Raw genomic sequence first — 69514 nt, forward strand, 5'->3', positions numbered from 1 at the left:
TCCTCTGTGCAACATGGCTTCCACGGGACTTGGTGCTCTTTGAGGCAGTTTGTGATTGAACAGTACTCACCCCCTTCACATTCAAAGATCGAGGAGATGTGACCACAGTCACAACCCAAAGGGAGCACTGCTCCTCTAGCTTGGGAAGAAGTGTTTTTGCTGGAATTAGTGGTGCTTCTGTCCCCCAAGGCAGACAGATTAGGGCAGGGGACCTGATGAGGCAGTGCAAACTTGTCTTTAACTCTGTCCTCCTGCTTGCCTACTTCACCCACAAGTACCAGGCTGTGGATGGAGACATTTCTCTCCACTCGACTCTCTAGACCATGCAGACCCACCATGGAGTAGCTGGGAGGACAACACGACAAGCAGTCGTTGGGCTGGTTGTGAAGGAAAGGCTTTCTCACACCATCATTGGCAAAATTGTCAAGGCAGATGCGCTGTGCATCTCCTGATTTCAGGACAAGCTGCTTGCCAGAAATCATACCCCACCTGACCTGTATGGGTCAAAAAAATAAATGCCCTGTCAGAACATGCATATGCAAAATGGAAGACAAAATTTAAACAAATCCACAAACTGCAAAAACAAAAGCCCAGCTCTGCGGAATAGTACTGTGGAATTCATCATCAATTTTGCTGTGCTCACCCCACCACTAACTTCCACAAACCCTTCCTGGTAAAACTACACTTGTCATATTTCCCAGACCATTTGTAATCCTTGCATTATTAACAATAGCAATGCACTGGAATAAGGCATTCTCCTTTCTCTCCCTATGGGATTGCTGCCAGAAACATGTCTAACCTGTCATCCTGTCTGTGAACAACTGTGCAATTAAAGATTCAGAGAGCAAAGGAATATTTTCACTTGTCTCTGCTTATTTTCATTTTATTTCACACTGCTCCAGAGTGTGTGACTCCAGAACACAGACACAGACCATTACGGGTTATCCTGGGATAGCAGGATAAGAAGTAGGGATTGGGGAGCAGGCATGCCAAATCTGCATGTACAAATGCCACCAACAATGGCAGCTTGCACCCCTGTGCCCTTCACCCCTTAGAAGAAAAGAAACAGACAGCAGTGGGACGCAGAGAGAGCTGGTGAGCCCTGACTCGCCTCTGGGGCATGGGGAAATAGGAGCACACCTCTGCCACAGGCAGTGGGGCAGCAGCCTGTGGTCAGTCCACTGAGACACTGCTGGTATCAACTGGTCAGGGTGAGGAGTTACACCTACAGTGAATTAATGCTCTGGCAAAGACTGGTAGGAAAGAGTAGGAAGGCAGGGCACTTTCTTCCTCACCCACAAACACCATGGATCCAGTCAGCACTGACTGCAACCAGGTAAGATATAGTTCCAGTAAAACTTTCCAGGAAAATAACCCACATCCTCATTTTAAAAACAGAAGGTCCTAAACAAACAATGTATTTTTAAGCTCCTCTGTACACAGCTTGTGAGCAAGAGCTCATTCAACTTCATCCAAAGATAGACTGGAAAACCAATATATGGCTTAAAGACCTGAGTCAAGATCAGAAGGAAAAACAAAGGGAAGGAAACATTTGTAACAGATATTCCTAGCACTCAGAGGACAGGTAAGTAATGGGAAGTCATGCTTTGACTGGATTGTTACCTGTGACAGATCTGCATTCATATTTGTATCTGCCCACGTGTTAGCAACATCCGAATTTATCATTGTTGGCTTCACAGCAATTGTTGGCTTTGAGAAGTGGAAAGTATTTACACCTTCGTCTTCCAACATAAGGCTCTCGGGCTTGGTCCTAGCTCCATCTGGGAGCATGCCACAAGCTCCCACGTCTGCTGGTGTCTGCAGTTGATGGAAACTCTTTGGATTGAAGCAGTTTTTGCAGGAGCCAGGCTTCCAAACGTGCTCCACAAAGTCACTACACGCAGACATCTTCAAATCCTCGTGGGTCAGACTGAGAGCCCACTGCGTCTTCTGCACTGCCTTCCAGTGCTCATTTTGCATTTGCTCCCGAGCCACTCGAAAGGATCACCTAGTCATCTGGAAAAGCACAACACTGTCTGATTAGCTTGATTATGCCCCCAAGTGGGAATATTTTTAATAGGACAGGTGATAATTACACTTACTCTGTTTTCATCACAAAGGCATATTGTTTACAAGGCTTTTTTCACAGCTTAGCTAAAGCCCACATAATCACTTGAAAAGCCTCATCTTCTGAGCATAGCTTTGTAATAGAATAGACATCAAGCGAGCAGCATTCCTATGTGATTTAATTCCCTGCTTAATCAGCATGTATAACCAGCCTCATGCAAGGTTTAGATCAAGGGTAAAGAAAAGGGGTCTTGGAAATAGCTGTTCACAGCCCCACTAACAGAGCCCGACAGGAAAAATTTCTTCTCCGAAATGGCATCCTCTCTCAGGAAAATAAAAAGGCCTGGAGACACAAGGACCAGTATCAGAGACTGTAACCAAGGGGACCAGCAACTACCTCCCTTCACCAGAAGCACCACTGTGATTCCTGCCGTAGTATACAAAGGCTTCTCTCCCACCCAGTGAAAGGCAATCAGCAAGGCTGGGGCTGGCACCGATTTGAGCAAGTGTCTGGCAGAATGTTCTTATCTTGTTTGCCAAGAGCCACAAATAACAGTGTCAGCTCACTGAAATGATTCATTGTCTGCAAGGAAAGAAACGTTTTGCTCTTGGATTACTTACAAAGATTCCATCTTCCTTCCCCAGGAGGGAAATGCCCCTGCATTCCTGTGTTCCCATCCCCACCACCTCCCTGGCCAGGTCTGATTGCACTCTATCCAGTAGCTAGGTACCTGGAACTAACAACTTTGGAGATATTTCTGAGGACTCCCACAGAACTGGATTAATCCACAGTGGATTAGGAAAGAAGATCAGACAGAGAATGCAGCCGGCTGTTATGGGTTTCAGGACGCACAATTTCCCCACGTGGCTCCATAGAGTTCCTTCCTTATCTAACCAAGTTTACATCAAAATCCTCTGGCCAGCTGATCCCCAGGTCTTGAGGGTCTCCAACTGAACAGGCACTTTTACACTCCAGTCCTGGAGGCACATGAGCAAAATTCACCAGCCCGCTCCTTAAGCACTTCCTCCATGCAGGCATATTGGAACACCACCAGAGCTATGGACACTTTTGCAATTGCAAGCACCCCTAAACAGCCTGTACTGCAGTAAAGATTCTTGCCTCTGGGCTCAGAGATTCCCTGGCTAGCCCTTCCAACAGCCACCCACACTGCATGGCATAAAGACAGACAACTCTAAGAGACTGGGTGGGACAAAGTGAAGGGGAAGAGAGCCACTGACCCACAAGCATCATCGAATTCAAGTGCCACCTATGGGAAGGGTGTTTGATCGGCTAAACTATCAGCACCTGCAGACTCCTTCTGTCTGACAGTCTAATAAATTAAGATCCATTTCTTGAAAGAGCAGGAAAAAGGGGGAATATCAGATTGCTGTGCGTCTTTTTTTAGACAAGACACTGTTTTAGACAAGCTTTTTTATGGACTTCACAGAGTGTGAATTAACCAAAGGGCAGTGAATCACTCTCAGGCATATTCCAACACCTTCAATGAGGTTAACAGTATTTGCACAGAAAACAGTTTTAAAAATATTTTATCCTTTGTTTCGTTTGAGATCTAGCATGCAGCGTCCAGCATCACCCAAGTTGAACAAGTGTCCTGAAGAGAGCCAGCAAATTAAAAAGAAAAATCAAAGAGAAGGAAGCAGGCACTGGAACCAGAAAAAAACTCTTCACTTCTGTTTTAATACTCGGCGCTGCCAAATGCCTGTTAAAGACCAGGGTTTCTCTGTCTCCCGCCGTCATTTCTCGCTGCCCAGATGCCGGGGCAAGCCCGTGTCCGCACGCCGGCTGAGCACTGGGACCCACCCGCAACAACCCACGCGGCGCCGCGCGGGGAAACAGGCCGGGATCGGTGGGGGATAAGGGAGCGAAATCCAGGGGCTGGGTCTGTCCCCCGGCAAGTTGAGAGCCAGGACCTGGGTCTGAGACACTCCCGGAACCCCCGCGCGTCCCGGGACACCGCCGAGGACCCGATGTAACGGCTACCTGTTCCCTACGATAGAGATTCCAGGCTGAGGCGCAATGATGCTCCGGTGCAAAGAAAAGCCCCAAACCCCTAGCCCAAGTGGCTCTGGCTGCCAGACGGTCCCTCCGGGGCGTCAGACGCCCACCAGGACCGGGAAAAGTTTGCCGGGCAGACCCCGCCGGGGCTCCCGGGGCGGGCTGCAATGCCGGTCGGGATTGGAGCGCGCCCGGAGCCGGCTGTAGACCCCCACCCCGGCCCTCCGTCCGCATGCTCGGTGGGCAGCGGCACAGCCCCGCCACCCCGGCCCCAGGGCAGCCCCGCCCCGGCCCCGAGTGGCAGCACTGGGGTCCCTCCCTGCCCGGCCTTGTCCTGGGAGGCGGAAGCCCGGTGCCCGCCCCGGCAGCAGCTCCCTGCTCACCAGGCTCTCGCGGCGGCGGCGGGCTCCGCTGGGCTCCACGCTGTGCCTGCCACGGCCGCCACCGCTACCGGGCGAGTGGCGAGCGGGACCCGCGTGGGCCGGAGGACGGCGACCGCCCCGCCCCGGTCCCTCCCCTCGGGTATGGCGTGGGCACGGCCCGGGCGGGAGAGGCGGCTGCTGCGCGTCCCTACTCCGCACAAAGCCCTCTCCCCGCGCCCTGTGAAGCGTACGCGGCTCTCAGCCACGTCCCCACAGCACCCCGCCCCAGCAGCGCTCATGCAGACGGGTTCTGTCTCAGAACATCCCGGCGGGCAGTAGCCCCCGGGGCGTGCAAACATCCACATAGCCAGCAACCCAGCACAGATCCCTTAGGGTCCTACGCACAAACTCACCCCGCACCCCGACACCAGCCTTGAGGACGCTAGTGATCCAGCTGGAAGGCACTGGGAGCCAGAAGGTTCAGAGGGTTCACTCATATTCGTAGAGGTTGCCAGACAACGACAGGGTGAAGTTCATCTCGAAGGGATGCTGTGGAAGGGAGAGAAGTTTGCCGCAACTGAAATCAGGATTTGACACCACCGAGCAAAAGCTGCAGACACCGTCTCAAGAAAATCTCAGACCTCTGCTGGTGTGGGAGGCTGGGCTTCACTAAAGGGTATAGGATAAGATTTTATTCAATATAGCGTCTGAGCTTTGGGGCAGGCTGTAAAAGGAGTAGTCTTCACTTACCCTGGTTCTTGTTCTGTGGTGTGTAGTTTTGAGCATCTAAATTCTTCAAAAGTAGGAAAAAAAACCCCATTTCTTCCCCTGCCCTGGTCAGAACCTTAGTTCAGTTCTTTGCTTAAGTCATTGCTCCTTTAGTGTGACAAAGTATTCCTAGTCTCATATATAATAGTGGATTTGCAAGGCAAATAGTCTTGCATAATGGAGAATCCAAGCCTCAAATAACAAAACAGAAACTGGAGATATGCACAGCACTTATAGATAATAAATATCTTTCTCAGGAGCCAATCATCCCAGTACATTCTTCCCCTTCAGGGAATTTTGGCAGTAGCACAGTTTGCTGGCTGGTCTTATGCAGTTGTTGCTGTCTGTTCATGTTCTCTCTTATTTTTTGATCAGTTATTAAAACAGTCCAGAGACCCCAGAACTCCTCCACTTAATTTGCTGTATTGCCATGAAAGCATCTGCTTAACAATCTCCTACTTCTTCTTTCAAGTAAACCACTCACAATCAACTTGTTGTGTCTTTTCATATGCAGGATCCCAGTGCCAGCGCACCCAATCGTACAAGTAAATTATCTCTCAGAAATGTCTTCACCATCCTCTTCAAATGCCTTCACTGTGCTCTCTCCTAGAGCAGATCCGCTCATCTGTGGGAGGGGAAAATGAGCTGGGAAAATAAATGACCCAAATTTCTGACATTTTCTCTATTTTAGAAAGTTTGAAGGAAAGAACCCAGCTCTAACTAGCCCAGATGAGTTTGTGGCTGCATGGCTGACTAATCCTGGAGGTTGGTAAACTTCTTCAAATTAAAGTATCTGAATTTCATATCTGAAACCTTAAAAAGGGTCTCAACTCTTTTCAATAAGAGCACTATAATTTTCTCAGCAAGCCTTCTTAGTGAAGAATCAAGGACAGCTTTGAGAAGAAAAACCTGATTTAAAATTCTTGCTATGCTCAAACTGGAACAGCACTGAACTGAGTGAATTCTCCTGAGATGTTTACCTCAAGTAAGAAAACTTTTCCCATGCCAGAGGCCTTGGGATTACAGGATAATTAAAGTTTCTTTTTTCTAATGAAGTCAGCCTGATAATATCCAGAGATTTCAGTAGAAAATTGAACAATCTGTAGTTTTTATAAAACAATTATTTAGTAAGGCCTGAGACCAAAAATGATGGATTTTACATGTCTGTAAAGTCACATGGTTTCTTCAGCACAGTATTCATCATTGTCCAGTTTTTGGTTTTTTCTCAATCTCCAAGAAAACTGTCAGAAAAGAAGCCTTCTCAAGTGGGAAGCAGTACACAATGCCTGATAAGACATGACTCCATGTCCTAGACAGCCATATGTCTCCCAATGTATTGTCCTCCAGAACAGTCACAGCAATGAGGCACATGGCTTAGAGCAACCCTGACAGCACAAAAGAAAACTTTAGGATGACTGGAGCTTCAAGCACCATCCCTCAGTGGCAGAAGGGAGACCATCACTGAATCTTGTTTTCAAAGTGTCATCTGTAGAGTAACCCCTTGGGAACAGGCAGGCAAACAGGCACAAACCCATTGTGTCTCTGTAGGCAGACAAAAGAAGCAAAGCTTTCTGGAGACGAGTTCAGCGTCACTCATGACCAGCAAAGTTGCCCAGTTACCACAATTGCTGGTGCCAATAGTGCTTTTTACTCCAAGACATACACCCAGAAATACTCAGCAACAGGAGAACTTTGATACCTTTTATCAGTTACAGTCTACACTGTGTGGTTGAGCAAATCTGAGTTTCCACTTGTGCTGCACAGATCTCCTCCTGGCCATGGTCCCTGATGTGCTGGAGTATCTGCCTATCCCTGACAGGACTCTAGCCTTGCCCATGGTGTCACAACTGGTAGATCTTGTGCGTGGAAGTGAGGTGGCACTGTCTCTGCTCCCACCAGTTTGCCTGTTCATACGCAGCAAGAAAAATGCACCTGTGATGGAGCCAGGGGCAACCAGTTGCCAGCACCAACTGCCTGTGGAGTGAAAGGGCAAAGGGGCACCCTCCAGCAGGCTCCTGCAGATGTTAGCACCTGGTGCCAGCCAGAAGTTGCTTGAGTCAATGTGCACAGAGGAAGCTGCCTCTCTATGCATTGCAGACCCTTTGCCTACTCCAGAGGTTGGTGGGTTTGTTTCTGTGCCTTTTTCTACTCCAGTCCAGGAAGAGCGGATTAAAAACATCAGACATGAAGGATGAAGGATGTGGTCTCTTAACTACCCTCCATAGGAGTTGCCCTCACTGCTAACATCTGAAGGCCAAAAATATGAACTCTGTAGGACCTGTCTACCTTGTGGGACTGGAGGGAAGGCCCTAAATTGCTAATGTAACTCCATGTGCAGGCAGCAGTCTCCCATCGCACCCTGGCTGCCTTGACGATCTGCAGATCAAAATGCCAACCAGCCACAGGCACCGCTATTCCTTTGCTCAAGGCACTGTGTCAAAGGAGAAGCTTGGTTCTCCATACCCAAGAGCAACAGTGACAGTTAAGAAATCATGAGATAATAGCCCTTTTGATGGATGCTAGGCTTGCACTGTTGAGGTGGAGTGGTTGTGGTGGAGTTGGGAAGGGGGAGGGGGCAGAAAGGCATATGAGAGTGCTGATAACAAGTGGGCTTTGTATGCTATGGCTAGGGACTCACACAGCTGCTCCAGTCCCACTCTCTCTTGAGGTAGTTTGGTGGGAGAAGAGGTTACAAAAGCTCAAGCAAACGAGGATGACATAGATAGGATTTTAATGACTCAGTCCCTGCTTCTCTTTCTGTAGAAGAGCTCCTTGTCCTTCCATTCAAGCAAGGTCTCTAGAGGAGAGGCTTCTCTGGGCTGGTGGTCTGTCTGCGGCAATTCCTCCTGGACAGGGAATATCCTCAAGTGGGTCCATCCAGCTTGTTTCCTTTCTCTGTGTTGGAGCCCATGCTGGCCAGAGGTCTCATTTGCTTCTTGCCATCACTTCAAGAGTCTTGATGATGCTGATGTAGAGTCTGGTGGTAACCTCAAGCACCCTCTTGGAATCTTGGAAAAGGGCAGCACAGGTAATTGCCTCCAAATTAGCTTGTCCCAGTGATCCATGCAAGAAAAGGAACAAACCTGGGGGTGGGCACCATCACAGAGGGTGGACCATGGGAGCACACAGCATCTGACTGACATTAACTCTGTATATCCTTGGTTCTACATTACTTGTCATCATTTGATGACATTATCTTTTTTCTTATTGTCGGTGGAATGGGAGACAGTGCTTATGGCAGTTGACTACAGATTGCCAAGCAAAACCAACTTCCTCCTCCCCAAGCCTCCCCTCCACCCCACCCCCCCACCCCTCCAAAAAAAAGGCCAAAAAACCCCACTCCAAAACTCCAAAACTAGGCACACTTGGTTACAGTAATCCCTGTCCCAACAGGAGACAAGCACAAACTTCCAGCCAGCATGTGTGGTTGCTCTTAGTAAATTTTGGACAGCTGGGGGATTTGGGTATGGGATTAGCGAATACAATTCAGGCTCAATTAGCAAAGGAAACATAGAGATTCCAGCTCCCATTGGGACAGATCTGGGCAGGATCCCTCCGGAGGGTTAATCACAGAGCAACTTGTGCTTCATTCACAAATAACCAAGCTGCCTTCATATGCCATCCTACCTACGGCTGAGCTGCCGTTGCAGTGGAAATGCTTGCCATTGCCAAATACTTGCTTAGCTCTTGGACTTGGCTAAGACCCACTTTCCTGCCCATGGGGTGGGAGAGGGAAGGAATAACCGCAGAGGGGAGGGGAGAGCAGGCATGCACGCAGGTGCAGAGAGCTGGCAGCCAAACAAAGGGAGATCGCAAGAGCAGATACAGGCACTTGCAGGATACAGTTACGGCTTTCTATGAGAAAGACCAAACACAAGGGGAGGGAGGCAGAGGAGATGGTTTCTCGTTGATGAGAAGATGCTGAGATGCACCACCAATCATACACCAGTGCTGTGTTTAAAACTGGGATCCCTGGGCAGGACTTTTGTTATCAGAAATGCTCTTTACTGGGCCAGCTGGAAAAAGCAGCAGGCTCACTAGGCTGCTGGGGCATTAACCAGGACAGACTTCAAGCACCCCTGAGCACCTTGGGATGAAGCAGGGCCCACACCTCTAAACAGTTTAGTGAGCACCAGCTTCCAAACTTCTCCTGATATGAGTCTCCTTGAAAAGCTGAACCAAATCCTCATGGATGCCTGCTAAGCATCTCTAGCCTCAGGTGGTTCCTCATTTCCAAAAGCAGCCCTCAAATTTCTCATCCTCAGGGTGTTTTAAAGACACATGGCTCCTCAAGAGCTGAGACACAGACTCCTTCACCAGACAGGCTGCTGCTTGCAGAGCTGATGAACCGGTTCCCAGGGTGAGAGTTGTATGGGCACGCTCTCCCACGCATTGCTGGGTTTTGCACAGCCCTGCTGGAGACTGGCTGCTAAACACTGGCTTTCTGTGGAAAGCACATGGACTTGGAAAGGATGGGGGGAGGCCCCAAAGCACTTAGTGTTCTGGGAAAGGTTGCTTATGAAGACTGGGCTGATGACTGGCAAAGGGCAATATGTCAATTGATTTTTCAGATCAGTTTTCAGTCAATTCTTGACTCTGAAGACAGGAGTCAGGAATCAGACCAAAAGAGGGTGGTGAGGGACAGGGCTTGAGCCAGGCAAAGCAGCTGACCCAGGAGATTGAGCGAACCAGGCTTGCTCTCCCAGCCTACCTTGATAGAGTTGAAAAGTCTCACATAGTAAGGTAATAATCCTTGACCAATGCCAGGCAAACACAAAAAAATGTCAAACAGGTCCCCAGGTCTCAGCTTGGGAAACAAACACACCAGCCTCTTCCTGGTTCAGTATCTGTGACTCTCACAGAAGAAGCAGCAGCCTCTGGTACTTTTGTGAGCAGCTTTGTGGGAGAAAGCAAATACCACCTGTCCTCATGTCAGAGTACTCCAGGGTCTGACACTCCCACCTCAGTCAGAAAACATAGTTAGGCCTGGAAAATTGGCATGGAAGGAGCAGACGTGCAGACACACAGACATGAGGCACTGCAGGAGTGCACACCGCTGATTTCTGCCTCTTTCCAATGAGACTGGCTTCTTTTCCTAGATCCTCAGCAGTGTTTGGTTTATGCAGGCACTGGGAAACATTACTCCTTGCACTTCTTCCAATGGAGCATGGGAAAAGCTCTCACCCGAAGCAAAAACACCATGGGAATTTGCTTTCAAGTCTATTCTTCTCACTCTCTTTCTCTCCAAGTGAAAAGCCCTGAGTTGTTTTTTTTTTCTTTGCAAGGCAAGTTTTCTGGCGAAGGCAAACTGGTGTTTGTCTCTCATGCTGTCAGGAGAGTGACAGGCATCAGTATGACAAGGGGTGGTGGCAAATCAACCAGGACAGAGGGAGTGGCAGCTGGCTGAACTATGTGCATCTTTTTCCCACTGCTCCCCCCCCCCCCACCTTTTAGATAAAGGACACAGCACATTTCAGCTTCAGTAGAAAGAAATTGAACTTATTTTGAGGGGCATTTTACTCCCAAAGGATATATAGAGCCCTTTGGTTTATGCATGGCTCACTGAGGCAGGCACAGAAAAATGGAAATTTAGCATTGAAAACAATAAAAACGCAGAGGCTTCCTAGATCTGGATTGAAAAGGTAGAGAGCAGAAATAGAAAAGCATCCTCCCCTGTCAGGAGCAGTACCAGAGTTTTTCCCATCCTTGATTCAGCTGCCATATGATAGATCTGCCCAGTGAAAACCTGTGCTAGCACTCGACAAACACAGGCAGCAAATGCTGTCAGCCCTGTGTGCCAAAATCTCCAGAGGGCTGTGTTGGAAACATATACTAGTCCAGCTGCTCTCTCCTTGCCAGAACCTCAGCTTCCAGAGAGCTGAAAGGAGGCACTTCCCACCCCACCAGACAATGTCTGACTCTTCTCCTGGCCTCTCCACCTGCCCAGTGAGTTTGCAGGAGGGCAAGTGGATTCAGGCAGCCTATTTGCAACAAGGCTGGAATGATTCAGGGAGTTAGGGAATTTTCAAGCAAGAGGAAGAGGCAAAGACATGCACTTCCTTGCCTTGGGAACTGCAACACTCTTTCTCCAGAAAACAAGACTCAAGGACCCAGCAGGCATCTGTAGAACTCAGGAGACTGTGTCAAACCTGAAGAAAACCATGTCCTCAGGTAGTCCTGATTGCTCCCCCAAGGCAGGCCATCACTACAGGAAATGTGGTCCCTGTGCCGAAGGATGCTGCTGGGAGGGGAATAAAGGCACCCTGCCCTCTTGCCTCCCCACACTATCCTCTCTCCATTATTACAGGGTAACCCTGGGGAACGCCAAAAAGACAACTGTAAACCCCGATATGACCCAGGAGACCCACTCTATACGTGTGTAAAAGAGTGAGGAATACCCTTTATACCCTGAGGTTCAAAGCAGACCTCTTAGTCTTTCAAACTTCATCCAGAAAGTAATCTGATGCCCCCTGCTATTTTTCTTGTGTGAAACTCCCTCTGCCTTTGGTGAGCAGCTGCAGGGACAGCCAAATCCCAGAGGAGGTTTTTGCTTTCTCCATCTTCCACACTCACACACCCTCTTTTTAATTGTTTGCACATCAAGAAATGACTTGCCGTATTGCAGCCTCCCAAAGGGAGGCAGGCACTGAATTAGTAACCTGAAACTGCCTCTCGGGAGACAGGCAGCATCCACTTCCCTCTGTTCCTGTGTCCTCTCCCCTGCTCATCCCCACCTAAACAGCAGCCATGTCCTTCCCTTACTCTTCAGCAGTTGCTCTTCAGCAACTACACCCTTCACTGCTCACATGAAGCACATGAGAAAGAAAGCACAGAGCTGCCATTCAGGGTCGTTCTCAAATACCAAAAGATCTCTATGCATTAATAATACCTTTCAAAAGTCCCATCCTTGCACACATCCCATCCTTCCCCTCTAGCCCCCAATGTTTTCAGGAGTGCGGTGATTCATCTGAGGTATGAAACAGCACAGTAAAATTTTAATACAGCCTGAACATGATGTGAGAACTCTCAAGTGCCTTTTAAGCAGCCTGCCTGTTTCCAGCAACTGCTTTGAAGATCACTTCAGTGCTGCGTGAAGAGCTTCAAAGAGAATATTTGGGACTGATTTTGACACGACTCAGAGAAGGCAGGAAGTTTTCTATCACAGTTCCAGAGCTGCGTGTACCTATAGCACACCCACCAAGTACTGTGACCATGTTCCCATCTCCACAGACTGCTGTAGGAAAAATTTCCCTGCCATTGGTTTTATTGCATGCTAATAGCCCTGGGGCCAATGGTCTGCCCCCACCTGTGACTCCAAGGACTGGAAAGCAGGGAAGATTTCTCCATGCCCCTGGGTACCTCTGATGATAGGAAAAGCATGAAAACAAGGCAAAACACTTGAATGAGTCCTAACAGAGAAGAGATGCTGATAACACCCAAGGACTTCTCTACAGCCAGTAAACAAAAGGGAAACAAAACCAGTGTGCTAGAAAGTGGGAATAGGAGGTGAGTGACCACAAGGCAACAGCAGAGGCAATTCCCATGAGAGTCTTTGGAAACTTTCATGAGCAAGTAAACATCTCTCAGCTTTGCTGCTTTTCAGTGTTCCTTGGGTCCCTAGGCCTCTCCAGACCTGCAAACAGCCAAGTACTTCTCTCCTGTAAGGAAATGCTCTTGCCCTGGAAACTGTCATACTCAGCCTGGGGACACCAAGGCCAAAGCAAGAGGCTGAGCTCCACATCTCCAGGTGTCCTGCCACCTGGTGTCCAGCTGGCAGCTTCTGGTGATCTTGAATTGTCTCTACCTCCACACCAAAAGCACAACATCAACAAAAAACACCTTGTCCCAAGTAGGGAGGATCTGTGTTGGTACTGAAGAGCTCTCACAGCTCCTTCCCAAACCATCCATTCCCATTTACTTGACAAATTGGGGTAAATGTCACCCAGGGCTGCCTCTGTGCTGACACATCCTGACTGTTTGTGGTTACTGAGAGAAGAGCACCTGTAGCACTTGGCCTGTCAGGGAGCAAGTGCAGAGAACATCCTACCCTAGGCTATACATAGCCTAAGAAATCCTCAAAGGGTTTTTTTTAGAGGAAAATCAGTGGATTTAAGAACTCATCTATATTTGCCAGAGATTTATCAGACATGCCTCCTAGGACATTTTCAAAATGGAACTGTCCAAGTCAACTGGGAAATGACTAAGGCATCTGTATCAACTGTATCAACCTTTGACCAGGGTTTGCTCTGAGAACCAACAGAGGCACCATACCACCTGCAGGACGTGAGATTAATGCAGTCATCAACTACTTTGCCTTTAGCAGGACTGGACCAGCCCTAGAAACACATCAGCAAAGTGCCTGGGCTGAGGATGAATCTTCTTACGCCCAGTTTGTGCTCTCACAGTTGCAGGAAGATACAAGACAGATTTATCTGCTTTCTGGAAGTCTCCTGCTCCTAGAAGGTTGCAGTCATTAGTACTTCCAGGAGAATGGAGACAATGGAATGCAAACTGTCTTCGGTGCAATTTAAGCAAACAGTGAAACTCAATTAACTCAATTAGCTAATGGACACACTGTCGGCTGACACACCCATGAGCGTGGGCACGGCTAAAAGGAAATGTCAGCGCGTCTGTGTGCTCAAAACCATCTGAACTAGGGACGACGGGGAGAAAAGTAGTCAGCAGCCCTGGGAGGGAGTGGCACATGGGGGGGCTGAGCAAAAGGTGGTGCAACAGGAGGGGATCGCAAAATCACCCGCCAGCTTAAGCGAGGAACTGTGGCACCGCTGTGAATAAATCCCCCAAAGCCTCTCCAGGAACTCTCTAACACATCCACACACTCATGCGTGCGGGATGGGGAATCAGAGGTTTGTGCACAGCTGCAGTCCTGAGGGAGGATAAATCCTGTTACTGGTGTGGCAACAGAGGGATACAGGCTTTTAGGAAGGACAGACTAGGTAGATGAGGGCAGGGAGTTGCTCTTCACATGCTTGAGCAGCTGGAATGCATGGAGCTCTGCCTGGGGATAGATAAGGAGCCAGCCAAGACTTTATGGACTAGGACTATAGGAAGAATGTGGAACGGTGATGTTATCACAATGGGTGTCTGCTAGGGGCCACCTGACCAGGAGAAACAACTGGATGAGGCTCTCTACAGAATGAAGTAATGACAGTGTCATGTTCACAGGTCCTGGTGTCCTTAGCGGGGACTTCAGCCACCCTGATGTATGGTGGAGGGTCAACACAGCAGGATATGAGGAATCCAGAAGGTTCCCAGGGTACACCTATTATAAATTCCTCTTCCAAGTGACAAGGGGGCAACAAGGAGAGTTGCTGTGCTGAACCTTGTACTCATCAACAGGTAGGGAATCAGAAGTGAAGTTCAAAATCAGCCTTTCTGTCAGTGACCATGAGATGGTGGAGTTGAGGATCCCAAGGGGAGGGAGGAGGGCAAGAAGCAAGCTTCAGGAGAGTAGATTTTGCCCTCTTCTTGCAAGATCTGCTTGCAAGAGTCCCAGGAGATAAGGCCCTGGATGTATGAGGTGGGGAGGTGAGGGGAAGGGCAGGTAAAATATATGATTAATAATCCACGTTCACGAGACATCCATTCCAATGAATGGATAGCCAGATAAAATTGCCAGGAGGCCCATGTGGATGAATAAGGAGCTCCTGGCCCAACCCAGACATAGAAAGGGAGCCCACAGGGGGAAATAGAGGAACACTGTTTGAGCATCCCTGTCCAAATTAAATTCCACTTGAACTTTAGCCTTCCTAACTCCAGAGGGTGAGGTGGATTGAAAACAGGGTGAATGGCCAGATGCATAAGGTGTCAGTTGAGGGTAGAAAGTCTTGTTGGATGCCATTCCAACAAGTACTGGTGTACCCCAGTGCCAAGACTGGGTCTGATCCTGTCCAATACCTTTGCTGATGATACAGATGATGGGGCAGACTGTGTCCTCTTCAAATTTACTGGTGACATGAAACTGCAAGGAGTGGCTGCTGTTCAGAGGGACAGGCTGGGTTAATGCGTTGACAGCAAATGAACTTCAATGACTTCATGAAGTTCAACAAAGGGAAGTGGAAAGTAGATGCACCTGGAAAGAAAATAATGCCAGGCATCAGTACTGGAAGGAATGCTGTCAGCAGGTGGAGGGAGGTAATCCTTCCTTCTGCTCAGCACTGGTGAGGCCTCTCTGGGTGTATTGTTTCTGCACTGGGCTCTGCAGTACGAAAGAGACAACATGACCATGAAGATGATGATGGGACTGGAACATCTTCCCTGTGAGGAATGACTGTGAGAGATAGGGTTGTTCAGACTGGAGAAGACTCAGATGAGATCTTATTCATCTATATAAATACCTGAAGGGAGGGGGCAAAGAAGATGAAGCCAGGTTCCTTTCAGTGGTGCCCAGGGACAGGACTGGAGGCAATGGGCACAAACTGAGACATCAGGAAATATTTTTTTTAATTTGAGAATGACTAACCACCAGCACAGATTGCCCAGAGAAGTTGTACAGTCTCCATCTATATTCTCATACATGATGGAGGCTGGCCGTCTGGAAGACAGCTTTGTTATGAGGATGACTGAACACTGGCACAATTGTCCAGAGAGAGGATGTGAAATCTCAGTTCTTGAAGGTATTCCAAAGCTGAATGGACATTTCTCTGGACAGCCTACTCTGGGTGGCTGTGCTTGACAAGGGCAATTTGACTAGATGACATCCAGAGTTCTTTTCCAATCCCAGCCATTCAGGAGTGAAGCAATAACCCCTCACAGGAGGACACACTTGTGCCACAGGACTGTGCAAGGTCAGTTGATGCTGCTGGACAGCCACAGGGAGGGAGAGTACCCCACATGAGGTGACAGAGTGAACTGGTTGAATATTGTCTACCTACAAAAAAGCCACTTGAGATGTGAGGTCTATAGCACCTTATAGGCTTTCTGGCACAGAGGGTGTGATGGCTGAGGATACAGTTCAAGGGAACATAGAGGTACAAGAAGGTACAGCAATACTGAACATATTTTCCCCCTGAAACCCACACAGGATTCCTAAATGTTTCTGATGCAAACCAAGATGAAATTTTCCTATTCCTTGGAACAGAATCATTTGATACTACTGTTATGCCTCACCCAGGGCCCACAGTGATGTTCCTACCTAAGAACACCCAAGGTGCACAAAGACCATAGAATCATAGAATTGTTTAGGTTGAACAAGACCTTTAAGATCATCAAGTCCCATGGGCTGTGTTTACTAAGATACAATCTGACATCTCAAGAGTAGAATCAGACAAACCAGCCCCCCTTAGCATTTTATCACTGAACAATGATTTATGGAGCAGTCTAGGAGCCAATCCAGCCAAGGTAGGAAAAAAAGCACGATCAGAACTGGATCCTGTTTGGCTTTGCATCTGTAGCTGACATCAAGTTGAACATTTCTCTGAAAGGCGAACCATGCTAAGACAAGCCTGCTGGCACATTATTGCACTAGAGGCACCAGCCGCCAAGAGGAATTCTCTGTCTGGTGTTATGGCACAAAAACTTCTGATCAAAGGGAACCTGTACCATTGAAAAAAAATTCTGAAAACAAGCATCAGGGATGGGTACTAGTCTCTTTGTGATTGGAAGGGAAATCCTTGGTTCCTCTGTGAGATTTGCAGCTGCTGACTTTGTCTTCCAGTTGTGTGGGCATGTGTCCCCCACTGAGATGACAAAAATGTGACTGGGAGTGGCTGTATATATTGTGGGTAAAAAATTTTCAGAGAAGCTGAGAGTTGGACTTTGTGCTATGAGTAAGATGAGCTCCTACAGAACGAGTTAGCAGATGCTTTAGGTGATTCATTGTCTTCTGATAACTGCTCAGCTCCAGTGGCATTGCTGGTATGTGGAAGCAAGGTAGGTCTGGGTGAATCTGAGGGCTGAGGGAAGAGTACTGGTGGTAGTTAGCAAAAACATGAACAAGTTTATTCAGGGACCAAGCTGTAAACTGCCATATTTCAGGAAGGTCTGAAGTGAATTTCCTGGGAAAAAAAAATGCTTCTTTGCTGTCAGGTTTGTCAGTTGTGTCTTGGGAGCAAGCTCATTACTCCATCCTCCAAAGACAGGCACTGGTGTGAAAGAAGAGCCAAGCTGAGCTATCTTTGCATGGTACCTTCTGCCCACCCTTGAAAAACATAACTAGTGAGTCCTCTGTGCCAGGTAGCACTGGTGCTGCCTGGATGATCCTGGGTGTTTCCAAAAGATGGGAGTATCTTTTCTTTCATCTCTTGCTGTCCTCCAGGACATATCTCTAGGTTTTCTGGCCATGATTTTTCCACCAAGCACCTAAATTACAATAATATTTGTTTGTATCTACAATTGCCATATTTAACATCTTGAGTGCCCACAGGCTACTTTGGAAAGGACAGATGAAGGGTCTGTAGGATGAAGGGAGCATGGAACTTAGAGCCAGCTCATACCTACATCGCCACTAGCTTCCCACTTTAAACCAAAGGGTCAGCATTTGTCACAGAGCTAAAAAGAGCAGAAAACACAGAGGACTTTGCAATGCAGCTCAATGGTCTTGCATATGTCCCAGAGCAAACTCTGTAATTATACTGTATTCTAATTACTGCTCCAGTATCAAAGAGAGTAAAACAATGAAGCAGGCACCAGCTCCCAGGGCATCCAGGCAGTCCAGGCCATGGGAAAAGATGGAAGCATTCCCAGCCCTACTATTAATTCTGGTGCTCAGGAAGCTCAGCAACAAACTTGCAAGTTCAGGCATTTCAGTAAGGCTATTCCAAATGCAGTGACAGGCCTGAGGGAGGAATGCAACGTAAGCTCTTCTGCATGTGCTGCGTTGCCATTGTACCTATGAGTAACACAGGGCCACCTTGCAGAAAGAGAGGGCTGCTGCATCCAAGTACAGTGCAGATGTGTTCCTGATGTGAGAGAATAACCCGGCTTTGGTATGGACTGAATATTTTCTTTTGCAGACCCATGGCAGGATTGTCTGGAAGAGCCCTTCCCAGTCTCTGGTCCAACCTGCCTCTGGGAGCAAGACTGTTGCCAATGATGGTACAAGCCGGGTGGTTTTGTCTAACCAACACTACCAAACCCCCAAAAGTGACAGGCTACCTCTGCTCTCAGGAGCTGTCCCCAGGCTGCGTCTTCTCTTAGGGAGGTTTTTTTCCCTAAAATCCGAGTGCTACAGTAGTAATTCCTTGCAACTAGTTTTTTATAAAAGAGAGGGAGAGGGGTAAAACAGAGCAGAGGAAAGATCTGAGAATTAGCAAAGCTCAAGCATTTGCAGGTGGCCTTAGACAGAACCAGTTAGCTCTGTACCCAGTGTTGGCTTCCAGTGAGGAGATAGCTTATGTGATGGAAAGGTTGTGATGGACATAAGAAGCAACACTGGGAGAGTGAAGGGAAGGACTGGGAGGTGGGTAAGAACATCACTCTTATTCATTTGAGGAAAGCACATGGAAGAAACTGATGGCTCTGCTGCTTTTTGTGCATTTAGCATAGAAGTTGAATCTGGAGGTGAATACCTCACTGAAGAGATCCATTACCCTCCACAAACCACCAAGATAAAATTATGACTGCAGTCTCTCTCTTAGGTACCTAAAACCAAACTCCTGCCCCAGCATTCAGCCTTAATGACAAACAGAAAGTGGTCAGGAAATGAGTCAAGATTGTGAAAGAAGAGGTCCATGAACTTTCAGCCAGGTCAAATGTATATGAGCTACAGCAACACTTATTATCAGTGGAGGAGCTGTCTCCAGTTCCCAAGCCACATTCTCCAAGACTTGCTGGTGTGGAAACAAGGAAATAGTGCAGAAAGAGCACAGCATCCTGATTAAAAGACTTGAAGTCAAGTTATAGATCCATAATTCAATGTCCAGAAAATTGACCTGCACAAAGAATTAGTTCAGAGGTACCAAGGGATTAGTATGGGGACTGCAAAGTAAATAACTGCAATTTCTTAAGAATTATTTTATACCAAACCATTTAAATTTTCTCTCTCAAAGATCTGACAGATAAAGGGTAAGCAGCAGATGTGAAAATTTTGACGTCCATAAAGGACTTGTGTTATCCCATTCAGACTTCTTGTCAGTAAAGGGAAATAGCACGTAGATGAAAGATGGATGTAAAATTAAAGAAAATTAACACCTTGATCTCGTGACAAGAGCTATTCCTAGCTTACAGTCAGACTAGAAAGGCATATACAGAAAGGAACTGCAGGGAAATGGTCCTGGCTTTCATAATATTCACTGCTTACATACTGTGGAATAGAAGTCATGATACACTGTCTTAGAAATATTGTGGATAAGTTGAAGAAAAGACTAGAGGAATGCTAGAAAGTAAATCCACCAGATGACCTTAAAGACCTGGCAAAGACAGGATTTGACATAATCCAGATTCAATTCAAGTCAGGTATAAAACACTTTGAAATTGGATCAATCCAATCCAGTGAGAGAATGGGATGCAGGATCTGCTGGTAGGAAGGCTCTGGATTGAGGGGCTGAGGTATGACAAGGTCAAATACTGGGTCCTACATGTCGGCCACAACAAACTTTGGCCTCTTCAGCCTTTGTAGAAGCCTGAAGGGAAGATGTGCAGAAAGATTACTAGTATTCAAGGATGACTTCCCACAAGCTCCAGAGCAGTGCATCCCAATGAAGAGTGTAATGGTTTTGAAATCAAAACCAGTGAGAGACTCCAAGTCAGAAGTACAATTTAATAGGAAAAAAAAAGAGAAAAAATAAAATACATGCAATAGTAGAAAAGAAAAACCACTGACAGAGTCAGAATATTACCTGACACCCCACTAGTTAGAGTGGTGGTAGCAGTCCAGATGAAGAGGTTTTCTTGAAGCAATGATCTTGGTAGCTCTTGTCCCCTGGAAACCAGTGGGTAAGGGCTCTTTTGGTGTTCCAAATTTCAGTTTTTATCTAGGTAGGAAAGGCTTAGCTTCTCCCCTTGGGTGGATCATCTCACAATGGGATGATGTAATTTTATCAGTCATGCAATGGGACTCAATGGCCCATTAACAGAAGATATGTTCCTGGAGGAAGGGTGGGTCATGGGAAAGATAAAGGACATTACCTCATTTGGTTTTAACAGATGGTCCATTTGCAGAGTATATCTCCCACAGAGATAAGAATCACTGCCCCATCTTTGGGCATATATTTACATTGTAACCTAGGACAAAGAGAAACACTGGGAAAAATGCAGAAGGCCTGCATGAATGAACAATTTGCTCCTGGACAAACTCAAACTCAAACTTTCCTGTAGGGAGACTACAGAGGGTGACAGCAAGGCCAAGTAGCCTGGGAGGAATACAGATAAATTGCAGCCAGGGATCAGGTTAGGAGCTGCTCACCCTGACACAATTAAAATTGACCAGTGCATCAAAGGCAACAAGAAGAACTTGTATAGGTACATCAGTAATAAAAGGGAGAATGGGAGACTTGATTATCCAGAACATTAAAAAAGTTGAGATGTTCAATGATTTTTTTGCCTCAGTCTTCACTGCCATGCCACACTACTGCTCCAGCCACACCAACAAACTTAGAAAAGGCAAAAGCAGGGTATTGGGAGAATGAGAAACTACTCACTGTAGGAGAAATGGTTTGAGACCATCTCAGAAACCTGAAGTTACACAAGTCCATAGGACCTGAGGAGATACATGTGTGGGTCCAGAGGGAACTGGCAGAAGAAGTCATGGCGGTCTGGTGAAGACTACCCATTGACTGGGAGTGGGAAAGCATTTTTTAAAAAAAGAAAATAAAAAAGACACAGGTAACCCTGTTACAGGGCCTCTGTACAAGCCTCTCAGTGTCCACTTGGTGCCTGGCAAGCTAATGAAGCAGATCCTCCTGGAAACTATGCTAAGAGAGATGGAAAATAATTAGGGGATTAGTGGCAGTCAACATGGCTTCAGTAAGGGCAAATTGTGCCTGACAAATTTGGTGGTCTTCTATGAGAGAGTTACAGCATTGGTGGCTAAGGGAAGAGCAACTGACATTGTCTACTCAGACTTGTGCAAAGCATTTGACACCATCCCACAAAAAATAATTGCCTCTAAATTGGGGAGATGTGGATTTGGCAGATGGACAACTCAGTAGACAAGGAATGGGCTGGATGGTGGCACCAAAAAGAGATGTGGTCATCTGTTCAATATCCAAGTGGAGACCAGTGAAAAGTGGTGTTAAGTGGTCTCAGCTGAGACCAGAGCTGTTTAATATCTATGTCAGTGACAAGGACGGTGGGATCAGGTGCATTCTCAGCAAGTTTGCTGATGACAACAAGCTCCATCATGGAGCACTGCTTTTACTTTGCCACTTGCAACATGCTGTACACCCATGAGTATTAGCTTTGCCCTTTAGCTTACAAGATCTGTGGCCCAAGAACTGGAGAAACATACAGTTTCCACAGCCAGACACAGCTTTAACTGCTCTCTTATTCCTGTCTGAAAAGGACTGCACCTCCAAAACCCAGCTCAAGAGCTTCATGTCTAAACTACTCTCAACCATTACAGGACTGAGTCAGACAAAAATAGCTATAGTTGCAAAAATGCTTTCTTGGAACTGAAAGCAACACTGGAAAATCTGGCAAGTCTAAGTGCAGCAGTTTAGAAAGTGAGGGATGTTAATGGATGAGTGAATAACTGGGGAGCATCTAATAAGGCTTTCAACAACTCATTCCCAGGATCCAGTCTAAATAGTGTTCAGACTCCCAGCTGGTCTGCAGAAAGAGATCAGGAACAGCCTCAGTGCTCACTGACAGATTTACTGTTCCCTGCAGGAATCACAGGATGCTGACCCCCAAATTGCAGCTCTCTCACACTGAATTTTGAGCAGGGGGAATAGCCAAAACTGCAATGACCACAGGCCTGGGTATGTAAAGCCACCGGTGGGTCACAGCCCTAGAGTGAGACCTGCCAGTATGGGTGCTTGCAAGCCCTTTAATGCCCAACACATCCCTGCCCTCTGATAACCCCTCTAGAGTGCATCCTCAAGGGCTGCTATAACCATGGCCAGCCTGGAAGGAGGCAGGTCAATGGGAAAGTGGAAGGCTAATAAATCTGCCTGTGGAAATACCGCCACAAAGGCTGGAGCATGGAACTGCTGCTGGGTGCTGATCACTGCTGTCACAGAGATCTCTTCCACATTCAAACAGCCAGGAGGATCACAGATCCTGTCCTGTCTGGGGCTCATCCTTGGTCTCACAGCAGGCACAAAGACAGCAGTGTATGTGTCCAGGGAGGAAGCTGGGAGCTGAGCTGGGAGAAGCCCATTGTAACTGCAGCTGTTTGCACAATGCAGAGTGTGTTCCTGTTGCACTCAAATGCTGCAGGGCTTGAGAGCAAGAAGAATTCTCAGTTTGCACTTAGAAATTTCCCCATGCGAAATGCTAGAAGAGAAAGCAGCAAAATGGAATGGTCAGAACAAAATCATTCAACCTGGACACCCAGCTAAGGAAATTTTCCTTTGGGATGGAGACTGAGGAGAGGCTTAGACAACCAGGTCTAATGCTGAAAAGCACAGCATGGGCTGATTGATCCATTGTGCTTTGCACCTAGCCTGTAGGGATTTAGGGTTTCAACTGAAATGCAAACACAGATGGATAGAAGAGCTACTCAAGTGTCTAGACCAGAGGAAATTGCAGCTCCCTAAGTGCAGGACCTGCCTGTGTGGGCACTGTTCTCAGCCAGTTCCCATTTCCTACATCAGGCAAGACTAAGGGGACTGCCACACTCTGGCAAAAAGAATTCTCCTCAGGTGAGAGAGAGGAGGAATGATATATAGCTAGGGTCAAGTATTGTGCCTGCTGGCTACCTGCCAGTCACAGGGCAACCCAGGGGGGCACAGCGCATGTGCTGCTGTTCACCATGCCCACAGACCTGGCAGCTGTGGATGATACAATGGTGCCTGAAAAAGGCCCTTGGGATTTTGTGCCCTGAGACAATGGAACCTTTCATGAGAGATGCCCCCCCTCCCTGCCAAAACCCCTGTTATCATTTAGGATTTCTATTGGTTTTCAACTTTACTAAATGATTGGTCTTTTTCTTACCTAGAATCTTAAAGTAATTGGATAGTTTCTCAACTCATAATTTTACTGGTTAGAATTTCAATCCCTTTGAAACCTATAAAGACCCCTTGCTATGCTATGTAACTGGATTTGCTAGTGAAAACCCTTCGGAGAAATAAACTGCCTTCGGAACCTCTGCAGCAAGTCCCAGAGTCTCTGTCCCTTGCTAGCTTGTAGATGGCACTCTGCCTCCAGAGCTCTTGGAGCTATCCGGTCTCCTGTAGCAGCCAGGAGCTGGAACCACCCCAGCCCCGGCAGCTACAGGCAGCCTTGTGGCTTGATGTCCAGAATTGGCCAAGCTCACTTTGAACACAAGAAGGAGTCAGGTACAGTATAACTAGCGGAACATGCAGGCACTGTGGTGGTATGGGGGCATCTTGCCATATGTGACACAGGCAAAGCTCCAGGGTGGGATGTAAACAGGAATTACCAGCTGTAGGATCCTGGTAAACCACCCTGGCCCCAACTGTCCTCAGCACAACAAACAGTATTATTAAATTGGAAAGGCCCAGGTTTTTAAACCTGCCCTGGTGCATAATTGTCATACTCCTGGCAATCAGCTTCTATTGCAGCTGCAGATCCAAGGAGTGGCCACCTCCTTGACTTAAGCCTGCATGAACAAGGGCAAGAGAGGCACAGCACTGCTGGAGGAACAGATGAGAGATAAAGGAAGGTGCTACAGAGAGAGATTCTAGGGCAGGCACTGCAAAGCCCAGGGTGGGCATTACCCTCTAAGTTTTTTAGCCTTTCTGGGTAAAATGTGGGCAAATCCAACAAAATGGAGAATTTCTCCCTTTCCATCAGGGCTGGCACATACCCCACCCACACATCTGGTATAGGGACAAAAGTCCTGGCCAGCCATGCAGGACTCAGAGCTTGCTATCACCTGCTCACAGCTTGTCTTGGTTGGTCCATGGGCAACCACTACTATACCTGACAGCACTGCCACCAAGCTGTGATTTGTCACCTTAGTAAAAGCCTCTTGAGCTGAGAGGAGGCAAAGGTAGATAGACCCTCATCCACGACACTGTGCCACCCAGCTTGCTACCAGCCCTTTCCCTCTGCCCCCCTCTCCCCCAGGAGTACTTAATCTCACAGCCAACCTCCACCTGGTGTCCTGATGGAAAGGTGTCCAGATACAGCCTCACGAGAGAGTCAGGACTATAGGGTTTCAGGCTTGCAGCACCTGTTCCTATGTGGGGATCCCATGGCAGAAGGCAGATTTGGGAAACACATCAGGCCAGCAGCATTTGGTGTATTGGTTGGACCCACAGCTCCCAGGGCAATAGTGAGTGTCTTGGCACAGAGTCAGTGGCTAGAGTAGGATAAAAGTTACAGAAGTTAATTGAACAGGAAAGGAATCAGCAACCCCTAGCTTAGTTTCCTAGATGAGGGATGACAAGTTTTAGCAAGCAATTGGCTGTGTACAACAAAGCCAGGTGTCCCAGAGCTATGTTCATCTAGCTGCTCTGCAGACGTGGCTGAGGACCTGAGCCTTCGACTGAGTCCAGCCCACCCCTGCCTTCCAGCTAGACTAAGATCCAGTGTTCAACAACTTCAAAATCCCTCCCTAAAATGATCTGGTACCCAGAGAGCTGAAGGGCTTCAGGGCTTCAGGAAATAGCTATGGGACAGCGGAGTAGGAAGGGAGCTGGGAGCAGCTGGTCCAGCACAGACCCACCCCAACCCTCCAGACGGCCAAGGTCAGGAACCAGCAGTGCAAAGATGCCGTGGGCCACACAGGCAGCCAGTCTTCCAGCTCAGCCAGCACTGCTCATCGCAAATTTATCCACAGAGGTTGCTGCCCTCTCCTGGGCCCAGTGTGACTGGCAGAAATCCAGGGAAATTTGGTGAGGCTCATGACGAGTGCTTTTTGGGGCTCAAAATCCCACACTGGTGGACACTGCTGAAGGCCTAGGCACATTTCAGCCAGGCCTTTTTCTCATGTTCTGAATCCTTTTCTCAGGCCATGAAATTTTCTTAGCTCTGGCCAGGATTTTTCCCAGGCTAGAGCCTTTTTCTCTACTGTAAACACAAGAGAAAGAATCGTAACAGAGATAAACACCTGCTGGATCCATGGGAAAGCCAGGGAGAAGAGGTGCCTCTTTCTCTGACCAATGAACTGTCTGTATTCTGTTTTTCACGAACTATCTTATTTAAGCCATGGCTTCCTTCAATAAACTGCTCTTTCTTGCACCAAGTAAGGGCATGCCTTGTTGCTATGTTCTTTCGCTGCTCCGTAACCCTTCATACAGCAACACACTGGGGTTTTCAAATGTGGTGATTTCCCGTAAGAATCCCAGAAAGTCTTCCCACCAGGACCCAGGCTGCTTCATCTGCGGGTGCCCTCTGAGGGCAGCCTGGGACGGGAGGCCAAGCTTAGGGAACTCTCCCTGAAGGACAGGGAGATTGGGGAGGTCTCTTGGGCCAGTTACCAAATGAGATCTGCCTGTACTTTATCTTAATTATTTTAATGAATTAGTTAGTCAATTTGATAGCTAAATAAGCTCGCATACAGTTAATGAGGGGAGCGGTAACAGGGTCCTATGCCTCCTCAGCAGCCTGGGCACGGCCCCCATCCCGCCACCGGCGAGGCGTCAGCGGAGACCGGACCTCCGGCGCTCTCCGCGGGCTCCCGCTCCCTGGAAGGCGCTGTCCCCGTGGCAGGTGCCAGCCAGCCCTACCCAGCCCGGGCTCCGCCTGCCGCCACCGCGGCTGCTCGCACCTCCCCACGGCCCGGGCAGGACTGGGGCGGTTCCGCGGGCTGGCCGGCCTGAGGGATTCCGGGCCTGCCGCGGGACGCCCCGCCCTGCCTGCACCGGTGCCACAGCTCCTGTCCAGCGAGCCCCTTAGCTCCCGCAGACCTAGGGCAAGCGGGAGCCCTCTGGAGCCCACTTCACCAACCTCCCCAGCATGCGGACGCCGACGGAGATGATCGTGGGGCTGGTGCTGTGCCCCTGTGGTCTCCTGCTGACACTCACGGGCACGCTGGCACCCAGTTGGAGGCAGGTGAGCCTCATACCTGACCAACCCATGGACGTCATCTGGGAACAGGGCATTTGGGACATATGCAGAGAGCGGCAGAGCACCCATGACCGTCTCTGCGGACAGGCTGAAGAGCTGGGCTACTTTGATCAGGTGCCCGTGCGGGTCGCCCAAGGGCTGATGCCCTCCTCGCTGGTTGTTACTCTGGTGGGCTGTGTAGTGGCTTCCCTGGGTGTTCGCTGCTGGCAGCGAGAGCCCCGGCACCTAGTGGCCGGCGTGGCAGGGCTGGTGCTGCTCCTCGCTGGGCTGATGAGCCTCGTGCCCAGCTCCTGGTACACCCAGGAACTTTGGACAATGCCTGCTCCACCTGGCAGCACACTGAGCGTAGGCTACAGCTTGGTACTGAGCTATTTGGGAAGCTGTATGGAGATCCTGGGGGGGCTGGCTCTCATCCTCAGCTTCCATCACTGCTGCAAGGAGCACAGGACCCCCAAATTGCCCCCCACACCTGTGTCAGAGGCTGGGTCATGCTCCAGTAGAGCTTACAGCAATCCCTGGGACGTGCTGGAGGATGAGAAAGATGGACAGCACTGGGGGAGCAGCCCACCTTGTGACTCTGATTTGTAGCCCCAGCACTGGGACAGCAGTCACATCCCTGGTATCAAGAGCAGTGCTGGCCCCTGCCCCTACAAGCCATGCCATTCTCCTGCAACCCCTCTGAACAGGCTGGAAACAAGACCAAGGACCTGTTTTGAATATTTGCAACTTCCTCAAAAGCCTGCTGTGCTCCAGGATCTAGAACTGTGCCAAAGCTATGCGGGATTGAGAACCAGAGGTGGCTCCAGTCCCTCCATGCTGCTTTTACCTCATCTTCCTGTACCATGCACAGCAGCTTGAGCAGAGACAGCTTTGGTGTTCCCATGTAAGCAGCATAAAGGTCAGAAGTGTAACCTTCAGAGCTGGCAATAGGGGAGACGAGCACCTGTCTCATGTATCTGCTTAGCTCAGGACTGTGCGGACAGCTAAATAAATGCAAAGCAATGGGTTTGTGCTGTGGGATGGTTATGGGCTTTCTGCCAGGCAAGTTGGGCTGAGAGCCAGTGGGCACAGCTCACCCAACTTCCCTGTATTTTGCCTGAGGCAGGGAAGAAAGGTTTGTAAAAAGGGCACAGCTAGCTTTTATAGCACTTTCCCGAAGGACTTTTGCCCTATGGTCAAACTCAGCCCTAGAAGAGATTTCTCCTTCCTGGAGCACAGCCACTTTAGGGCAGAGTGGGGAAGGTGGGGGGCAAGATCAGAGAAAAAAAAAAAATAGCATTTATTTCCGCTTTCCAAATTAGCCTGGTGTAAGGTGGTAAAACTGGTCTCACTGGTTTGTAAGGGACACTCAGAAAGTCAGAACTACACTATAAAATCCTTCTCAGCCCCTGCATAACAACGTAAGAGCCAAGCCAGCCTTCTTGCAGAGTTATTTGAGCAGATTCTTATACCCAAAACACCCTGTTCAGCAAGCTAAACCTTGCTGCAGAGGGATAGTACTCAAGGGACAGTGTCAGAGAGTGTGTTTGGATTGGAGATTTCATGATAAACCTTCCAAGCATTTTTTGTCTGGATTCTTATGTTCCCTAGGTCTTAGACATCTAGAAAGAGCAAACCAGCCTTCCCTCCCCAGCCCACACACAAACCACAATGGCACAAGAGATGCTGCACAGCATTCCTTTATGAAAATAGAGTGTTGATATGAGATGGTCCTTTCCTCAGCAGGGTGGCAGTTCCTGCAGAAATCACAGATGGGTGTATCAGGGGTGAGTCTGACCCAGCTTCTCTAAGCCCACGCCCCACCTTAGCACAGGAGGTCCAGTCACAGGCAGAGTGGGACAGTCCTGTCAGGACTCTAGTCAGCTCTGGTCATGCCCCTCTCCTTCAGCAGGAGGTAGAGCTTGCCTCCAGAGTGGGGACTAGACCAGCACTGGGCCCTGGGGCACTGCAGGGTGGCAGAGGGGTCCTGAGCAGGGCCTGCTCCAGATGCTACTCACCTCTTTCCCTTCATAAGCTTCATTTACAAATGTATCACTCTTGGGGGAAAGCTCTTCCTCCTCCTCCTCTTCTTCCTCTGGATCACTTTCACGGTGGTACAAGGTCAGCACCCGAGTGGAAGCAGTGCTTGAGGTCCTGGAGAGGAAAAAATGTACACCAAGAATGGCATGGTCAACTCCTAGAGATGAGGCATATCTTAAAGTCTTGCAACAAACCCTGGTAATGGCCTGCTGGAATAATTGGAGCTTTCCATATAGCCCGGGAGTACATCAGGATTCCACTGTCCCTGGGCAAAGAGACCTTGTCCCTCCCTATTCCCAGTTGTACCTGGCCCAGCTCAGCCCCAGGGCTCACCTCCTCCGCCTGTCCCGCCTTCGCATGTAGGCCAGGGCCCCCACAGCAGCAGCAGCAAGCAGCAGGAGCACAGCCACCCCCAGGACAACGGGTCCTGCAAGGGGCTGCACCTCAGTCTCCTCACAGTAGTCACCACGATAGCCCAGCGTGCAGTGGCATGTCACTTGGCCAGCCTCGATGGCACAGTCCCCATGCAGGTTGCATGTCTCGCTGCTGCAGGGCACAGCCCCCAGCACCTCCTCTGTGCTAGGAGGTACCACAAAGGGCTTTCCATGCTGCTGTGGGCCAGGGACTGCAGACAGGCTGGGGTGGGGCTGCCAAGGTTGGGGTGCAGCTATGGATGAGACTGGTTTCTGTTCTACATGGGACATTCCTGAAGGTGCCACTGTAGGGACTTGTGTCCCCACCTTCTCTGAGGCACCTGGAGGGATGGGCATAGATCAGCAGAGACTCAGGTAAGACCCTCTTCCCAAACTGGGGGAGACTGGGCAGGCTGCCCTGTGCCTAGGACCCCAGGACACCCTGGCTGTGGGAAGGCACTCACAGTCAGACTCATCGGAGCCGTTGGCACAGTCGGGGCGCCCATCACAGACCTGCTCTCTGGAAATGCAGCTCTGAAGGTCGGGGCAGGCCTGGAGCAGGGCGGGGCAAGGCGGTGCCAGTGCACACACTGTCCCATGCACCAGGTGGTATCCAGGAGAGCAGCGGCATTGCCATCCTGCAGGGTTAGGCAGGCAGAGCTGGGCACAGCCCCCGTTGCTCTTTGCACAGCCATTGGTGCCTGCCAAAACAGCACTGTTATCATGGCCACCACAAGGCAAAGCTGAAACCCCACAGATTGCCCTTGGCCGGGGCAGTCCCAGACCCACCTTCCTGTGAGAATTGGCTGTAAATCCTCATGGCTACCAGCTCCTGCTCCATTCAGGAACACCAGTTCTCAGCCTGCTCCAGCCGGCTGTGCCAGATCTTGCTGGAACCTGAAGACACATGGGGTCAGCACAGCTCTTCCTCCTCCCACAAGGGTGCCTGAGATGGGTGGTAGAGGGGGACCCCAGCTTGCCCTTCACCCCACAGAGAAGCAAGCCTGCACCCCACAGGGACTGGTAGAACTCCATGTCCAAGTGCAGTAGGAAGAGTTGGGCAAAGCTCAGCAAGCAGACCTACCATTGGTTGAGGTTGTGCTCCACAGCAGAAAGCCTTCTCCTACGGTGAAGAGTGAGAGACCATGCAGCCCCTTCCGCACCACCTGGAAGCGGGATCCATCCAGCTCAACACTGCTGATGGTACCTCTCTCTGCAAGGCAGAGATGGAGATGCTTCAGTGTGGCGACAGAGAGCTCTGGGCTGCCCCAGGCTGTGCTTTGCAAACTGAGTGCACCCCCCCACAATGCTCAGTCCTCACTCACCGTGGTCTGCCCAGTACAGCCGGGTACCAGCACCCCCAAAGGCAAGGCCCCTGGGAGCCTGGGCTCTCCTCCAGACTGCTCTGCGGCCAGTGCCATCCATGGCCGCACACTCCACCATGGCACCATGCCCATGGCTGCCAGCTGCTGTGACAAAGCACATGGTGGAAGCACGAGGACACAGTGCCAGCCAGGCAGCACCCTGCAGCCCCTCACTGAGTAGTGCCAGGGCCCAACGCCCCTTGGGAGCTGCCACATGGATGCTGGGTGGCTGCCCCCCAATCCAGTAAAGGTTCCCACTTAGCCAGTCCAAGGCCAGAGATGTCACAGTGCCCTCCACAGCTACTGCCTTCTTCCAGGACAGCCGCCCCCAGTCCTTCAGGCGCAGCAGTCCGATGAAATTGCCTCCCACTTCTGCAAAGTACAAACTCCTGTCTTTCACTGCATAGTCAATGGCTGTCAGGCGGCTCACCTTGGCCAAAGGCAGGGCCTGGTGTGGGGGAAGCCCTTGGGATCCAGCTGATGCAGGCAGGTCCTTCAGGTAGACCTGAAGGAAGGAGACAGCACTAGGATGGAGACCCCTCTTCCCTGACAGCAGTGAGAACAGCAGCCCCCAGGGCTGACTCCAGAGGATACCTGTGCCACAGCTGCCGGTGACACCAGGAAGGCAAAGGCCAAATTGCGGATGGGCAGGCAGGTGGTCCCATTGGCGGTCAGCATCAGCCCAGCCGGGCAGCGGCACTGCCCAGTGTGCTTGGCGCTCAGCAGGCACAGATGGGAACAGCCACGCATTTCACACGGGTTGGGAACTGTGGGGCGCAGGGCTGGGTGCATTATCTGTAGGACAGCAGGCTCAGCCTCAGATCCATCAGCACCCACTAGCAGAGTTGACACCACAGCATGCCCCCAAGGCCCACATACAGCCTGGCTTGGGGCAGGATGGTGAGACAGAGAGGACCAGAGACACTTGCCCACACAGACTGCTGCCCAAGGACCACTGGGATGGGGGTACAGCTCCCAGTGCCTTCTCACTCAGAAGACAACAGTGCAGGGAGATCAGCAGAGCTGGCACAGAAGGGTTTGGGGCTCCCCAAGAAGGTACCTTGAGGCCATGGGGCTGCCCATGCCGTTTGAGCAGCACAGTCCTGTTCTTGCCACTGGCTTTGTCCACCTGCTGCACAGACCATGTCTTCCTCTCCGACCAGTAGAGCTGTCCCTCGCACACAGCTGCTGCAAAGGGGCTCTGGACCCAGCGCAGCTTCAGGACCTGTCAGAGAGGCTGTCAGTGCCCACCTTGGTCGCCATCAGGACCCCATCACCAGTGCCCCATCACACCTTCACACTGCTGCCGTCCAGATGTGCAGAGCCAACACTGCCCAGCTTTTCATCCAGCCAGAAGATCCTTTGGGTGGGGAGATCAAGGGCCAGTGCCGTGGGCCAGCCCAGTCCCTGGGCCAGCAGTACATGCCGCCAACTCCCATCCATACTGGCCTCCATCAGCCGTGAGTGGCTCCCCACCTCTGACCAGTACATCAGCCTAGTGGGAAGAGAGGTGCAGGCCTATGGACCTGACACAGCATTGTCTCAGTACCAAGGCAGCCCAGAAAAGAAGCCTGGAGCTTTCCATGTCATCATGGGTGTGTTGAGAGCTCCATGCAGGGCAGGGGCAGGTGTCTGGGTTCTTTCTTCTCCTGTCATGCAGTCCCCACAGCACCAAATTGAGGACATCTCACATTTTTCCCAGCCTCTCACCTACCTTCATGGAGGAAAATGGGGCAGGGCAGGGATGGCAAGGAGGTCCCCATGTCCCAGACTTACCCTGCTAGGGGCTGGAGCACCAGAGAGTGGGGCTGGTCCAGGTCTCCATCCATCACCACAGCATACTCTGGTATCCCTTGCCAGGCAGACCCCAAGCGAGTGGCCAGCACCTGCCCTGCTACCCCATCTGTCCAGTACAGGTTCCTCCCAAGCCAGTCCACTGCTATACAGTCTGATCTCACACCTGAAATGCATCCAAGAGGCAGCACCTGTGTGGAGTGACAGCTGCAGGGCCCTTTGGCATAATGCTCTCAACCCAGGTCCCTCCATCCCAGGAGCTCTGGCTCCTCCCAACCTTGCTCCACTAGCACTTCTCCACATAAGGGATGACAGTGGGGTTGCACCCCACTGCAACCTGGAGACTGCACAGTGGGGAAGGCCATCCCTGTTAACCCCATGTTGCCACAGCCCACCTTTCACCAGTATGCCTTTCTTTTCCGAGTTGAGATCCTGCCAGCGGATGCTCTCTGTGGCTAGGTCCATCCAGAAGACTTTCCTCTCCACCAAGTCATAGTCAAGTGAGAAGACAACGTGATCCTTGTCAGTGGCCAGCACTACATCCTCATGCCCACTCTGCAGGCCATAGGACAGCACCTTAGACTGCACAGCCACCAGCAACTTGGGCTCTGGTCCTGAGACAACAGAGACACATGGACCCTGCTCAGCACTAATGGTCCCATGGTCCCAGCACATGCAGGCAGGGAACACAGCACTTACAGGCATTAGAGCTTGCTGGGACTTAGTCCTACCACACAGAATATTCTCAGATAGGTCAGATGGATTTTCTAACCCATTCACAGGACTATGAGGCTTCCCATGGGCAGCAGACACAGATGGACAAGCATCCACTAGCCCCCGTTGTATCTTAGAGGGCTAGGGCCAGCCTCAGCACTGCTTGGCCACTCCAGGACTTACCAGTGAGTTTGCAGACATGGCCATCGGGCTCCAGAGCATAGCCAGGGAGACAGCCACAGCTGTAGGACCCTGGGGCATTGAGGCATGTCTGACTGCAGGCTCTCTTGCCCCACTCTGTGCACTCATCTATGTCCATGCAGGACAGACCATCCTCAGCAAGCTGATAGCCTGGGCCACACCAGCACCGCTGTGGGGAAAGGGACCATCAGTTGCCCACTCTGGGGACATGAGTCTCCCTTCTGCAGCTGAAGCAGGGCATCATGGCATGACAATCCCTTGCCCCAGGGCTGCAAGCACTCACAGGGCCCTGGGGTGAAGGGTAGCAGAGATGAGTGCAGGACCGCTGGCAGGGCACAGAGCAGTTCCCTCCCTCGTCTGAGCCATCTACGCAGTCCTGCTGGCCATTGCACACCAGAGATGCATTCAGGCAAGCCCCCAGCCCACAGGGGTACTCGTGACTCTGACAAAGAGCAGGGTGGCCTGCAGGAACATGTGGGGAAGGCTGTCCTGAGCATCGTCCACCAGCTTCGTTTGCTCATTTGGGGCAGATTTAGCTGCTCCCATAGGCTGCCCAGAGCTTCCTGCAGCCACATCCAGAGTTGTGCCAGTAGCCTGGCTTCAGGCTATATTAATCCAAAGGCCACTGGCCCCCACAGAGAGAACAGCTACTCAGGACCTGGAGCCACTACAGCTGCTGGGAATAGGCAACCAGCATATGGGGCCCTTCAGCACAGACACTTACCCATCTCCCTCTGTGATGGGCACCCATCAGCACTCCTGGGTAAGACTGGGAATAAAATAAGGGTGTTGCTTACAGCCAGCCTCATCACTGCCATCTGTGCAATCAGTCTCTCCATCACAGCGCCAGACATCGGGAATGCACTCATGGCCATGGGAACAGTCCCACTGATGGTCCTCACACAGCTCTTCCTCCCAAGGGCAGCCCTGCAAAGCAGAAGGTGAAAAAGGCTACCCACCCTCCTGGGCATGAGTGGGGACAGGCTGTGTCCCCACTGCTCCACTCACCTGCTCGTCTGAGCCATCCCCACAGTCAGCAGCACCATCACAGCGCCAGGCCTCCAGCACACACTCCCTGCTGTGGGAACATGTCACCTCACCCTCACGGCAGAGGAGTGGCCGGGGCACGGCACAGCCTTCCTCGTCTGAGCCATCCTGGCAGTCATGGTCACCATCGCAGTATAGGGCCAGGGCCACGCACTGCCCACTCTGACAGGAAAATTCAGCCGGACCACACTTCTTCAGCACTGTGGACAAAGGCCAGGGCTGAACAGAGGCACTGTCCCCATCCTTTCAGCAGGTTGCCCTGGGCAGTGTCTGCTCCTGGACCCACAAAAAACCTTGTGCATCCACCTGTGGGGCAGGCAACCCCAGCAGTCCATCCCATCCAGCTCCAAGGTCTTACCACAACCCTGCTCATCAGTGTGGTCCAAGCAGTCAGTATGGCCATCACACAGCCAGCTCCTGGGGATGCAGCGGGTGGCAGCATCGCAGCGCAGGGCGCACTCCTGTGTAGGGGTCCAGCAGCCCATCTCATCTGAGCCATCAGGGCACTGTGGCACCCCATCACAGCGCTCTCCTGCCCCGACACACACAGCTCTACTTCCACAGTGGAAGACCCCTGGGGACACAAGGAGATTTGCACTGCCTGCAGAAGGCAGCCAGGGTGCCCAGACCCTCTGCTCGCTCTCCAGTGATCTAGAAAGTCTCCACAAGTAACAAGACTTGGTCCCTCCTAGACAGTGCATCTCCAGCAGCCTAGGTCCAGAGCACGGCGATTGCGGCAGTGAACTCAGCCCACATCTAGGCCACTATGAGCAGTGAAATCAACTCTATCCTTTTCCAACAGCACTTCAAGTCCAGTATCAAGTTCAGAAGGGACCAGTATGTCGCGTTACAAGCACCAGAGCCCAGGACACAGACTTTACCAGGACTCTATCCCAAAAACCCCACCAGAAAGCAGCACAGAGTGACCCAGCTGCACAGGGGACAGAAGAATGACTCCTACCTGGGGTGTTGCAGAGCTGGGCACACCCATCCTCATCAGAGCCATCTGCACAGTCCTCCTCCCCATCACACAGGTACTCCTGGGCCACGCACCCAGTGCCATCATGGCAGGGCACATGTGTGCGAGAACAGGACAGATGGAAAACTGGAGTCAGGGGGTTTGCAGGGCTGGACCGGAGGGGTGGGGTAGGTATCACTATCTGTGCAGAACTGTTTGAGCGTGGGGTGGTAGTGGTTGGCTGTGGGGCAGCGACCTTAGTTGTAAAAGATCGAGTGGTGCTGGTGGTTGGCTGCACAGTGATAGTCTTGGTCAATGTGGTCCAGGCAGTGGTTTGTGCAGGGGTGGTCTTCTTTGATGTGGACTGTCTGGTGGTGGTTTGTGGTTTGGTAGCCTTGCTGGTTGGTGCAGTAGTGGTGAGTGCAGTGGTGGTCTGGCTTAGCAGTGGTGTTGTGGTAGAGGTGCTAGGCTGAGCAGCAGTGCTTGTGGTTGTCCTCATAGCAGTGGTCACACGTGGAGGGAGTGGCACAGCAGACCCTTTACTTGGTGGCACTGGCAGAGGATTTGGGATTTGTTGGGACCATGCCCTCCCCATACTGCAGACACCTCCCAGAGCACCCCACATGACCACCAGTAGCCAGGCACCCTGCCACAGCTCAGAGTAGCAAGGGCTCCCCAGTCCCATCAGGTACAGCAGCATCAGGAACAAACCGTGGCCACTCTTACCAGCCTGCAGCTCTGAGCCCACGAAGGCCACCACTCCCTTCACATCTGCTGCTGGTATGGACAGCACAAGAGCCAGTGTCCTCCGGTCCCACAGCAGCAGAGCTGTCCCATTTGCTGACACCAGGTATGGTTCAAAGGCGGCCACAAGGCCATGGGACCAGCTGGGTGCCAGGGTGACTGCTTGCTGCTTGGTCAGACTCAGCGCCTGCAAGCCTGTGAGATAGAGACATGGTAGGACCTGGAGCCTGCCCTCACCCCTCATGGCTCACTCTGCACCTCACACCCCACAGTTATGGCAGGGACTTCATGGCTGAGGCCAGGGACTCAGCCACAGGACAGAGTCTGCCCCATGATCATCCCACTGCCCAGACAGGGACCTGCTGCATGTAGGGCATGGCTGATCACTCCTGCCTATATCCACGACTTCCACCCCAGATACCACCAGGACTCACCCCGGGCTGAGCTCCAGAGCATGCTGAAGGCTCTACTGTCCATAGCTGCAGGTAGATCTCCAGGCCACGTCTCATTCCAGACATCCCATGGAGCACCCCCCGCCAGGCTCAGTGCCTGCAGGGGCTGCCCACGGGCCAGCCAGTACAGAACACCACGCTGCCAGTCTAAGAAGAAGTGCTGGATGCTGCTGTGAGCACGGTGCAGGATGCGCAGGGACATGTCAGTTGTCTGGATCACCCCGATGTCCCTCCGATTACATGCAAGCCAGTACAGGTCCCCAGAATGGACATCCACACGGGCAGAACACACTTGGCAAGAGCAGGCAGGCAAGCCATTACAAGGCTGTCCCATGACCCTGCCTGGGTGCCCCTAGACCCTATGTGATGCTCCACAACTGCCCACTGCCTTGAGTGCTTGCCTCGCTGTGGGCAGCACCAGACCACTGTGCTCTGTATCAAGGAGATCCTCAGGCCTCAGGGAGTATCAGGAAGGGAAATATGTCCTCTACCACTCCATAGGGTCTCACCTGGCAGCCCAGTCACAATGGCCTCTCTCCAGCCAGAGTGACCCATGACGCGCAGCAGAGTCCCATGGTCATCTGTCCCATAGAGCACTGACCTCTGCCAGTCCACATCTTGCAGATGAAGGGATTCCTGCCACTGATGCACCTGTTTGGTGTGTGCTCCAGGGCCCACATGAACCAGGGAGATGGTCTTTCCTGATGCATACACAATGGACAGCTCTGCAGAGCATAAGGACAGCGTGTGAGCACAGCCTCAAGGACACTGGACAGGGTCATCAGAATAAACCAAAACATAAATGTCACAGCACTGGTGTGTGCTGGGAACTTCATGTCAAAGCCACAGCCCCTTATGGCCCTCCTCCAACTCCCATATAGATGTATTCCACCCAGAGAGCCAGACGCCACTCACCTGCACACTTCCCTGAGGGGAGGAGGAAGAGGCCCTCTGGACATGCACACTTGTAACCCCGAGGGTGCACAGGGGACAGGAGGCAAAGGTGACTACATAGGCCCAGAGCACATGCAGCAGTGTCCCCTGGAAGCAAGAGGATGTTAAAAGCTCAGGCAGTCATGACCCCGATGTCTCTCCCAATCCCCAAAAAATCACAGACTGTTGTGGGGCTGGATAAAGGCTGGAAACAGGGTAGTGGTGTTACATGAGTTAAGGGGGCTCAGGTCTACCCAAAGCCACAGGCCTTGGCAGCTTTCCTGCAGGTTTATAGCTCCCCTCTGTATCAACCCCACAACCCCTCATCACAGGACCAGGCAAACCATTGGGCAGGATCTGGTGAGCTCCAGGACTCAGTGAGCCTTCCCTAACACCCAGGGATATAGTGGGGGTTGCTGCCATGCTGCCAGCCCAGCAGCAGTGCAGCACCTGCAAGGTACTCACTAGGAGGCTGTTGCAGTGCGTGCAGCACGGTGAAAGCCGAGATAGAGGCACGGAGCAGCACTGTGTGCTCCTGGGGAGAGGCCCAGGTGGCTGATACCAGCTCTGTGCCATCAGTCCAGAAGAACCGGCTCTCAAACACGGCCAGGCCCAGTGGCTCCACATGGCCCCGCAAAACAGCATGGAAGGAGTGGCGTCCGCTGCCATCCACCCGCAGTGTCTCGATGGACTGGGTACAAGGCAAGGCATGGTGGCCATGTGGCATTCCCACAACCTGGTTCTTCTCTTCCCAGCCCAAGGATGTATGCCAGACCTAGGCACTGCTCCCTGCTCCCTCCCATGCTTTGGCCATGGACACAAGGGAATCAGGGCCTTCCTCCCAACTCTCACTTCACCATCTCCCTACCCTGCTATCCCTCATCCCTACCTCCTTGTACTCGCTGATCCAGTACAGCCTGCCAGCCACATGGTCCAGGCTCAGCCCCACAGGCTCTTCCATGGATACAACTGTGAGCTCCTGCCGGTTTGAGCCATCCATGCCGGCTGCAGTAATGACTGTCCGGCCCCTCTGTCCACGGTTGATCCAGTATAGGGACCTGAGGGCAGGCACTCAGCACCCACTTCACAGTATAATACCAGTGCTGCCATATTCCCACAGCAGGCATCGCATGGTCAGCACCAACACTGCAATCTCAGAAGACTGGGCCAACCCTGGTTCATTCACTGCTCACCTTGCAGCTGGATGTACTATCAGCTGCTCTGGTGCAATGTCCTTCCCCAGCACTGTAAGGTAACCCCGGCCATCACCCAGCCCTGCACAGATGGCTGGAGGATGGCTGCTGGCCCAGTACAATTGCCCTGTGAACCAGTCCATGGAGATGCTGTTCACCTCTCTGGCATCTGTAGAGACAGAGCAGTTTTAAGGCACACCTGCACAGGCTGTGTGGCAAACTCAGACTGCCTGTTCCTCTATACAGTAAAAGCAGTACTGGGGTGGCAGGCCAGCTCCCAGCACCCATCTCAGCCCTGCTATTGCACCCGGAATGCTTGGTCCTCCTCACCTGTATAGAGAGGCTGTGTGCCTTTCCCTGGGTGGTGAACACGGAGCTCTCCATCCTCTGTCAGCCAATAGTAGGTTTCTCGGAGCAGATCATACACCAGGGCATGGGGTTTGGTCTCAGTGGAGAGCAGGGGCCGGTAGGTTTGGGTCCGTACATCCAGAAGGGCCAGGTCCTGCCCCACAGCCACCAAGATCTGTGTTGCGTTGTCTGACAGGGTGAGAGAACAGTCATTTACCAGGGACATGGCTAGCTGGAGGCACTGCTCAGCCCTCAGCCAGCCTGGGCTCCTCTCCCCTACCTGCCACTTCGCAAGTGGTGCCATGCTGCAGGGTGTAGCCCTGGAGACAGGAGCAGCTGAAAGTGCCCGGGGTGTTGGTGCACAGCTGGCTGCAGGGGCTGTACTCCAGGGAGCACTCATCCACATCTGCACAGATAGGTGAGATCAGCAGCCTGCCACAGAGCTGTCCCAGAGAGCATTTCCTCTGCCCCCCAGGCAAGCTCTCTAGATACCAGAACATGGGCCTCAGCCCCGAAATGCACCAGCTGCTGCTGGGACATTATCTAGACACAATCTTTATGGGACCAAGCATGACAAACAGGCAGGAGCAGGGCAGAGGCAGGTGCTCCCCAAGAAGCATGGGCTCTGTGGAGACACTGCTGTCAGTGGCCAAGAAGTGACAGAAGCACATGCACCCTGACCTCCTCTTACCAGCACAGCTTTGCCCATCTGCCTGCAGCACCCAGCCAGCCCCACAGGAGCACTGCACTCCCCAGTGCGTGTCAGTACACGTCTCCGCGCAACCCCCATTGCGTACAAAGCAGCTCCGACCTGTGGGGATGCAGCAAAGGGTGACATGAGGCAGCACAGCTATGTGGCACCCCTCCCCCTAGCCCCACCCAGATGGGCAGCAGCCAGCAGCTACATGTAACTTACCACATGTGCTGGGCTCATCTGTGCCATCCAGGCAGTCATCCTTGTTATTGCACATCAGGGACTCCAGGATACACTTGCCCTCATCACATCGCACCATGCCAGGCGTACAGGGGGCTATGGCATACACAGCTCATGTCAGCAGGGGAGACCAATACCCTGGGCACAGGGGAAACTGTGGGTCCCAGACTCATGGGGAGACCCCACAAAGCATCAACAGCTTATTGGGAAGCTTGCCACCAGCCCCAAGGGAAGCTGGAGCCAAGGAAAACAAAGTACTCCCTTAATTCACACATGGTCCAGACAGGTCTCACCCTGCTGAGGAGCATCCAGAGTTCTTGCTTACCACAGACATCTTCATCTGAGGAATCACCACAGTCGTCAATCCCATTGCACTTCCACTCAGCCATGATACACACTCTGTTCCTGCACTGCCACTGCCCAGGCAGACAGGGCTTCTGGGGACACCCCTCCTCATCCCATCCATCCTCACAGTCTTGGTGCTGATCACACAGTTCCCAGTGCGGGATGCAGTGGTGGGTGCCAGGACACTGCACCTTCTTTGTCCCGCACACTGAGGAAACAGCACAGCACTCACCAGCCTGCCCTGTATACCCAGCCACTGGTACTAAGCCCTCTCAGCAGAGGGTACATACCACAGTCCTGCTCATCAGAGCCATCCAGGCAGTCAGCAGCACCATCACAGCGCCAGCTACTAGAAACACACCGGCCATCGTCACACTGCCAGACATGGGGGTTCCCACCACAGGCAACATCTGCAGGGACAGCACATGGTCACTGGGACCTACAAGGGTCCACTTCACCCTGGCATGTGACAGGGTGCTGGAAGTGCCCAAGGAACATAAATTCCAGGATGTGTTCTCATGCCACAGATATTCCCAAGGATCTCTGGGGCACATATGTCCTTCCAGGATGCTACACAGGCAGAGCCAGCAAAGACTGAGGTGCCTCTGAACTGTCCTGCCCCACCACTCCCCAGAGCATGAGGGCCCCTTGATGCCGTGCAGCACAGCTCCCCAGGCCACCCCATCACACCGGATGAGTGCCACTCACCGCACTGCTCGTCCGTGTTGTCAGGACACTGCTGCTCACCATCGCAGAGCCAGGGAACGGGGATGCAGCCAGAAATGCAGGCGGCCTGGCGTGAGGCTGCACACGTGAGGCTGGCAGCCGCTGCGGGCAAGAGGGAAACGGGCCCAGGATCAGGCGGGACGGCCGCACCGGGCATCCACCTACACAGCCCCCGCTGCAGCTGCCCGCCTGGGAGTCCCGGCATAGCCCAGCGCAGGGTGGGACCGGTTCCAGCCAAGGGCACCTCTGGATCTCCTCTGCGGCTAGAGGGAGAATGGCACCTCTCGACCACGCTCAGAGAAGGCAGGTACTCCCCAAGCCCGCTAGGCAGCGGTACGGCCCCTCCGAACGCAGGGGTCCCCATGCTGTCAGACAAATAACGCCACAGGCGTCAAGGACGCACCACCGGGACATGAGTAGAACGGGGACATCCTCAGTGGCAGGGGACCCCCCGCCCCGCCACTGTCCATCGCGGGGGGATAAGCAAGCTTCCCTGATGCGGCGGGCGCCCAGTGCAGCCCCTCGGGATGAGGCAGGGATTTGCCCCCTACCGGCCCGCCCCCCTCGGTCCTGGCTCACGGGTGCGGCGTGTCCCGGCGCCAGCGACGCTCCCAGCCAGCGGCAGCAGGAGGATGCTGAGGAAGACGAGCATACAGCGGAGCGGCCGCGAGGGGTGGCCCATGGCGGCGGCGGCAGGGAGGCGCGGCTCCGGGGGCCCAGCCGGCGGAGGGAGCGTAGAGCCGCGGCCGCCGCTTTTATGTCCGTGCGCAGGCGACCATTGGGCACCGCGGGTACCGCCCGCCGCCGGCGGAGACCCCCGCCCGCCCCGTCGCCGCGGGGGTTGCGCTGTACTGCGCTGCCCCAGGGAGCCGCCGGCAGGGACGCGGGGGTCGCCGTCTCGGGCGGGGCAGCTGCGGTCCTGGGCCGGGCGCTCTTGGGACCCACCGCCCGCCAAGAGCCGAGGGGCACGAGGGGACCCTTGCTCAACCCCCCCTTCCCCCCGCCTTCCTCCTCTCCGGGCGGGGGTTGTTATGGAGAGCCAGCCGTGAGAACCGGGCTCGCAGCACCTGCGCCTGGCGTGGGAAGGCAGCGGGAGCCTTGAACGCGGGGGCACCCCCCGAAAACAGGGTGCTGCGCGCACCCCCCAGCCGGCCGACCTCGACCTTGAGCGCTGTGAAAGAGCCGCTGGAGCACAACAAGGAGGTAGAGAGCAGCGGCCGGGGGAGGAAAACAGCCCAGCGAGAGGATAAGGCACCTGCCTGGGAAATGAGCCTTATCCAACAGGCAAAGCGGGGGAATCGCCCAAGCCGCGGAAATGGCCCCGGGGCACGGGAGTTTGCATACCTCTCGCTACACACCCAGGGCAAACTGCCGGTGTGCTGCCCTTCCATCCCTGTTGGCTTGTCTCCCGGCCAGCTGCGTGTGGTGGCATTACTGTCTGTTCACCCCCAAGACTGGTCTGTACTCAAGCAAATCCATGATCTGTGGGTCCTGTACACTCATCCCCTCCAGCCTCCCCATCAAACCTCCCTGCATGAGAGCTAAGTCTAAAAAGCTGCTGTAGTGGTACACACTTACTGACACCACCGTCATTGTGTAAAATGTTCTGCCATGTACATGTTTTCTGGCTTGCACAGAAAGGGAAAGCATCCATCCCCAAGATGATCTTATGTGTGCTGCAGAAGAGATGGTAGTGGCATTGACTTCTTCAGGAACTCCCCAGCAAACACAAGTATGCAGATTTCAGGGATGATAATCATTCTTGTGGCAGGAACACCAGGCAAAGTGGTCCTAGTGGTCAGGGGAGAGAGTAGAAAAGACACAACAGTATCCAGGCAACCCCAAGAATATCCAGAAAGCTCCCATGCCTCCTCACACCTGTAGGCCAATGCTGAGATTTGTATTAGGTCCCTGGGGATCTGCCCTGTACCCCAGCTCTGCCACCCCACAGTGTATCCTCACAGTCAAAAAGCAGTAACTCCTCACACTGGCTAGCTGGGAAAGGTGAGTGAGAGCAGAGGGACTGTGTAAAAGGGTCCAAAAGTTAGTGGGAACACTAGAAATGCCCAGTGCACCTAAGCATTAGCTTGGGAACCTGGGGCAACAATGAGGGAATGGACACGTGGTGTGGACAGTGTCTTAAAATGCAGGACATTTTTTTAGAAGCATGATTTAAAGTAAAAATATTTTAAATACATGTGTTTAAAATGTTTTAAATAAAAGAACATACAGGTATATATAGACAATAGCCCATTGTACATAATTATATTTATATCTACCTACAGTGACTTCTCTATGAGATTCTGGTTATTTTTTCCCTGGACTTCTGAAGAGATTTTTTTTATATCTGCTGGTTTTTCTTTGCAGTTGTGTTAGTAGAGGTCTCCTTTTCTCACTGATATTTAGATTCTCTCTTCTCTGCCTCCAAAATCTAAAGGGGGTTGGATGTTAGGAGAAGGCTGCTACCAAAATGAGAGGGAGAAAATCTGTGCACACATGAACAGCAGTATAAAAACTGCTATTAAAAAGTCCAGCACCATGTCCCAATAACACTTTTAACTATACCAAGTACAGCAAAAACTTTTTTTTTTCAAACATTCAAAGGCAATTTCACATTAAATAGTATGCTTTATTTTATATTGTTCCTAGAATATTACATATATACCTTCTGCTATATGATTTATCATATTCTCTTCTAGTTTTTGGTGTATACCTGTTCCTTTCCAATCACTTTTAAGCACCCTTTTCCTAAAAATAAGGGATAACACTATTAAAAGAAAAAAATTCTGTGGGGCACTCTGCCTCATATCAGTTACCAAGCTTCTGCAATCTTGTTTCCATACAGAAAGGACAGATCTAGTTGCCTCTGTGCTTTGTGGCCTGACTCTGCTCAAAATTAAACTGCCTGCAATCTGTTGACTAAAATTTATGCCAGTAGGAAAACTGGACTTCATGAAATACCTGTTTTTTCCTAGGAAATCATCTTATGAAGTGCTTAAATTAAAAAAAAAAAAAAAATTGGAGAGCATTACAAACTATTTTTCAAAAACTGAAGCTTTTTCCAGGTAACAATAACCCTTTTTCAATCCTGTGTCCCCAAGAACTACAACTCCTATTTCAGGGTCTGACCCATAGCCACATTGACAGCAACAATTCCATGAGACTTGCAGCGCGGTGCCCTGGTCTGGTGCCCAGACTCCCTGATATAGCAGGTAATCTTAGTAACTCTGTCCCAGGACAGCCTTGCAAAGTGGGTGACAGATGCTCTGCTAGAGGGATAGGAAATGGCTTGAGACATTGGCTTTCATTTGCCATTTTTTTACTTTGCTGTCTTAGTATCGTCTTTCTTTTGCTAAAATGTCCCTCCAAACTACACCCTCATGGCCAGCTCCCTGCCCAGCAAAAGCAAACAGTGGTGGTGGCAGCAGCTGCTTCGGGGGTGTTTTAATGAACAACAGAGTGGTGTCACACTGTCTGGAGGCATCTCCAGCCTCCAAGAGTCTCAGCATAGGTAGGAGTAGCAACAACACTGAGATCTGTGTGTGGGTAAATCCTCCCACCTCCCAAAGGCCAAACAGCCTTGAAAAAATGCAAGTTTACAAACTTAAGGCACCACTGGGGAGAACTGGGAAATATTAGCATCTGCTGTGATACAGCCTGACAAAATGCTAAAAGAAACAGTGTTGTTTACCACAGTATTATTTCCCTTAATTATGAGGGGTTTGAAAGGAACTACATTCAGGCAATTTGGAGGACTAATTTTATGAATACACTAAAGAAACAACATCTTGTTCTCCGCAACAACAGAGCTACACTGCTTTTAACACCCTAGGCAGGTTGGAAACTTGATATGTTTGTCTTCATGCTTTTTATTTCAGAACACAATCAGAGAGGAAGGTCTTTTCAAGAAGCAAGCAAATTATTACGATAAGGAAATTGAGACAGTTTTAAGCTTTCATTGATATGGGAAATAAACCCACAAGGTACTCTCTAATGCCCTGAAAGGTTCCAAAAGTGTTTCGTTCTTTTCAAAAAACTCTAGGCTTGTGATATTCTCCCCCACATTCTTGTCATGCTACCGTTCCCCAGCCTGCTGAGAATTAACTGTGAGATCTGGGGAAGATGGAGAAAGAAATCACAACCTCCACTTAGAGATGAGACAGTTCCTCCACTGTCTCCCATCCGGGCTTCACCTATTATGATCCACCTGTGGTGCCTCTCCACACCGCCACTGGGGAGTAGCAGAAGGCTGCAGGAAGGTCCTGCCTTGTTCTGCTCTCCCAGGCTCTGTGAGTTTTCCGTGAGTCCTGGAGGGAACAGTGAAGGAATCCAGGACTTCCCCACCTGCAGATGCCATAGTCCATGCTTAGGCTAACAACAGCCTTGTCACACATCCCAGTTTTCAGCCTCACAGCTTGTCACCAAACCCTGCTCAAAGGTTCCCTACACCCTTGCTGGGGAGATGGGACAAGATTGCTGCAACAAGTCCAAGACCGGGTTTAGCCAAGAACAGGATGGTGGGGGACAAGTCTTCTCACCTGTGTAGCTCTGACCTGACTCTTGTTCTTCCACATTGGGAACAGGAAGGAAAAATCACTGCCAGCCTGAACCAAGAAGCCAAAAGCATCCCCCCAGGACTGCAGGCATCCAGGGCTCTGTGAGACAGCTATGCTAAGAGGACATGAGGGACCTGCCACTTGGTGACACACACATTCATCTCTGTATACATGCATACATATTTAGACAGATGTCTATACATATTCGCATACACCTACATAGATGTTGAAGGACTGTTTCCAGTCCTTTGATGCCCTGCTTCACTGAGGTGTCTCCTGCTAGGCAGGTCCATGAGGTCAGTGTATACTGGACATGATATTTAGAGCAGTGTGAAGTGCTGCTGTTCCCTGCTGATGCAGGGCATGGTCAAAACTAGAAAGGTGAGCAACCCATCCCTGAGCAGTTGAGCATCCCCTGCACAGATGGAGGAGATTGCCTGTGAAGATTGAGCCTGTGGCTGGAAAAAGTGCAGCATTCACTGCTTCTTATAATGACTAGGATTGAATTCATCATTGTGGAAACCTTGTCAACTGTCATGAGCAGTGGGTGACCCTTCATTGTCTTCTCTGGACACATCTCTGTGTTCCACTCTGCTTTCCAGTAGTGCCTTCACTCTTTAAAGCAGCCACACTGTCACACACACTTCTTGCTTACCCCTCCAGTCCTGCTTTCACTCAAGATGCCACCTTGGACCAATGTGTTTCTAACTTTCATGACCAGGATCCAGCAGTTTTATATTTTTTCAAAGGAAATGAACAGCTGGACACACCTGGCTATAATCCAAAGAAAGTAAAATTCTTCAAAAAAAAAAAAAAAAAAAAAAAAAAAAAAAAAAGGAAAAAAAAAAGAAAGCGCAGCACTTTTTCTTCTTGTTCTGTTTTCCGTCCTCTATTTAGTAAGTTCAAGCTCTTCCCTGTCTCTGGTTCTGCACGCATCCTTTCAACACAAGAGTGAACAGCCCAGGTAAAGATGCCTTCGCACCATACCCCCTGGCTGACTTCATTATCTATCAGAGTAAAAACTCAAATAATGAGAAAAGGTCTTCCTCTTCCAGAAGCAGCCAACCCAAAATTGCTTTGTCATCAGAGATCTCCGTTAGCATTCACATCATTGTTTTTAGCTGCTGAGTAAGGCATACCAAGAAAAATAATTGTCTTTGTCATCTCTCTCTAGATGCATGTAACTTCATAAGAAAACATCTGATTCATCATTGCTTGGAAAACTAGTCTGGCTTTAACATACCCCCAGAACAGTTCCTCCCCACCCACCATTGACGAGATTTCTTCAGGTTTTTTTATAAGGGTGTTTGGCTTTCTGATTTACTGCAGAAAAATCTGCCTGCAGATTTTTTCTCATTCTCCGTGTAATGAAGGCTGCATCTGCACTTGGCCACTGACACGAGGCTCAGCTGGAGAAGGGAGCAGGTATATCATGGCTTCTCATCCAACCCACCCATGCGTGCTCCCTCCATAAACATCATAGCACTGGTTGGGACCTAGGTGCACTTGTTCCTCACTGCCAGGAGCACAACTGGTGTCCTGGACCAGGATGTCCCCCTTGTCTCATGATGTTGCCTTGAAGCCACTGATTCCTGCTGTCATTAATGCAGTGTTTGCATTAAAGCCCTACCTACTTTGACAGATCCAAGCCTGGGGTGACAGTGCAGCCCACTGTGATGTGAAGCATATGCTGAAGCCACTCATGCAGGAAGTAAGAGCAAACCTCATCCTCAGCCAACACTTTTCAGAGTCACTTCTTTAATGACTGAGCAGTACTGAGATCTGCAGGGAGACAAAGGAGGCTATAAAACAGGCCAATCTGCCCTCCTCTCAGGCTATCACAGGTGATCTTCCTTACTGCCAGTAAGCAGTAAAGCATTATAACTCTAGGACTACCTATGCTCCACATATTATCTTCTTTGAGATAATTGATAAAATATTTGTGTTAATTATAAAAGTATTGGAGTTTGTATAAACCAGAATACTAAGGTTTGAAGTGAAGCATGAACACTAGATAGAGGAAAATAGATGATTAAATCATTCTGTTTTAAATCCCCCTGTTATGAATATTATGTTTTCTAAATAAGTTGTATCTACTACCAGTTTGCAAAATCCAATAGATTTTGCAAAATCAGACTTCCTGCTTCCAGACTTTGCTTTGTTTGATCAATGTTGCCTATCTGCAAAGACCAGACTTCCTGATTTTTGCTGGCTTTTATCTACCAAGACCAGATGGTTACCTATGAGACTGACTATCGCTCAGAGACTTTACAGATGTTTATTCAACCACCACTTCTTACCTGGCAAAATTATAACAGCAAAAAACCAAAAAATACTGATTACAATGAGACCATACTATAAGAAGAGGCTGCAAACTAAGGTTCGGTGGAGCATGGAGTGGGTGGTGACCCCTCACGTTCCCCAGTGCTGCTTGCTCTGTCTATATAAAATAAAACAATGTAAATTTTGCTGAACATCAAGACTTTTTGTTTCTCATTTATAACACCTTTCTATCCTCACGGAGCTTTGAACAAAATTAAGGAAAAAAGGAAAACCACAACAATGTGAGAAATGATACTCTCTTTTTAGAATTTCAAAGGTTTATTAAACCTTAACAAAAATACAACAAAGGACTGAATAAGGAGAAAGGGCCATGCTAGGATCACAGGACTAAACTACTATATGCTCAGCCACAAATTGGATACTCTGATCTTTATTCCCCTAGGCCCTCTCAAAGTCTTGTTAGTTAACTCCTTCTCTGCCATCCATTGGTGGAGACTACTTTCTTGCATCTTGATTGGAGGTTAGCTGTAGTATCAAGCCAGTCCTCCCCAAACGCCCCGATTACCCAGCTATCCCATGATCACAATACATGGGGGAGGGGAAGAGTACTAGGGGGGACATATTACAATAACATATAAATCCACAAAACTTATCTTAACACACACAGCATTTATCCTTTAATTGTGAGAGTCAACCACTACAGTATTCATATATAACAATGAAGAAGAAATCATGCTTAAGGAAGAGAGAACTGGAAAAGGTGCAGTTCTCTCTGAAACCTTACCCAGTGATCAGCCTTTTTTGAGCCAGACATGGTGTCTCCATCTAATAGCCCTTGATGACTTTCTCTTCAAGGTATTGCTTTTTGAACTCTTGCAAACCTCAATATCATGCAGTGGAGACTGCCTCCTCTCAGTTCTGCACTGTGGAAAGAAACCAGCTCCCCTTGCTTTCTTCTAATAGGACATTCAACAGCTTAACTGGGTGAAAGACAGTTTCTTCTTGCCTGCTCACATCTGCCCTTTCAAGGTTGAATATACCTACCCTGTCCACAGTGTAGAAACCATCCCAGACCTTTAAAAATCCTTGATGTTCTTTCGCTCTGGGGAGACCATTGTTGTGCAGAGCATCTGAGACATGAGCACACCCTGGCTGCTGACAAACTGCAGGATTTCCATTTTGTCCCTTTCCTAGACATTCCAAAGGCCTGTCTCAGACGGGACACACAGGTTAATCCATGCCTTGACATCCCAAGACCTGCAACTAGCAGCCAGGTGCCTGTGAAATAGGGCATCCCTGCTGCAGTGACACATAGTTGCACAGCTTCCTGTGGACATCCTGCTGGCACATGGTGTGGCCAACACTCACCCTTCAGCCTGAAGCAGTGCTTCTTACCTTGCAAAATCAGCCTAGGTCTCAGCCCAAGCCCAGTGCAAATCCCAGATGTAGGATTTCATGTGTAGGAGTACTCCTTGAATCTCTACCTGTGTGTTCCTCTTACCTAGCAGATGGCAGAAAGGTAGGCAGTTGGAGCAAGAAGGGTGCCACCTCAAGCAACTGCAGCTGTTTGCTACTGTAGGGTCAACATTTTGTGGTGTTCTTTGGTATGTGCTGCATTTAGTCTTTTTGGTTGAGTATCTGTTTGCCTTGAGCCTGGAATCAGAAGAGAAATTCCAATGTTCAAGCAGAGAGGAGGAGCACTCCATGAAAATTTGATGGGAGCGGGACAAGTAAATAAATAGTGTTTGTATGCCTTCCTGGGAAAACACTGCATAAATCTTTTTAACAAAATTCCAAATGTGTCATGCAGGATGGGTATTTTGGGTTTATTTCATGATTCACAGCAGCTTTGCTCTCTGCCAGATCAAACTGCATCACACACAGCTTCACACTGACTTGGCTTTTAGCTCCATGAAAAACACTGCTGCTGCAATATTGCCCAAAAACAGGCTCCCAGGGAGCTAGGGCTGCATCCAGGGCATCTTGTTTAATCTCATGAAAACCAGTCCCTACAAAAATAGAAACAATTGCCTTCTCACAGAGGAGCTTGCTGTATTAAGTTCCTAGTGCTCACAGCAACCAAATTAAATTAGTGTTGTCTTCGTGGCTGGTAGATTAATTTTTTTTTTCCTGTAATGTTAAATAAATAAGGGACTTCTTTTGTATTTTAGTGAGGTAGGAGGTTTGGATTATCTTCTTACCTTTATGACATATTTCACCCACTTAATTTTTTGCATTGATAACATGGCAAGTGTGCTTGAAGCCAAATATGGAGTGTGTTTACCATATACATAGCAAGTGTGTTGGCAGAGAGGTTGGCTCATCTAATCAAGCAGCCCACATTATTTAAAACAATCCTAAAGTTTCCAGAGTTTAATGTCTGGGACAACTCTGCTGCTGCCATGTCAAACTCACTGGGCTAAGACTGGAAAACAAGTGGAGGAGGAGAGAGCCCTGTAGCCATGACTCCAACACTGCCTCAATTTTCTCATAAGAAGTATTCAAATGGGCTAATTCTCCATCTGAGGGTAGGGTTTTAATTTCCAAGATGTAGTCTTTCTTTCATTTAACTGTCAGAATTTTAATTTAATTAAATCTTAATGAATAAATGCAAACCATTTTGCCTACGCTACTGCTCACTGTAACTTAACCTTGTCTCAGGTGGCTGTTGGTAAGATGCCCCACCAGCTCTCCCTGGAAAACATGAGGGAAGATTTTTAAATCACCTGTAATCTGGCTGGTCTGTTCCAGTGGGATGCCCAGAAGCTAACAAGGTCCTGATCTTTCAAGTATGTAAGGATTTTCTCAGAGGCTGGCAGTCTCCCAAGAGGTGCCCAAATGCATGGGGAAGTGCTAACATACACCCTCCAGCACACATCCACCTTTCTGGAAGCCACCTGTCTCTGTATTTTTCCTTCAGAGCAATGCATGAGTGTCTGCATTGAACATTTGCTTGTTCCTTGCAGTGACTGTGCTGTGAAATCCTGGGAAATAAACCACTGCACTTATTTTCTCCTTTCAGGGTGGCTCCATCCTCCATTCTGCCCAGCTCACTCTGGTTTAACCCCTTTTCCTACAAGCAGGGGTTGTTTGATACTGGCCCGTCAGTCTGTGAGTCCCTTTCTCAAAACCTTTTAAACCCACAGGTGAGCAGCCAGCCATAAATCAGAATTAGACCCAAGCACAGGGTTCCAAAATATCTTGGTTCCAAGATGATCAAGCCCAGTAGAGGCAGCAGACCTCCTGGCAGGACCTCACCTCATCTCTGCAGTGCTATCAAACAAGACATGGTGTATCATGGCAATGGGTTGCTGGCGCTGATTTCCAGGGGACCACTTGCTTTTTCCTTGCCGTGATCATGCTTAGAATGTGCTCTTGCCATTGAAAAGGAAGAGCTTTGCAGGGAAGAGTAGGTTTGTGACCTTCGGCTCACCCATCCTGCAGTGAGTGGATGCTGCCAGTCCCTTTGGAAAGTCCTGGAGTTGGCTGTAGCAGTATATCTACTGCAAACTAGAGCTCTGGGCAGATTGCAGCATCTAGCACAAATACAAGGCCAAGCTACATTTTTTTTTTCTTGGAAACAAAGATATGTGAGCCTTAGGACTATGACTATGACTATGACAGGCTGTAGCTTCACAGGGGTGTAGCTGTGCTGATCCAGCCAAATATGTTCCCTGTGGTCTTGTGGCTTTTTTGGAAGTACAAGGGGCAGATGACACCATCACAAGCAAACAGTACTCCCTGACCTTGTTAGGAGGGAGATGGAGATGGCACACGCGATGCTGTCATACAAGAGATGCTGGGTGTGGTTGTCATTGCATCCCTCATGGCTGGGGTGAGAATCTGTCCTGAGCAGGCAGCGTGGTATGGATATATCAGGATAAAAAGAGGGCAGCCCAAAATTTCAGCATGTGTTAGCTGTCCACGTATCTAATGTATGACTCACCACAGTCTACAGCTTCCTCAACATGAGGAAGAGAAAGTGTTGGCACTGACCTCTGTGGTGACCATTGGACAGAATCTGAGGCAACAGTATGACATTGTGTCAGGGGAGATTTCGGTTGGATGTCAGGAAAAGGTTCTTCACCCAGAAGGTGGCTGGGCACTAGAACAAGTTCCCCAGCAAAGTGGTCACAGCACCAGGTCACGGCCTGATGGTGTCCAGGAAGCATTTGGACAACACTCTCAGGCACATAGTGTGATTCTTGGGGCTGTCCTGTGCAGGGCAAGGAGATAGACTAGATAATCCTTTGTCATTGCCTTCCAACTCAGTATATTCTATGACTATGTGATTCTATGCCAGGATATAAATTGCCTTATTAATGAAGAAAAACCACATATTTAACCTTGCACCCCCTGTCAGGGCCCTCATCTCCAACTAAGATATTCCCAAGCCTTTGGGGAGATGATGAAAGCAATAAAGGAGGCAGAAAGTAGTTGGGAAAAGCTCAAGGGCTGTGAAACCTTCCCCACTATCAGCTGCACTTGCATACAACCTGCCAGACTCTTTGGTCTTTCAGAGATAACCCTGGGGTTACACACTCAGGAGCTCAGTCTGTCTGAGTGTGCCAGCACCTCCCAGCTTCAGTGAGAGCCTCAAACCCAGGCAGCCTCTAGGGCAGAGCACAGCACAGCTCAGCAGGAGTTCCAGAGGCCATGGTAAATAACTGTGGCTTTTTAAAACAGCCCCAGCTTGGCAGCAAAAAGTAAAACAGCAGGAGTGAAACTTGCAGGACTACTGTGAAACTAGGTGCCAGATGTTTTCTCGAGTGTATCTGTCTACCTCTGGAGGAAGGGATTAAGTAAGATGCTCAGTCTCAGTGCAGACACCCAGAGTTTGGTGTTATGTAGCTGCTGCTGAGCCATACCAGCCCAGCAGGGCACAAATACATATCACCTACCACAGGGCAACCTCAAGACCCTTCTGCAGAGCCCATTTCATCATCTCAATCCTATCACTGGGCAAAAGGCAAAGCAGAGGGACTTCTCCCATCAGCTCAGCATTGGACAGAGTTAAGGTGATTTAGTCTGAAATTCTTTAATGCTTCGTTTCTGGCTTTTGGCCACACTCAGTTTCCTGCACTTCTGTGGAGGTAGCAAAGCTTTCTACTTCTTCATTCAGCCCTTGTTTCACTTTGCTCTTGAACACCACTACATGGGGTAGACAGAATGGAAGCAAAGTGAGCCAGGAGCAGACAAATATGCTGGGATACTGTTTGCAGTTGGTTTCCTAAAAATTTGAGTTTATGGATAGGATTGATGGCAGAGAATTTTCAGCATGTTTGCATTGCATCTTTCCCAGCCTTTCAGCCTGTGTCAAGGTGGGGCTCCCACGTTCCTCTTGCATTTGCAAGAAGGGAAGCATGGGTTTCTGCTGCCATCCTCCAGGCCTGCCTAGAGGAAAAGTCTGGGTTAAACTAAACTCTGCGGTGACAGACAGCCTGAGGAAAGGGCTGCACTTGCTTAAGGTACGGCTGCTTGAGCCTGAAGTGGATCAGCAGCAACCTCCCAGGAAGTCCAGACAGCCAGGGAAATCTTGCAGTCCCCAGATGGAAGAGAGCGAAGCCACAGTGCTGCTTGCTGGAGGCAGCTTCTGAAAGGCATTTGCTCACCATGTTTGTTTGAAGCCTGGAGCTAACACTGAACTAATCAGAAATGAGCCTTGTGCACCCCAAAGAGCACCCACCACTAGCACAGGGGACCTGGCAACAATGCCCATGGAGCACACATCTTTGTTGGCTACAACTGCTCAATGTGAGCAGCTGTCTACTTCTTTCATCTCCAAGCCAAGTCCAGGCTGAGACTGAAAGGCATTAACAACTAAAAAAATTTGAGGGAGCTTGAATATCCTTTTTCAAAAGATGAAAGGATTAGCAAGATAAGGATGAGGTTTACTTATAGGTTAAATAATAGTCTCCAATACTCACATGGCGCACAGTAGCTGGCTGCCACACTGTTTGATGTTGGGCTTATGTAGCATGCTGTTCCTGGATGCCAGCCCATGCCTGTCTCTTGCAGTCCCTAGCTTGCCTGAGAGAAGAGTTTGCCTTGTGCTGGGACCCATGGATCAAGATATCTCAGACAACTCAGTAAAAGAACTCAGGAAAGTTCAGGGGCTTTTTTTGGATGATCTTTGGTCACTGTCAGACCTGGTCACTGAAACAGAAACTAGGTCACAATCTCTGGTAAAAGCAAAACTCATCCAGCATAGGAACAGCAAATGATGAGCGAGCCTCCAGGCACTGGTCCATGCTTTGGAGCTAAAATCTGACTTTGATCTGCTGCCGAATTTACATCTTACTCTAATGGCAATGTCTGGACTGGCTTTGGGTCAGACGCTTCAGTCCAAATTCCAGATTGCCTATGGACAGGACAATGCTAAACACCACCACAAAGACCTGTGAGACATGGAAATGTAGGAAAACCATCTTTTCTCCTGTCCTTGTGATGTTACCTAAACTAGGCCAACAGAATAGCAACTCATGATGAGAATGCTATGGCTGGCTATATCTCCAAAACCTCAGCCAAGGAAGGAAAGATTGAGGCTGGGGAACTTGGAATGGCAGCAGGGATCACTGTGCCTCATCACAGTCCTGGGACATCCCTGAGGGAGGCCAGGGAGGGTTGTGTACCTTCTGGGGCCCTACCATGGTGGCCACGCTTGAGGACTTCTTAGATGACACTAACAGCAATGTTTTCTGCATTTGACATATGGGGCACATGACACACAATTTGAAGGGCTGTGTGGTGTGCATGGTTGGGCAGGCAGGACCACTCTTCATCACTCAAAGTCTCATGGAGTCTGGTCAAGCTCTGGGAACTGCTGGGGAAAATTACTCCCCTGCTCCTGCAGCTCTGTGTAGGGCAAGCCAAGGGTGATCTCCACAGTGCCTTTGAGACATAGTACATTACTTGCCCCATGCGAGTCTCTTTGGGAGTGAAATGTAACATTGAATGTGTGGGGGAGGTGTGATTTCCTTGCATACCAGGCCTCACTGCCCCAGCCCATGTATCCATATGAGGCATTCCCCAGCTGCCCTTATCCCTGTTTCAGGACCACTTGCATTCCTGGCTCTTATCAGGCCTTTTGAGCCCTCAAGCTCAAATGCCACAAGCCCACATCTGGGATCTTTCCTGTCCAGGCACTGAGCCAGCTGCACAGAAGTTGGCGAGCCAGTGTTGACAAAAGGGAAGTTTTTGGATGATAATTTGGTTTTTAGCTCAGAGAATCGCAGAAATCACAGACTCTTAGGCTGGTACTTCTCATGGTCCTATGTATTATCAAGCAGAGACTTGCTTCACCTGTCACAGGGCAGGCATCTTTGAGTTTTACACCAGTGGTGCTCACCAGTGCCTTTGCTGCTTGTCCCAGCTCTCCCAGTATAGGGTGGTTGGAGTTACCAGAACTTCCAGGGTTCCCCAACTGAAGCATGTAGGTGGGGAAGCATCAGAATGGCTATCACTACTTGTCTTCACAGGTGATTTCAAACTATTTGAAAAACCCAAGGGTTCACTGAAAAACTGCCAGTTCACCTTATGGCTAAATTTACCAGAAGAGTGCTCTTAATTTATTGGCTCCCTAGCAGCCTCAGGACTTTTAACATCTTTTTTGTGTCTTTTTTTTTTGTGATTTTTGTGTCTTGTTTGTGATTTTCTGACCACCAAAAGCAGATAATATGGCTCTCACCTTCCAAGTGTAACATCTAGAGGGTATTGAAAGACACGTAGATATGGTGCTTAGATTCATGGTGTAGTGCTGGATTTGGCACTGCTGGCTTGAGTGTTGGTCTTGACAATCTTGAAGATCTTTTCCAACCTCAACAATTCCATGATCCTACAGAGGAGCCCTCAGGTAGAGAGGAGTTGGGCTGTCTTGCTCTTTGCTCTGCATCTGTACCTCTCCCCCCATAGAATTTTGCCTTCTGTGAAGATTTCTAGGGAGAAATTCCAATATAGCTGTGACACTGAGTAAGCTTTTTGTGAAACCTTAAGCTCAAGTGTTGCCTATCTCTCCCCAGCGTGTCTGGGAGAGAGCTATGGCAGATGCCTGAGGAAAAGAAATGCTGGGCAAGCCTGTAGTGATTTCTCCTCTGATTACTATCCCAGCCAGGTTGATTTGCAGATCAAGGATTTCCTGGAAAGGTGGGAGTGTCTTTGCAGGTAACAGTGGCATTTTTGATTCTGTGAATATATCTGGTCCCTTTTTGTACTCACACCAGTTTTAGCATCCACAAGGATGTGACACATTTGATGTACACTTTCTTTACAAGTGGAAAAAACAAGAGTGGTGTCTTGATAGTAGCTGATGGGTTTACAGGATCCCTGATAAGATCTTCATTCATGTAGAATTCACTTCATTCAGAGTCAGTAGTGAAACAAACCAGCCCAACTTACTTAACACTGCCATGCAGATGACAAATGAACATGTTGTGGGGATCAGTGGTACCCAGCAGGAGCCCATCTGGTCTGCAGCAGGAGCTAAGGCAGGCAGAAAATCTTCAGAGGTGCAAGAGTCACGCTGTGCACTGTGGGCAAAGTCTATGAGCCACTTCACTTGTGCACAGCCTACACAGAGGCTTAATTGCTTCATGCAGAATGAGATATCTCTGTATTAGTAAGGGGTGCATGTGTTTACCTTAGACTAGGATAGCTTGCTGTATATTAAATGGCGCTGGATATTAAATGTGACATCTTGCTGGATATTAAATGTTACATTAAATGCCATGCTGATGCATGAGTTCTCCATGTCTTATCTGCCTCTCATCATTCTGTATTTGCTCACTCTAGCACATACTCTTAATTTTAAGCACTGTGGGTTTTTGCCTGCTCCTGTGAGAGCTCTCCATCTCCACTGAGATGGGTCTGTGAACTACCATAGACCACATCAGGGGACTCAGTAGCCATCTCTGCTTTCAGAGGGCAAGAGTTTCAAATGGGGAAATATAATCATACAATCATGGATGGGTATGTGTGGAATGATCCTCTGAAGGTGTCTCTCCCATCCTCACTCCTTGTGTGAAGGACAGTCAATCAGCTCATGATGTTTGGGCCAAGGCAAGATTGGTTCCCAAGGATGGATGCACCACCACTTCTCTGGGCCGTGTACTGCCATCCCATTGTTCTGGAACACTGATTTCCACTGTCTCATCAGAGGTCCCTGTGTTGCAGAAGTGTCTGTTGGTGCTTGTCCTTTCATTGGGCATCTCTGAGAAGGTTCGGCTCTGCATTCACTGTCTACCTCTCGCACAGTGGAAGATACATCTAGGGCACTATTTGATGTTTCTCCTCTGGGCTGAAGAAGCCCATTTCCCTCAGCGTCTCCTTATATGCCATATACTCCAGTCTGGTAGCAGCCACTGGGCTGAAATCTGTCACCATTTATCTCACCCTAGGGACACAAACTGGGCACAGTGCTCCACATACAGCCTTGGCAGTACCTGGCAGCAGGGAACACAGCCCTGACAATGATTTAAGGGACTTGCACTTCAGAATGACATGGAGAAACCAATTAAACCTTGAGTGCTTTGCATATTACAACCATGATGTCTGATCATAAGACAATAACACACTTATAAGGGACAGTGAGCTGCAAAACAAAGGAAGACTGCTCAATAAATAGGATGTGTGCTCATACAGATAAGAAATGCTATGCTGGGAGCCAGCAGCACTGTGGTAAGCAGTGGTCAGACTATGCACTGCAGCATCCATACCAGATGGGGACATTGCTGGCTACGCAATATTAGTGTCAAACATCCTCCCCTCCCTGAGGCAGCTGCTTCCAACCCTTTATCAAGAGATTTATTGTAATTATATTATTCAACTTTAGAAATGACAGATTGCTTTGTACTTAAGTCTTAATTTGAAATTCATGCTTTATATTTTTGATTATGAATTGTATGTTCTAATTATGTACAAGCATTTTAATAGCCATATAATAGATAAATATGTATTTTCATATTTGGAGGTGGCAAATGGAACATATTCCCACCCCTCCATTACCCAGACTACAAGGCAGCAATAAACCAGGAGTACTGATGAACTTGGCCCCCAGTCGATGTGCAAGCTGAGGTTGTGAGCAGCCAACCACTCACACACTGAGCCAGTTCCAGGAGTTAACCAGGAGACACTGGTTGCAATTTATAGCTGCTCTAGCTCATGTTTAAGCAGAGGCTTTAAAAATCTTGGAGGCAGGTTGGGTACCAGAGTAGCTTCATCCTGCACATGGTTCCCTGGACAGAAACAGTGCAAAGTCCCAGTCATGCTGTTGCACAGGCTGGATCAGCCCTGGCTGCCAGGGAAGCCACAAGCAGCTTGGATTAAGCTGTTAATCAAACACTACTTGGTTATTTTATTTGATTGAGCTAACTCTGCCTACTTCTTGGAGGACCTAAGCAAATTCTTTACTTGAGCAAACTCCACTACAGGCACAACTCTAGAAGTTGTGGGACCAAGGGCTTTAAAGGTTGTCCCAAAGCTGTCAAACAGCTCAAACCCAGCTCACATCAGCCACAACCTGAGGTGCATTAGGCATTATTAAGACTCCCAAGGAGAATCCATCCAACAGAGGGATGGGAATCAACCAGACCTTGTGGGAGACAAAGTGAGAAGAGTGGACTTGAGTAATTTCTAGACTAAGCAATCAAAGAGAGCTGAGAAAGTTGGCAGGGTTTGAAGTGGGTCATTGCTCTGTGGGTCAGCCAGCCTAGAAATACAGCCCATTTCCATGATGTGACAGCAACTTCCTGTCTCTGGGATGTGCTTTTGAGGAGATCCAAGCAATCTGTGAGTCTCAGATGATAAGATTACAGCAAACAGCCTCGGAAAATAGTGTTTGGTGTTTTCCGGGTTGTTGCCTCATTGGGAGCCTGAATATCACAGAAGACTTTGTATTCTGACGTAACCCTGCGATGAATGGAAATAATTAGTGCAGAGTATTTGGTAGTGTCTTCAGTTTTTCAGCACTGCACTATGAGTTTTGATGGAGTGGTACTGCACAGAATTGGACTAATGCAGTGGGTGGTCAAAGTATTTTTGAAAAATTAGGAAAGATGGCCTATTGAGGCATTTGGCTTTTGGGCAAAAACACCTAAGTTGTCACTGCAGTTCTGGAGGTGAAAAAAAAATCAAAACCCAAGGTATTTAGCTGCTATGCACTATCTCACCTCTTCTAGATTTCTTTCTTCTTTATTAGCAAATTAATTCCCAGCCTATTTGTGGCAACTTTCAGAACCATAATATTTATTTTACCTTTTTTTAAATTTTCCTGCAGCCCCCAGCTACTGCTATTTTTTACAGTTTTGCTGGTGCCACTGAATTCAAATCACTATAAGGTGGTCTCCTATTTACAAGGCCAAAGACCTTCTCTTTCACCACTTGTTGTGTCTGCACCATCTTGACTTGCTTTTCAGCACTTTAACTCCTATTCAGGAATCAGAAGCATTCAGGGAAACTTGAGGGATATGATGTAGTTTGTCTTACTTTTGGGAGGAGGTTGCATTTTCTTTCCTCTGGTTTTCAGCCACAGCAGGGTCCTGGTAGCTGCTGATGAAGAGAAGCTGGTTAGATCAGTAAGAAATTAGCAAATACTAGAGGAGGAGGAGAGCTGAAAGAGACAGATAAAAATGCTCACACCCTCTGTGGGCTTGGGACATGAGCTATTTCCAGATGTCAGCACTGGAATACTGCTTCTTGTACCATTCGATGGTCTGACATCCTCCTCCCCAAACAGCGGCAGAGGCAGCCTTCCTATGAATCACTAGCCTGCTCTCCAGATCCCGTTAGAGTTATTCCTGCCCTGAGTGTGCCTCTTGCCTGCAGACACATTTCCTAAATTCTGCTTCATCCAATTCAAGTTTAGACGTCCTTGCTGTGGTGCAAAGTTGCTGCTAATCCTGTGGGGTGGAAATGAGATTAGCTGAATCTTGTAAGATCAGGCAGGGAGAGAGCTGTCTCTGCAGGATCCTAAGTACTCAGGAGATGAGGCAATGCCAAGGTACCTGCAGTCATTGGAGGCATTTGTATGCTCCAAAACTGGGATCTCAAGTAACCTACTTAGTAACATCTATTGTGCAACTTCAGAAATACATGATCTCCAGAGAGGGGTAATTTTTGCTAGCAGTTACTTTCTGCAAGAAGGAAACGTCAAGATTCTAGTTAATTAGGTAAAAATATTTTAATAACTTCTGCCCACACAGGATTAAATTAAAACTTCCAAATAAAAAGGCCAGATTACACTTGAAAAACATTTTCAAGAAATGCAAAGGCTGACCTTCCCCAGCACCCTAAGCTTTTGCCTTTACCACTGATACTGCTTTTGGCACTTGCTCAGGATACTGTTTAAATTCAGGAATCTTGTTCCTGCTGATTTCCAGATTCTCTCTATTGTGAATGCACAAAGATAGGCAGGTCCAGAAAGCAACAGATCCCATCTTTCATGGATACTAATCTTCAGATGAGACAAAATGCTTCATGGATTGATGGACCAGCTGAGCCTGGATACTCAGACAGGCTCAGCTGAAGTGTATGAACCTCTGCAAGGAAATTAGCATCATATTTATCATCAAGAACTACATGCACTTGTCAGTCTGGCTTTTTCTCTTCTAGCCTTCATCAGCATGCAAGTGGCCTTTCAGGCTTCCAGCCTCTTGCACAAAGATAAGCCCTCTGAGTTCCCAAGCCTGAATACATACAAGTTCCCAAGACAAGCTCCACAAAATAAGGTTTGCAAACTTTGTAGGGCACCAAAGTTAAAATATATATTGCTTCACCATAACGCATGCATCTAGGGCAGGTTCAAGTTCAACCAGTTGGATATCTGTATGGTATAAAAAGGACAAGCTGTCAAGGCAGCTGGTCTGATTCAGCCTGCCTGAGAGGAGCTGAGCATTCATCTGTATTTGCAATCACACCAGTGAATCCACTGAAACAGCCCAAATTCCTTTTCATACTCTTGCCACTCCATGCTAGCCCTTGCTGTCTGTCTCCTGCAGGAGCATGTGAGGAATTTGAAGGATGTGAAGTTTTAGGCCAAGCTTCTTCCTTCTGTTTAGAGCCTTTTTTTTTTTTTTTACATATAGTATCTGCACAACCAGGTACTCCTGGATTTAGACAAACAGCAGAAGGGATGGAAAACCACCATGTTTCTCTGCAACAGCTGAAGCATAACAAAAAAAAGTTTCTGGGAGGTCAAGCTACACATTTTCGCAGTGCATGTTCACTAGAGGAAGGGAGGCTCTTAAGAAAAAAAAAAGGTAAGGATGGGTACACAGTTTATGCAATCTTGGAACAGACAACCAACCTCCTTTCTTTTGCTATGATTTTTCCAGAACCTCACTGATGGGAATGAATTCTGTAGACTGCAGGAAGGCAAGGTTCTTGAGTAGCTCTCTGAAAAGAACATTATATATGTTGAAAAAGCAGGAGGTACTATTTTCTTCCATCAGGACTCACCTTCTCTTGGGTCTCAATATCTGGAGAAAAGACTTTTTTAACTTGGTACCCAGCCTCAGATTAGCACTGATACAACATTTTCAACAAGCATGTTGTATGCCAGGCCAAGGACTCTTCTCTTTGTTGTTCCTGTCTGCCTGTCATTTGGTTTATCTACTGTCATTTGTCTCATGCTTCCATTTGAGCTCTTCCTTTTCAGAAAGCCTGCTCCCCTTTTGCTTTCTAAGTAGCAGCTTTCCTTCAAGCATTTGTTGTGGCTAATTTGCCTTCATTCATTTCCCCATAATTTCCCTTCCTTTGCAACGGTTTTAAAGGTTTTTTCTTGTTGGGCATTTTGATATAAGAACCATAGTTTTGTAATATCTAGTCTTTCTCTACAGCACACGGTGCCAGGCCAGGCTTTGTATCTGGCCCCACATCATCTTTGCTGTGCATGTTGGCCTGGAAGGGCAGGTGCCATGGTCTTCAGTGGGCAGAGTACACATTCCTTGGGGTGTTTGACCATGGGTGCACATGACATCCAAAGGGAGTTTTGCCAAGATAAATACCCCACTTCAGGCCTACAGCCAGTATATTGAAGCAAGTCCTCATTTCTGGAGAGGAGAAGCAGTGGGCCTCTGCCCCGGAGTGCAGCACCCCAAAACACCGTCAAGAACCTTAGACAAGCGTGAGGCTTTCTCTGATACTGGGGTACGTTGAATGCTCTTTGCTTAATTGCCTGGGAGAGATACAGGAGTTTGAGACCTATGGGGAAAAAAAAAGGGGAATCTCATCACCCAGCAGGACTTCTCAAGTCTGTCCTTTGGTGAAGCTGTGTTTGCTGTGACCTAGAGAAGCTGGATTGAGGCCTGGGAGCACAAGGAGCTCCCAAACAACACATCAGGCTTCAGCACACACTTACAGATGATGGTGAGAGTTACCAATTTGACTGCAGTTACCAAGTTGATGGTGAGGGAATCCATGTTTCCTACAGCTTTCTGTCATGTTAGCCATAGCTGGCCAAGGGGTTACTGGCATCGGCTGGCCAGCAAGAGCAGACAGTGATTAGTGGCTACTGGCCACCTGGCCTCTGCAGCCAGGCCCTGCTGTGCTTTTGGTCAGCAAGGGTGCTCACTGGGTCTTTCGCCATCAGCTATCAAATCTCATGAAACCTAAAAGGGGTGGGAAGGGACTGTGATTTGAGAGAGGACATGAGATATGGGATGGGGTGCCCCATGGCAGCAGCCCCTGCACAGCTCCCTATTACATCAACCACTCCACTGATTTACAGCCCTCGCCCTTGAGCCTTGTCCCTGCAGCCTGATGTGGTGTGGACACATTGCACAATACGCTTGGCCCCTCTCCCCTTTCCTGCCTGGGCTGCCCACAGGCTGGCTTCTGGGAAGCTGAGCTGTGGCAGCAGCCTGCAGATTCCTAACATGGAGGAGAAGATGCTCCATCCACCCATGTCTCCAGCTGGGCACTGAGGAGGTGGCAAGACCAGAAAGGGTCTCCAAGGACTTACTCAAACCTGCTGGTAGAGTGGCTCTTGAGGATGCATGGCAGGGAAGGAGGGCCCCTCTGGAGATTAGGAGAAGCTCAGCCTCCCCTCAGGCAGCAAACTAGCAGGGCTGCATCCAAGAGGTGCAGGAGTCATCATGTCCTGTACCAGAATGTGCTGGGGTAAATATCCATCCAATGAAGAAGAAAAGCCAAGTGAGACATGATGGGAGAGTGGGACCCTCTTTCCAGAGCTGTCTGTCATGGATGGGACTAGTTCTACGACACTGCCCCAGAAAGAAGCAATGTGTAGCCTCTTCCTCATGCCAGGGAACAAACTCTTCTCATCCCTCTGCAAAGCAGGAGGGGTGTGGGGAAAGCTGCGAGGAAATCACAAAGATCACTGCGCAAGGCCTAGCACTGAGCTAAATATAGCCACTATCTCAGCTTCCCAGAGATAAGAGCCTGTGTCCACAGTCTGCCACAGTGCCCTGCCCAGATATCCACCTACCTTTGCTTCAGGGGCAAACACTGAACCACAGTTGTGCAACCCTGCTCTGCTCACATCACAGAGGGGAAGAAATGCACCTGAGCCACCTCGTGTGGCTGGCACCATGGGCTAGCTGGGCAAAGCCTGCACAGCACAGAGGTGAACCAGCATCTCCCTTGGCACCTCCATGGTGCCAAGTTGCCAGCAACCGTAGTGACAAATGTGAGTCAGGCTGGGGCTTCCACCACTTTTGGGGTTCATCCCATTAAGTCCACCACTTCCACCCAAACCTCTCTGCACCAGCAATGCTGAGCTAGGATGCAGTGGCTCTGCCTGGAGAAGGGCAGACAGCACTGGAGGCAGTCCACAGGCCATGGCCACCTTATCCCATGTGTGTCTTCTGGGGAAATCTGAACATGGGTCCTTTCATTTCTACTGTAAACCCTGTCATTAAGTAACACATGCTAAAATCCCACCATACTTTCAGCACATGAAAAATTACTGTAAATCTGCAATACTCCTGCAATAGGTACATCTTTCAGCTCTCTCTCTCCAACTCTAAATACTACCATTACTTTTATTAAAAAAGAGTTTATGAAACAAAAAAGCATTCTTCCCCCAACAAAACCATTTTTCCTTGCAGAACAATAAGTCTATTAAATGGCAGCTTCCAGCAGGAAGTCTCCAACTTTAGCAATAGCTGTCTGTGTTTCCACAAGTTAATGGTAAACAAATGTTGACACTTCAATTCTGCTTTTCTGCTTTGTAAGGAAGGTGAGAGAGAGCATAATTGCTTGCAGCTGTGCAGTTAGAGGCCAGATATGGCACAAAAAGTATCCCCACTGCTACCATGGGGAGAAGGTAAATGCACCATCCCTACCTTCCAGCAGGCTTTACAGCCTCTGCTGCTTTCCCATGGAGATGGCATTTGTCCACAGAACCACTGTCCTGACAGGGAGGCCACTTCCATTCACACTTTCCAAATTATTGAAGACACTGGGCTCTATGCTGACATGGACTCAAGATCAGCCCAAAGGAACAGAAATGGGCACTGGAGATGGGAGGACACTTGGGAAGACTCCTTGGCCCAGCTGGCCCTGCAAAGCAGTGGGGTCTATGACAGAGCATCAACTCACCTGGCAGATGTTTTCAGGATGCTGGAAGCACCTTTTCAGCTCTGCACATATCTTCATAGGAATTCCCATGGAGCTGATCTCTTTTCCAGCCAGGCCCTTGTTGGTAATTTTTTCTTCATGGATAGAAGCCACATTGACAAAAAAAAAAAGGTATGTTTTTCCATTGCACATCATAAATCTGGAAGGCAGATTTTTTAGTATCCCCTGGAGATTTCTACCCAGGGCAGGCACAGCCCTGGCAGTGTGGCCACAAGACATGTGAGATTTACGCTCCTCTCCATCTGGCCCTGAGCACCCAAACACCCTGAGCCAGCTCAGACAGGTAGATTGGTGTCCCAGAAAGGCTTTTCTCAAGAGCACATTCCCATCGGTTTAGCTGCTTACTTGTGGCACCTGGAAAGCCAACTCTGCCCTTCTCAGTTTTGGCCCCTCAATTCAGGAAGGACACTGGGGTGCTGGAGCAGGTCCAGAGAAGGGCAACAAGGCAGGTGATGGGTCTGGAACACAAGTTCTTTGAGGAACGGCTGAAGGAGCTGGGGGTGTTCAGTCTAGAGAAAAGAAGGCTCAGGGGAGATCGCAATAACTATCTACAGGTACCTGAAAGGAGCCTCTTCTCCCAGGTAACCAGTGACAGGACAAGAGGACATAGTCTGAAGCTGCAGCAGGAGAGGTTTAGGTTAGACATTAGAAAGAATTTATTCACAGAAAGGGTGGTTAGACTTTGGAATAGGCTACCCAGGGAGTTGGTGGAGACACCTGTCCCAAGGTGTTCAAGGAAAGACTGGACCTGGCATATAGTGCTATGGTTTAGTTGACATCATGGTTCACAGACATAGGTTAGACTCAATGATCTCAGAGGTCTTTTCCAGCCAAATTGATTCTGTGATTCTGGACACACAGGGACAGCAACGTGGCGCAGGAACCGACAGATAGTGAGGGGCTGGGGGTAGCCGACACCTGAGACTGAGCTTGTCACTTCTACCACAATGAGCCTGCCCAGCCGCGGAGGGAGTGCCGGCGCTGCTCGGCGAGGTACCCCCACGCGGGAGCCCGGGCGCTGCACAGGGAGCGCCCCCGACAGGCAGGACCCCAGTCCTTGCGAGGTCCCCCAGAACCCGCTGGCCAACCGGATCGGTCCCGCCCCCTCGTGTGCCGGGCGGCCGCGCTCGGAGCGCGCTGATTGGCTACATCTTAGTGGGGCGGGGCCTGGCGCCCTTAAGAGGTCGGCGCAGGGGCCCGCCCGGTATGAGGGAGTGCAGCCGGATCAGCCGAGTGCCCTGTACTAGGTACGGGCGTGCCGGCCCCGCCCGCCGCGACCCTGATGCTGCTCCTCCCCTTTACCTTCCTCTGCCCAGGTTCACAGCCTCCTCGTGTGTGCGGGGGCGGTTGTGGCGCTCCCCGCCGCGGTGCCGTTCCTGGGGGAAAACGGGATCCTGCGGCTTGGCTCCTGCAGTCCTCCGGCTGAGCTGGGAACGGTAGCCCTGGCGCGGCGGGGCTGCCCCACCGCGGGGCTCTCTTCTACTGCCTCTCCCGGGTCTGGGTGGCGCGGCCTGGCTGGTGTTGCGGAGGGGGTGGGCTGTAGCGAGTAAACACCGCCCGGGCGGGCTCCTGTGGTAAGCGGGCTGTGCCCACGGGGCGGCCCGGCCTGCCCTGGATCGGGGAGGAGGAGGGGGTGCTGTGCGTCCGTGCGCTACTTCAGCCTTGTCACGGCAGTGTGTCACCGCTGCGAACTTTGGCTCGGCAAATGCCGCACGCCCAGCCCTGTGCAAGGGGTCACCTGTCCCCAAGTAGCTTGGGAAGCAGAGAGGAAGCAGCCGAAGGGGTTCGATAATGGAGATGTAAGTAATTGCTTGGCTCTGGCTTAAATCTCCTTTGTAGAATGACAGGCGGGAGGAATGCGTGGGGGCAGACATCCTTTTCTGGCTAGGGTAAAGCTTCCGGAAGAAGCTAGAGGCAGAGTCAAGTTTGTTCTCCTTTTGAGGGGTGTGGGAAAGGAATTGGCTCCTGTACCTGCATTGGGTTCCCTGCCTTGCACTTTTTGCTTCCTGGAGCTTCATTTCTTGAATGAGCTCTCCGAACTGTATTCCCGCCTTTGAAGCATCTGAAGTTCAAGACAACCCTCCTCAGCCCCAAAAGGGGAAACCTGTATCTGGCTGAGAGCTAGGTATCAGCAGACTCTCCAGTGCAAGAAGTGTCTAGGATATCGATTGAACTGGCTATTCATAAAATCACAGGGCTCACTCTTAAAGTTGGTTATGAAAAGCTCTTGCTGTGTTTTTTAGCTTGGAAAAAACTCCATGTTATGTGGCTGGGCTGGGTATTTTATGCCTCTGCATTTTAAAACTGAATAACCAAGGCTTACTATGAAACCTGACTTCTCAGAAATTACAGGGATTCAGCTGCATAAATTTTCCTGGTAAAAGATGCAATGCAGATGAAACTTACCCAAGTAAGAGAGGAAGCATTGGAAGCTATGTTAATTTAGAGGAGGAAATGACATTGATAAGGAGTATATAAACAAAAACTTGGCAGAACCAGGTATCAATGAACAGAATAGTGTTAGCAGACAGGTGGATCTGAGGTGTCTTGTGCAACTGCCTTTGAGCTGAAAAGCGGTGCTGCAGAAGGAGTTGGCTGGTGACTGTGTTGGGATGAAAGCCTTCACACATGTGCTCTGAATAAACAGATACTCTTGCTGAGTGGATGCTGTGAAAGCCTGCTCAGAGCTGCTGTGTTGGTGTTACAGGGTGGGGAGATAAAGTACTGAATTGGAGAGTATGGCTCTTGCTTTTTATTGGCGTGGAAGCAGAAGTCAAGTACTAAGAGCTGGCTGTGCATGGCTTTGGCAGCTAGAACTCTGCTGCATCACAAGGCCATTGGTCACAGCTACTGTTGCTGCCTCATCCCTCTCTGTATGTTGAGAGCAGCTTTGGACCCTGGCCTGCAGCCAAGCAGGATATTTATTAAGTAAATACTGTATTTAAAGTTAGCTGCAATACAGTTGACTTAAGGGGGATGTGTGTGATAAATCCATGCAGCAGTTTATCCAGAGCCAGGCCAAAGAGAGTCTGCCAAAAACATCCATCTGGATGTCAGTGTAAGGGCAGGAGCAATAGGTGCAGTGTTCTGGGGGCTGCCTGGCTGCAGTCAACTCCATCTGGGGCTACATGTGGCAAAGTGCCCTACATTGGATACATGGAGAGAAAGATGGTGCTGTATCCCTGGAGGAATGGGCTGGGTGCTGGAGGAGAGGCCGTAGTGGAGGGGCACATGGCCTGTGCCTTTTGCGAGCAGGGCTTTCTTCCAAAACCTCAGTGAATCTCAGGTAGGTGAGTTGTGTGTGGCAGAGCCCTGTGCCTGTATGAATGTTTTCCAGGGGCTTAGCACAAACCCTGTGGAGGCTTCAAGTGCAGACTCTGTCCTGGAGGTAAAACTCGCTGATGTGCCTTCTGAGCTGATGTTTGTTTTAAAGTGGAGTAGAAGGGAGAAAGCTCCAGAGCAGTATTGGCTAAGCTTGTGCCCTGCTGCTGTGTCAGACTGTTGCTATCTTTACGATACTACTTGGAGGCTCTGTGGATGGAGCAGTTCTGGGGGACAGCAAAGTGTGTAGTTCAACTGAATGAGTGCATTTTTGCTGACATTTAGCGTTTTATGAAAGGTGAAGTCAGTTGTGTATGGCAGCTTGTTACAAACTGAGTTCCTATTCCTACAAAAGCTTGTTAAGCCCTGGGGAGAATCTCCCCTGGAGGGAAAGCACGGCAGGAATACTGCTTTACATAGCATTGAAATTTGATAATCTAGGGGTTTTATGAGCATTGGCAGGACTGAGCCATGGGCTTTGCTTTGGATTGCAAATGCTCTGGAGCCTGCTGTTGCTAGCTTAGTAGGACAATGTCTTCGTATGCACCTTCAAAGGGCAACTCTGTCCCTGTAGCAGTTGGAACAGCTGTTCAAGGGCACAACAGACTCTGGTCCTGCCACTTCTGTAGTGTTTCTCACCATGTCTGTAAATCACACCATGCAAATACCTGCCCTTAATTAAGATACAAGCTTATTTGGGATGGCTGGGGGGAGGTGATATTTCAACTCTGACAGAATTAGTATTAAAGTGCTTTTGTGGCATCAACTGACCCTTCTTCTCATCTTTCAGAGTATTAGACTATTTCCCTCATAAGCAAGCAATGGCTGTGGACGTCGCAATGCAACTGTACCTGTGCTCTTCACCCTTGCGAAGAGAGAAGTGTGCCTGCAAAATTGCTCCAAAAACAAGCAAGCCACTGAGGCCCTGCATCCAGCTGAGCAACAAGACTGCACTGAATGGGCCAGAAGAGGCAGCAAACTCCTTCACACACAACAAAGCAAAGAAGAGGGTGTCATTTGCAGATAGCAGAGGCTTTGCTCTGACAATGGTGAAGGTCTTCTCAGAGTTTGAAGATCCTCTAGATATTCCTTTCAACATCACAGAGTTGATAGACAACATTGTGGGTCTGACAACAGTGGAGAAAGACAACTTTGTCCTGGATTTTATTCAGCCCTCTGTAGACTACCTGGACTTCAGAAACCGCCTTCAGACAGACTGTGTCTGTCTGGAAAACTGTATGCTAAAGGAAAAATCTATTGTGGGAACAGTGAAGGTGAAGAACCTCGCTTTTGAAAAGACAGTGAAGATCCGGATGACATTTGATACATGGAAAAGCTTTTTAGATTACCCATGCCAGTATGTCAAGGATATGTACGGAGGGTCAGATCAGGACACGTTTTCTTTTGACATCAGCTTGCCTGAGGGAATTCAATCACATGAAAGAGTTGAGTTTGCCATTTCCTTTGAGTGCAATGGGAGGGTGTACTGGGACAACAACAGAGGCACAAATTACAGGATTGTACGGTCAGAACTGAGGTCTGCCCAGGAAGCTGTCCATCCCCCACAGGCTCCTGACTTTGGCAGTGCATTTGACCAGTTTGGGAGCCCTCGGTGCTCCTATGGCCTATTTCCTGAGTGGCCCAGTTATTCAGGCTATGAGAAGCTTGGGCCCTACTATTGACAAAGGACAGGCTGACTAACTGTTGCTGGTGTGTCTGCAGCCTTGGGCCTGGTCTGAACATAGATGTATGAATAGGTGGAAGAAGTATGGCTCTGTGTAGCTTAGCATAAGCCTCCCAAAACCAAATGTGCAGTGTGGCAGGGAGCTTATAGTCAGAGAAGCAAATCTGGCTCTCCAGATGATCAGAGGACCAGGGATCACTCATGTCTCTTCAGCACTTCTTCCTCTTCAGTAAAGATGCCATTGTCCAGGGAAACACTACAGTGCTTAGCCTGTTCAAGCTGTGTAGTGTGGCTGCTTTGTATTGCCTGCCTAGTATTAAAAGGCTCTTTCACAATATGTCCTAGTATTATATTGTTAGTGGGCTCTACTACAGCTGCAGGGCTCTCCTTGAAAAGCCAGGCTGTGCCTGTCAGGAAATAGTGTGGTTGGATTGCTGGGAATGGAGTCCTCTCTTTGCACATATCCTTGTACTGAGGCCCTTCCTACTAGTGAGGCACAAAGCATGTTTTGGAAGTGAAATGCAATGTGATGACAGGAAGTGTGGTCCTACAGCCTGCTGTATTAGGAGATACACCCGT

General features: G+C 49.7%; 5 protein-coding genes across 12 annotated transcripts in view; 2 read left to right on the plus strand and 3 right to left on the minus strand.

The window, feature by feature from the left end:
* The window catches only part of PRAG1 (PEAK1 related, kinase-activating pseudokinase 1), a 23989-nt gene extending 18670 nt beyond the window's left edge, over positions 1 to 5319 (minus strand). Inside the window, exons 1-3 of one of the 5 annotated variants that reach the window (XM_079305365.1) lie at positions 5197 to 5319; positions 1624 to 2016; positions 1 to 494 (exon numbers count right to left, since the gene is read on the minus strand). The exon at positions 1 to 494 is cut by the window's left edge and continues 1323 nt beyond it. In XM_079305365.1, the coding sequence (XP_079161491.1) occupies positions 1 to 494; positions 1624 to 1980 (851 nt within the window). In that variant the 5' untranslated portion in view covers positions 1981 to 2016; positions 5197 to 5319. Of the gene's footprint in view, positions 495 to 1623; positions 2017 to 2798; positions 2941 to 4069; positions 4405 to 4467; positions 4606 to 5196 lie in introns of those variants that run through there. The other 4 variants (XM_079305363.1, XM_079305364.1, XM_079305366.1 and 1 more) reach the window with 4 other exon arrangements.
* Positions 5320 to 25995: 20676 nt separating this feature from the next.
* On the plus strand, positions 25996 to 27910 carry CLDN23 (claudin 23). Its single transcript, XM_079305947.1, has one exon. The coding sequence runs from the start codon at positions 26203 to 26205 to the stop codon at positions 26899 to 26901; it is 699 nt and encodes a 232-aa protein (XP_079162073.1). The 5' UTR covers positions 25996 to 26202; the 3' UTR covers positions 26902 to 27910.
* A 73-nt stretch (positions 27911 to 27983) lies between these two features.
* LOC306802676 (uncharacterized protein) lies at positions 27984 to 29565 on the minus strand (the record flags this gene model as incomplete). Its single annotated transcript, XM_079307173.1, has 5 exons — positions 27984 to 28049; positions 28311 to 28446; positions 28666 to 29086; positions 29210 to 29446; positions 29535 to 29565. 5 exons carry the CDS (start codon positions 29563 to 29565, stop codon positions 28032 to 28034), a joined length of 843 nt encoding a protein of 280 aa, XP_079163299.1. The 3' UTR covers positions 27984 to 28031.
* LOC306802126 (uncharacterized protein) lies at positions 29308 to 41185 on the minus strand. Of its 2 annotated transcripts, XM_079305945.1 has the most exons (29): positions 41078 to 41185; positions 40481 to 40600; positions 40063 to 40182; positions 39753 to 39980; positions 39410 to 39523; positions 39185 to 39304; positions 38774 to 38899; positions 38476 to 38682; positions 38146 to 38314; positions 37842 to 38010; positions 37418 to 37643; positions 36935 to 37060; positions 36529 to 36744; positions 36002 to 36310; positions 34827 to 35762; positions 34224 to 34439; positions 33827 to 34065; positions 33616 to 33745; positions 33102 to 33280; positions 32801 to 32987; positions 32299 to 32517; positions 31886 to 32069; positions 31403 to 31604; positions 31170 to 31334; positions 30704 to 30904; positions 30071 to 30614; positions 29830 to 29958; positions 29535 to 29642; positions 29308 to 29446 (listed from the first exon to the last, which is right to left on the minus strand). In XM_079305945.1, exons 1-28 carry the CDS (start codon positions 41178 to 41180, stop codon positions 29587 to 29589), a joined length of 5940 nt encoding a protein of 1979 aa, XP_079162071.1. In that variant the 5' UTR covers positions 41181 to 41185; the 3' UTR covers positions 29308 to 29446; positions 29535 to 29586. The 2 variants fall into 2 exon arrangements, with proteins under 2 accessions (XP_079162071.1, XP_079162072.1); XM_079305946.1 differs by lacking the exon at positions 38774 to 38899.
* A 23965-nt stretch (positions 41186 to 65150) lies between these two features.
* PPP1R3B (protein phosphatase 1 regulatory subunit 3B) overlaps positions 65151 to 69514 on the plus strand; it is a 6138-nt gene continuing 1774 nt past the window's right edge. Inside the window, exons 1-2 of one of the 3 annotated variants that reach the window (XM_079306926.1) lie at positions 65151 to 65729; positions 68042 to 69514. The exon at positions 68042 to 69514 is cut by the window's right edge and continues 1774 nt beyond it. In XM_079306926.1, the coding sequence (XP_079163052.1) occupies positions 65722 to 65729; positions 68042 to 68933 (900 nt within the window). In that variant the 5' untranslated portion in view covers positions 65151 to 65721 and the 3' untranslated portion in view covers positions 68934 to 69514. The remainder of the gene's footprint in view (positions 65730 to 68041) is intronic. The other 2 variants (XM_079306927.1, XM_079306928.1) reach the window with 2 other exon arrangements.

Source organism: Erithacus rubecula, assembly GCF_903797595.1.
Source record: "Erithacus rubecula genome assembly, chromosome: 5".
NCBI lineage: Eukaryota > Metazoa > Chordata > Aves > Passeriformes > Muscicapidae > Erithacus > Erithacus rubecula.

Bases quoted from the DNA above. Each gene is read 5' to 3' on its own strand.
- CLDN23 (XM_079305947.1), top strand. From the start codon at position 26,203: ATGCGGACGCCGACGGAGATGATCGTGGGGCTGGTGCTGTGCCCCTGT.
- LOC306802126 (XM_079305945.1), bottom strand. From the start codon at position 41,180: ATGGGCCACCCCTCGCGGCCGCTCCGCTGTATGCTCGTCTTCCTCAGC. The intron at 39,524-39,752 runs GTAAGCAAGAAC...TGTATGCCATAG, and splicing joins CTCAGATGAAGATGTCTGTG to CCCCCTGTACGCCTGGCATG. The intron at 33,281-33,615 runs GTAAGCAACACC...ATGTTCCTGCAG, and splicing joins TGGCAGTGATGAGGCTGGCT to GCCACCCTGCTCTTTGTCAG.